The 72089-nt window shown below is 48.3% G+C and overlaps 1 protein-coding gene across 1 annotated transcript; it reads left to right on the forward strand.

Moving 5' to 3' along the window:
- The first annotated feature begins 12792 nt into the window (after nucleotides 1-12792).
- LOC144147404 (uncharacterized) lies at nucleotides 12793-56020 on the forward strand. The gene is made up of 3 exons (XM_077679529.1): nucleotides 12793-12958; nucleotides 53121-53255; nucleotides 55693-56020. The coding sequence occupies exons 1-3, from the start codon at nucleotides 12806-12808 to the stop codon at nucleotides 55891-55893; spliced, it is 489 nt and encodes a 162-aa protein (XP_077535655.1). The 5' UTR covers nucleotides 12793-12805; the 3' UTR covers nucleotides 55894-56020.
- Nucleotides 56021-72089: the final 16069 nt, after the last annotated feature.

The following is a 72089-nucleotide window of genomic DNA, read 5'->3' on the forward strand; positions in this document are numbered from 1 at the left end:
AGACCAAAGCTGGGACCGTGGACGAAGCAAATCCCGGAAGCGCAGCAAGTCGAGAAACAGATCGGTCTCGTTTCCTCGACTACCATCGTTGAGGAAAGAAACAACGAACAATACAACGAACCTGTACAGTGCCAGTGTTGGTGCCCGTGAGACTCCGAAGCACAGCACACCAAAGGTAGGCTGGGGAAGTGGGGTCACCCAGGATGCAAACGCAGTAATCACAAACGAGCTACAGGAGCAGAATAGATATCAGAAGGAACTGATAAGGGAATTACGAGAGCAAAATAAATTTCTAACGGAGCAACTAAAGGCCATGCAGCAACAGATAGAAGAAATTAAGTCCGCCAAGGAATCGGGGCCAGTAGACGGAGAGTCGATGCAGGTGGTAAACACATCTCCTTCTGAGCAACCCGAACTCAGGCAAATCCTTTGTAAGCTGGACGAATACGAAGCTAGGTTCACCACGTTAGAACGAGCTCTCGTAGCACTGCCTGAACAGATTAAGAGTTTGAAAAGAATTGAGGGCAGACTGGGTGAACTGGAGAAGCGTGCGGATCGACTGCAAAAATCGCAAACTAGAAAATTAAAGTGCATGAGGAATCAGGACAGAGTCGATGGATCGTAGGTCACACCCCCATCTCTTAGTCTGGCAGTGGAATAGTAGGGGATACGGCAGCAAACGTGCGGTCTTAAAAACTTTCCTGGACAACGGCGGAGATCGCCCGGAAATAATTGCGATACAAGAATGTGGGAAAAATTCTAAATTGGCAGGATACAAAGCATACCCGGGTGCCGGAAACGACACTTGGGTAACCACTTTCGTTCGAAGAAACGTAACAACCATGCAGCACGAGACTGGGAACACCGAGATAGATCACTCGTTAATTGAAGTCATTCCGCGAAACCGTACCGACAAGAGCTTATTCGTACTGAACGTATACAGTTCGCCCAAACAAAGGAAATGTGACTTTGGAGACCTGTTCCTTAGAGTCAAAAGGCTTGCTAATGGTGCTCCCTTGCTAGTTGTGGGAGACTTTAATGCTCCGCATGCGGCATGGGGTTATAGGCAAACCTTGGTCAAGGGCAGGATGCTGAACGAAGAGATTCAGCGACACGACCTGCTGCTCATCACGGATCCCACGAACCCCACTCGGCAGGGCAACAGTGTGTCAGTGGACACGACACTAGATCTTACCCTCACGCACGGGGGACTCGAGGCCGAGTGGCGTAACACGGGGGAAGACCTGGGCAGCGACCACAAAATCATAGAGATACTAGTTGTGAACAATGGTCCTCCGGTTCCGAAGAAACGCAAATATAAAATCACTAACTGGGAAAATTTCCGAAACGCAGATGCATCGGTGGGCGAACCAATAAGCGACATCGCCGCGTGGAGTAGAAAGATATTGGATGCCGCACAAGCGGCAACGGATGAGCTAGAAACAGACGAAAGCATAGAAACGATTGACAGCCATCTCGTCAGCCTGTGGAGAAAGAAAAAGGAACTGGAAGGGCAACTTAAAAGTAAGAGGTGGGACAGAAATATGCGCAAAAGGATTGCTGCCCTAAATAAGGAAATCGAGGAATACTGTTTGGAATTGACTCGAGTAAACTGGGGGAACATATGCGATCAGATGAACGTGGGAATGTGGAACGCGAAAACGTGGAAGATACTTAGGTATCTCCTTGACCCAAGCACGACTAAGTCCGAAGCGCGGCAGAAACTAGAAACCCTAACTTATAAATTCGACGGGACCACTAAAGAGTTGTTAGACGAAATCCGGAGCAGATACTTGGGGCCGTCCTCCCGAGAAAGTCTTCCCGACTACGCTGGTGCAGTGAACGAGATTCTCGACGCTCCGATCACGATCGCGGAGGTTAGAGCCGAGATAAATCGTCTCAAGACCAAAACGGCCGCTGGACCGGACGGAGTCAGCAATAAGATGTTGAGGAACCTAAATGACGAATCCATCCGTGAACTAACCGGCTATATGCAGAGATGTTGGGACAGGGGCGAGCTTCCACCGGAATGGAAAACGGCTAATCTGGCACTCATCCCGAAACCCGGCAAGAAACTAGGTTTAGAGAACCTAAGACCGATCTCCATCACATCGTGTATTGGCAAGTTAATGGAACATATAATTCAAACCAGACTTGGTCAGTATTTGGAAGACGAGGGAATGTACCCAGACTCCATGATAGGTTTCAGGGCGAACCTTTCGGTCTGTGATGTAATGCTACAAATAAAGGAGGATATAATTGACAGTACGAGTAAAGATACGAGAGTCATTGTTGGCCTGGATGTAGCCAAAGCTTTCGACAACGTCAGACATTCGGCCATCCTGCGCCACCTGAGTGCCCTAAACGTGGGGACCAAAACATACAACTATGTCAGGGATTTCCTTTCAAGTCGTACGGCTAATATAGAGTTAGGGGGTGCCTCCCTCCGGAACATCGAACTAGGTAACTGGGGCACGCCTCAAGGGTCGGTCCTATCTCCGACATTGTTTAACGTAGCCATGATAGGACTATCCGATAGGCTCGATAAGATAGAAGACCTGAGATACACTATCTACGCGGACGATCTCACTCTGTGGATCAACCGTGGTAGTGACGGGCACATTGAAGATATACTACAGGAAGCCATAGATGAAATTGAAAATTACCTAGAAACTTTGGGACTCAAGTGCTCGGCCGAAAAATCCGAGGCACTGTTCCTCGTCCCCCAGTACAAGCGGAAAGCGAGCAGGAACAGCCACAACATAAGACTTAAAGTAGGAGGACAGCAAATCCCCGCGAGGGACAAGATCAGAGTACTGGGGCTTTATGTCCAGGACACCGGCAGAAACACGGAGAACATACATCGACTAGAGAATGCGGTGGCACATGTTTGCAGAATGATGAAACGCATCTCAAACAAGCATGGGGGGATGAAGGAGCCCAACCTCCTCAGGGTGTTTCAGGCCTTCGGTATCAGTAGGATCCTTTTCGTAGCCCCCTACATGAGGCTGACAAAATCCGAGAAGAATAAGTTGGACATAATAATAAGAAAGGGAATCAAATGTGCGCTAGGTCTTCCCCCGAACACGTCAACGGCCAAGATTCTTAGTTTGGGCGTATCAAACACTTTAAATGAACTCATAGAGGCGGCAAATGCATCGCAACAGCAGAGGCTGTTGGGCAGCAGGACGGGTCGCAAAATACTCGAACGTCTGGGATACCAGACCAGTGAACTAGCCAAAGATACACGCGAAATACTAAAGTCGATCAGGGAGAAAATTAAGGTAACACCCATGCCCAGAAACATGCATTTCGCGTATCACGAAGCTAGACGAAAGAGCAGAGCCAAAGCCCTGCAAACCAGATACGGTGGACAGACGAACGTCCTTTACACCGACGCAGCGGCATATCAGAGTAAAACCGATTACGCAGCAGTAGCGGTTACTGAAAGCGGGGTCCCAGTCTCGTGTTGCACGTTACTGAGTAGGGACGCGACGGAGGCCGAGGAGGTAGCCATTGCCTTAGCAATGACCCGGCCGGAAATTAGAACGATAGTGAGCGACTCTAAATCGGCCATCAGAAATTTCGACCGAGGGAGGATCTCCAGCGCCGCTTGGAGTATCCTCGCAAACGTAAAAAACTTTACAACCGAAGAGGTAACGTTAGTGTGGACACCAGCTCATCGGGGACTCATTGGGAATGAGAAAGCACATGCGACCGCCCGAGGTCTTACAGTCCGGGCGACCGCCGCCAACGCCGCCGCTGCTGATGTCCAGTCGTTGGCCTCAGCCTTGCATGCCGAACCTCCTTCCCAAATGACGCGAACGAAGGGCCGAGTGACTACAGTGAAATCACGCAATATTATAGACTGGAGAGGAAGATACTACCTCCTGCGGATCCGCAGCTAAGTAGAAAAGAGGAAATTTACTGGAGACGTTTACAGACGGGAGTTTTCCAGAACCCAGTCCTATATAGTAAGTGGCATCCCAAAGTCGTCGATCCAAGATGTAAGAAATGTAAGGGTCGAGCGGACCTCGTCCACATGGTGTGGACTTGTCCTTCGTACAATAAACCGCACCGAAACGTAGCATCCTGGGAGGCACTACTCCTCAGCCGAACCTCCGAAACCCAGCGCAAGATCATCGGTCTCGCCCTAGAAGCCGCCAAGTCCCAAGGGATACCGGCCGACTGATGGGGGGAGGGAGCACCTAACACCCCCTTTTTGACTGGTGTGTAATAAAGTTTTCACTGACTGACTGACTGCCGGTTGATTTCTTAAAATGGCGCCAGAAGCTATTGTGGCGCGGGCGACAGCAGGCGACGGCGGGGTGAATTCTTTTTCTGCAGTTGATGAAGTATTTAATATCGCAAAAGTCAAGCATGTTTGACTTTTTTATAAAGGAACACTGCAAATATCACTTCCGTATTGATTTGTTGTCTCATATTTGCGTAATGTCTTGTTCTTCTTCAACAATGTTGACAAGTATGAACATTACACCGGACATGGACGGGTAGATTTAGCTGTGACTATATAAGACTATTGCGCAGGCATTATTTTGCTTTGGCCGGGTGGCTGAATCGAGTCACAGACAGACAGACGGACAGACAGACATAGACAGACCAAAATTTCTGGGTTTAAGTAGCCCAAGAAAGTCTATCGTCTTTAAAAAGGAATGGCGAACAGTGCGTGCGCTTCCCGGCATACAGTCCTGGCACGTGTGGCGTTTTAGGAAGTCATCAGAAGCCGATATATGCGAACTATATGCAGCGCGGACTGTTTGTGCTCTTTGAGGAAGCAGTAAACATTGATGCAGCAAGCAACGTTGTAAATAAACGCTAGTAGCTGCACGCTATTAATGGGGTGCCAATGGAACTCTGTCATGTCCAACGTTGACTTCGTAGAGGTCACTTGTCTATTCTATTCTCAATACCTCGGACGATATTCTGCCCTTTCTACAAAATAAAGAAAATACCGTATTTACCCGATTCTAACGCGCACTTTTTTTTCGAAAAAATAGGCCGAAAAATCGCATGCGCGTTAGAATCAGAACTGCCGAAACAGCGGAAATTTCGTCCGACCCATCTCCATCACCATCTCAAGATGGCGCCAAAGCTTTTAGCAACGATTTTTCGGACGGAGCAAGCCTAGGCGCCTAGGCTTTTCTATCGGCGTTCACACAAATGGTCAAATCGTTTCACTCGCGCTCTTAATAACAGAAATGGCAGAAGTGGCTCCCACGCGTTCAAAACAAGCGGTCGGCTGAAACGTGCACCTCTGGAGAAGCTCTCGGGATGGGCGTGCGAGGCGTGGGCCACGATCCCATTGACCATAATTGAACGTTCGTTCAGAAGTGTGGCATCGCGAACGCGCTTGAAGGCACCGAGGCCGAGATGTTGTGGTCAGCGGACAGCGACGAGGAGTGAGATGAGTGAGATTACTTCGGGAAATAAATCGCCCGTTTCTTTCGCATTCGTTTGTCTGGGTCACAAAGTCCCGTGCGCGTTACAGTCGGAGGTGCCAGTTTTTTTTTTTTTTTTTTTTTTTGCCAGGAAAATCGTGTGCGCGTTAGAATAGGTGGCGCGTTAGAATCGGGTAAATATGGTATGCAGAAAGTCGCAATCGTCGTTTCATGTCTCAGCTCTTTGTGACGAGCATGCTTGACAAGGCTATTTTGCTTGTCAGTGTCAGTAAATTTAGAGGAAAATATCTGTGGAAAGCTTCATAAAACTCGAAGAACCGTTTTTTTTAAAATGCGGGTGAACCTGGAGTTTCTTCGTTTTTTTCTTCAAACAGTGAACGTTTACAGGTACGCAGAGTGTTTATTTTCGTTCCAAAATTCACAAAAAAAGTTCAATTTCACTTCTGAATTCTCCGTAATACTATCTATAAGTAACCGTTTGCCTTTGGTACAAAAATGTCTGCACATTCGGCAGAAGTTGCTCTCACTGTTTGGTGTCTTAGGACCTTGCGAAGACCTGGCTGACGAGGCTTTTGTCTCGCGCTGTAGGCGCGCCAGGAACAGAATGATGCAATATGTTTTTATGATCATTGAAGTACATGCACAGGTCAATATCTGGGGAGAATTTCAGCAAAATCGAAGAAGTGTTTTTCTTTAATAAGCCTCTGAACTTCGAGTGTTTTCGTTTTTTTCTTCAATCTTGTGCGCCAGTTACTTTTTAATAGTAGCTTGAACAAACACGATATTTACAGCCCTTATTTGTGCTTGCCAGGAGCAGCCCGCGCTAAAAATTAAACGCTCTATCTCTAGGTATTACGATAATACTGGCCCGCAAAGTGCAGAGCAAACAGATACTGAAAATGTTGTGAAATCGCGATTTGTGGTACCCTGCTTTTCTGTAATTGTGTAAACGACAGGTCACACGATACAGGGCGAAATTGCCAGGGGGCTATGAAGTCAATGGTAGATGTTCTGAACGTGTCCAAAAAGGAGATTGACAGTTCAGAAGCTTCCCTTCTCACCCTAAGTGAGAAAGGTAGAGACAGAGATGGGCGACTTAAATTATTCTGTGGGTGGGGAGTATGCTTCGAAGGGATCCATACAGGCATGAACGAAGAATGTTTTTGGGTGTGCCCCCCGCGGATGGACAGAATCGACACAGTACACAAAAGAGCATTGCACAAGACCTAGAAACTGAACAGGAAAACAGAAAACTACAGAAAACTGAACAAAATGAACCATGATATTGTTCGGGCCACACCAAAAAAGCATCCCCCTCGCGAGGGGCACGATCAAATGCACAGCATTTCCGAGGGGGTGCGCCGGCAAGTCGTATGGATTACGTATTGGTTGTTGGTTTTCTTGTTACACGCTGCACGTCATCAAATTTGCGGTGGGCTACAGCGGGGCGTCCCGGCAGCACGAGACGCGACCAGCGCTGCTGGTCTCTCGATCATAGTCTCGATCGCGGGACCTGTGTCGCCATCTTGCGGAGGCGCGTGACAACTTATGGCGGGTCTCTCGATCATAGTCTCGATCGCGGAACCTGTGTCGCCATCTTGCGGAGGCGCGTGACAACTTATGGCGCTTTCGAAACAAACCATAAATGAGTGAAGGATATAAGGCGCTATCGGTGCATCGAAATCCGTGTTGGTTGCGTGGCTCAATCGGTAGTGCGCCCGGCACTTGCCGTTCCGCCCGCGGCGTCATGGGTTCGAATCCGGGCGCCGGAAACTGTTGTTTCTTTTATAGTGTAGTGGCCTGGCTGCGGACTAGGCCGAACGCCGCGTGACATTGTGAGTTACTAAAATGCTATGCATTTAAAAGCCCTCTCAGCAAGATTTCAAAATTTATTACAAGAAATATATTTTTTTGTAGCCAACAATATTTTGGGGAAGAAATTTAAACCATATGTAGATTAAGCATAAAAATTACTGTTCCCGGCTAATGAGTATATTGTGTGGTAGACGTCTCTAAATGTGGCCGCGGCGCAGGTGCAGGCAGCGGCCGGGGTCAACGCGGGTGTGTTCCAGATTTTTTTCTGTCGGCCGAAATTTTTTCTGCCAGAATTATTTGTGAATCCGTAGGTTAAATAGACGCGACAATGAAATAAAAAAAAACTTCAAGCGAATTGAAGAGGCCATGCTTCGTTCGATTGTATCTGAAATGACCCTAATTGCCTTTTTTTGACCGCTTCGTAAGCAAGATCGGACTCCCGTCGTGTGCCGCGAATACGATTTTATCACAGGCAGATCGATGGACATGCAGTGTAACTCGTCGTTTATGTGGCGTGCCAGATATGCAGCCCCTCATGAGCTGGCATAAGGCAGCATAAATGGAGTCACATTGGCACTAACGTCAAACACGACACGTGAGTAGCTATAGAGGCCGCCTGAAGTCGTGGGATGAGCTTTATGGAAGTCCTCAACACTTTATTAACTGTTGCAAGACTTACATACAGCATTCAATAGTGCGTGCAATATTTTGATCAAGCGGCCACAAAGATTGCAGGCCCAATATTAGCGCTCTACGCCCATTCTGCACTCTGGTACATCGGTGGAAAGATTTTGTGTGTTGTTCGGCCTCAGAATTTTTTTTGCTATAGCTTGATTGATTGCTTTTGGGGTTTAACGCGCCGACGCAACGCAGGAAATGAGGCGCGCCGTAGTGGAGGGCTCCGGATTAATTTTGACCACCTGGGGATCTTTAACGTGCGCCGAAATCTCGTACACACGGGCGTTTTTGCTTTTCGCCTCCATCAGAAAAGCGGCCGCCGCGGCCGGGAATCGAACCCGCGACCTCGTGCTCAGCAGCGCAACGCCTTAGCCACTGAGCCACCGCGGCGGGTGTTTGCTAGCTTGACTGACGTAACTAAAGCCGACAGATTTATAGTTGCCTAAGCATAAACCAAAGCCAAAGCAGAAACTAAGCCGCGGGTCTGATGCGACGGCCAAATCACGCGGTACCGTTCTTTGTCTACGGCCTCAATGTGACCTTAACACAAAATACCATTTTGTTTTATTCGAAAGATTTGGTGTTCCAGTGTGCCCACTGCGACTGTCCGGCCGCCACCGATGCCTTTTTCACTGATAAATTGACCAGTCTAAGTAAAATTTTGATTCTCGTGCCAAATATTGTGTTTTCATGATGTCTGCGATCATGTAACCAGGACAGGTCTTAAAGCGAATTTATGTGCTCCGTTTAGTCTACCGTGAACTCGTACTGCCTGGTTTACCTTCAGCCCTCGTGGATCGCGGCAGCAGAGTGTGCGGGAGCGCGGTCTGCCTTTGCTTTGTCTTTGACCGCATTTGTCCGAGGGTTTGTTTTTATTACGGTGGTAGTGAAACTCGGGGTGTGCTCGGCAATTAGGATCACGCACAATAATGTCGCTTACGCCAATCGGTCAGTGTCGTACGAGACAACCCTAAACCTCCGGACTGCTGTGCAGGTATAATAAGCGTAGTGCATGCAGTTCCAACAGCAGTACGCACCGGTATTCTATGTTTACGTGTACTTTCATAAATTCTATTGTGTACCCTACCAATCGTAGTGCTACAAATTATTAGGCATTACCGTCGAAAACAGATATATCGAACTACAAGGGGATTGCGAAATAGTGCGATATATCACTAATTGCGAATACAAAATATTCATGGCCGAAGTGGAATTGATAAATCCGAACATTACTGGGAGCTTTCGAAGGTTGCGACAAGCACTTGTTCACTATTTTGTTCCTCAGAGCACGGAAAATACGAACCACAGCGCGAAGACCACCGTACTTCGTTTGGCATAAAAAAAGTCTGACATTCGGTTGATTCTTTTTCTGCGTCTTATAAACTAATTGTCTTCAATCTTACTAGCACCGTGAAAATGCATAAATTCGGTGTTCACTGTGTCACGAAAGTCACGAATCTCAACTTTGACGCAAGCGTGGCTGCAACATGTCGTTGGGAACGTTGTCAAAACCGCCAGTAGGGTCGCTTCTTCGGCACTGGTGATGTCCGTCAGAGCATGCACTAAGTCGTCAGCACTTACGAACTCGTGTGCGTTGTGCCATTCGGAATGCGGCATGGGAATGCTGGTTGCTCTCCAAATTATTTTGAAACCTTGCGAAAGACTGCAAAAACGCGACACGAACAAAGGGAACACAGGACGAGCGCTTACAACTAAAGTAATCAGAAAAGCCACAGAACATACACCCTTCCAGTCACCAGACCACGCATGCGTCCACTATAATCAGATAGGAACAACCCAAAAAACACAATCAATAAAAAAACTCACAAAAACAAAACCCAAACACCTACATCAACTGCCACATGGTGTACAACTTAATGACTACCAAGTTACGCAATCTTTCTGGTGTGAACCAACAGATGCCTGAGTGACACAATCATCCCCTCTCTGGGTTATCTCGAACGCCTCCGCTACTTCCCTCGTGAACTGCTGCACATGCTTGAACATGATGTTTGTATCACAGAAAAGCGGCCTGCACCCACCACGGTGCCGGCATTTGCTGCAATGTTCCGCAAGATGTGAAGATAAAGCCCCTTTCACGGACAGTTCATGCTCTATGAGGCGTACGTTTACGCATCTGCCTGCGTTTTACGCATCCTGTGCATCGTACGTTTATGCATCCTGCCTGCACGGTTGTCACCGGAGAATATTTTTTCCACCAAAGAACAAACCGTGCCCACTTTGTTTCGTGCTGTAAACGGAACCTTTGGTGGAAAAAAGTTTCACTCTCGAGGCACCTGAACACCTTTCGTCTGGAGCCGGTTTGCACAGACGCCCAGACAGAGCCGGGCCGTGACCGTGCTGCTGCCTTAGCACATCGGGTCTGATGCACAAAATGGTTGCGAAGATTTCAGAATACCTCTGCAACCAACATCTGTTCACAGGCCTGTACCCGTCTATTTATGTCCGCTTTCGTCGCTAAATCCAGATTATTCCGTTTTTTCGCAACCACGGCTCGAATCACGTTGCAGCCGAAAAACAAACATGCACCACGCCGCATCATGCCCAAGTGCGCAGAAAAAAATGCCAGAAACCGAGCGCTTCCAGTCGGTTCCCCCCCTGCTTTTTTTTCACCTTTTGCCCAAGCCGCTCACAGGGTTCTCAATATCATGCGTCTGCCCTCCATGCTAGCGCGTGAGAAGGTGTTGAAGGTCATCGGAGCTTTACGATGCCGCCTCCTCCCCAGCGAGCGCGGCAGCACCCTCAAGAAGTCATCATCATCCTCCCTTCCATATCACCCGAAAAGGGTGGCATTTCGGCTGGCGTACCCGCAAATGTTCCCGCCATTTTTTTGCGGGGCTACCATGGTTGCCAGACCAGGACTGCCCTCTGTTGATTAGCTCGCATCATCCGTAAAGGCCGCGGATCTGTCAGCCCACTCTGGTTACAAACCCCTGCGCGCTCACCGCGCGGGCTCGGGCTCGAGCCCGGGTTTTTTTTAAAGACGAGGGTCTTTCTTGGGCTACTTAAACCCAGAAGTTTTGGTCTGTCTGTATGTCTGTCTGTCTGTCTGTCTGTAACTCGATTCAGCCACCAAACAAAGTAAAATGCTTACTGCGCAATAGTCTTATATACTCACAGCCAAATGTAAACGTCTAAGCCCGGTTTATATGTTCATACTTGTCGACGTTGTTGAACAAGAACAAAGCATTACGCAAATATAAGACAGGAAATTAGTACACAAGGGATATTTACAGTGTTCCTTTATTAAAATTCCTGGGGGCTTGGTTTTTGGATAGCAAATGATATTCTACATCTACTGAAGAAAACCGCCGCCTCCTGGCGGCATATGAAAAATTACGCGGCAACAGCAACGAATGGTTCCACTAGCTAGGTTCCACGTTCTGCTTGGAACGCACGTGGAGCACGGCCACGTGGTTCTATAAACCTTGTAGTCGGCCGCCTCCATTCACGCGCGTCTCCGCCGTACTGCAGCGCTGGCATCGAGGAACCCCGCCTGTAGCAGTGGAACGCGGTAAATTCAAATCGCCTTGAGCAAACCTTTAGTGTGTTTACCTTGGGATGAGCGCGACGGAACAGGAACAGCATGAGACGTGAGCGGGGAAGCGAAGGGGGGCATTTCCTTGGCAAATGCCTGCAAAGACTATCGACTTTTGACATTTGCAACGAAAGGAGTAGATACGCGGCCAATTTTTTTTTTCGCTTCGTCCCCACGTGAGGTACTACAAACGTATGGGGCCGGTAAGGCAGTCCGTAAAGGGGAGGGCAGTCCTGGTCTGGCAACCATGGCGACGAAACGAAAAATGGCGAGAAATGGAGGGAAAATTTGCGGTACTCCAGCCTAAATGCTACCCGGAAAAGCACGCTTGCGGGGACATTTCACTTGCGGAGCGGTGTTCGATATATCGAATGTTCCCGTGATCCAGGTTTGGGTGCAAGCGTAAAACAGCATTATAATTTTGAATGGGATTTTCAAGGGTATGGTTATACCATTCGGTATATGCAATAATTGGATACAACCGGGTTCGATATATCCATGTTCGACTGCACATTTGAGCGAAAATAGCTCGTTCTCCAAGCTTACAAGCCCTACCTATTTTGCGTTTGTATTGCCAGCCTCAGCCAATCGCACAGCTGTACATATTACGTCAGAGGTTCTAGTGCGAGAAATAAGGTGGTGAGTCTCATGATAATTCGCTCTTTTCCTAATAATATAGAGTCGATCCCGCATATATCGAACCAAGATATATCGAATTATTGCATTTATCGAACAGTTCAAAGATCCCCTCGAAATCCTATGCAAAAGAACATATTTTATATATCGAAATATCGATATATCGAACTATTTTGCGATCCCCTTAGAGTTCGACATATCCGGGATCGACTGTAGCTTATTTGAGCGAAGTTTACGTTAAAAGTGGTGTCAGTACGATCATAACGAGGCAATCTTTAGAATGAACCTAACTTTTCTTTTATCGGCATGGCCCCTTTAGGAGTCCTTTCAGACACAAGGAAGTAGCGAGAGCGTTTGTCAGCATTTTTAGGGTACCTTCAAACACCGCAGATATCCTGGATGCACGCTTGGGGTGTAAAAACTTCGTTAAGGTTGTAAATAACGGCTGTTCCTTCGGTTGTTGCAATGGATTGTTGAGTTATTGTCTATAGAAAGGTTTTTGCACGTTAGTACGTCTGCGAATGATTGCAGTATTAATAATAATAGTGGAGGGTATCGCGGGGTGAGTTTCATGTTTTGTGTCACCAATTCTCGTGAAACGTGAATGGTGCGATGACCATTTTACAAAAGCGATTTGAATGCCTCGTAAATATACCTTTCTTCTCCTTTGCTTACTCAGCGAAAACTCGTGGACGAGATGAAAGACAAGTTTCTCTCCAGCCTCACCTCTTCATCTTTGGCCATCTCGGTCTCTCTGTGTACTCGGCCGTACTTTCCTAGACAAGATATCACCTTTGGGGAGGAGTGCAGTGTACTAGGATTGACAAAGATATCGAGGGCAACGCCGCAGGTGAGTGGCCTCACGGCATTTTTTGCGCTTCGCGTTAGCTTACGCCTGCAGTTTCATCCGGGAGATGAGCTTCACCAGAAACGCCCTCTTTCTGCCTTGGCCTGGCGACGTTTCGCAGACGCTGTAAGCATCTTTCTTTCGCAGCCAGTGCCTTCAGGAGCATCTATGGCTTTGTGCCCACGTCTGCATTCGCGAAATGCTGTTGGGATGCTGGTGGCGGTAATTATAGATGTCGAAAAATCGGGCAAATCCGTTAAAGACGAGTAACCTAGTGAATTGGGCGAGTTAGCGGAAGTGTATATCGCAAGACAGCGCAAACGCGCACGGACGGAACAAAGACAAGTACGCACAAGCGCTGATTTGGCAGGTACCTAAAAATAAGGCAAACAGAAAGCAAAAATGAAACTAAAACGGGCATCTTTACAGTCGCAGTATGCCTTCGAAATTTATATGTGCGATTCCGATAATTTCTTTAGGACGCAAAGTAACCCCATTCTCGAACACTATTCCTTTTTTGAGTGCATTTTAGTAGTAGTAGTATAAAACGTTTATTGGAGCAAAATGGAAAAGGAAAAGGGTGGTGGTGAAGTGTCCCTAGTCCAGGATGCCTGTTGACCAGGCCGACTCAATGGCCCGAGACACCAAGGCCCTCTGGCGGGCCGTGTCCGGGCTGGTAAGCCCAGTCTCCCACTGCTTCGGGGTGGGGAAGGGGGGTGGGTTAGGACAGTGGGAACATGAGTATACGAGGTGGAATGTGGTGAGTGGGGTATCGCTGTGCTGGCATTGACGAGGGTAGATAGTGGGTGCCATGTGGTGGAGGATGACGAGATTGTAGAAGGTACTGGTCTGAAGGCGACGATATATTATGGCTTGCTGGTTGGTTAGGGAGTGGCGTGGAGGGGTAGACCCGGCGGGAGGGCATTTTATGTAAACTTTTTCTCAATTGTTTTGGTAACGTTTCTCATAAATTAATTTAACCAGTATCCCAAGCTTCTAATGTCGCGGAAAGTTTTCCGTAATAGCCACTGTGTTTATTTCAGCCAACAAAGGTAAAAATCAAGCGGCGTTTCCCCGGCGTTCCTTCAATGGTTCCGCAATACTCGTTGTTGGCCCTTCTTGTCCTCCAAATTTATAATAACCACTTAACGTAGTGCGTTTCGTACTACGTTTGTTGTTCGCCGATTATTGCATAATTTGCAGACTAGTTACACTTACAGGGAGATGCAAGTGCTGTAAAAGAGTTAAAACATGGTGCATCGATCTAACGTACACATATACAGTCAAATTGCGTTAGAATGGTGGTTTGGGCTAGCTGGCGCACACTAACTTGAATCCAAACAGCGCAAAAAAGACAGGACAAGAAACGATGACACACGGCGCTGTCTAGCAACTGGATGGTTTATTCCCCGGTTTACGAAATATACTCAAGGAAGGCAGGCGAGATGGAAAACTCGATTACAAAAATGGCTTATGGGCGTCTATGGAAAAATTTACGGTGAGCTATGGCCGCCTATGGATCCCTATGGTCACCCATAAAAGGCCATAAATTAGGCTATAGCCAGCTATTAATGTTTTTATGCATCCTGCACTAAGGAATGCAAACCATACAAATGTCTTTGGACCATTATAGAACATCCTAGTATGTTTAGTCTACAGAGTCAGAGCTATTCAGGTTACTGTAGCCAGCTAAAGAAATATGTATGGCTTTAGTTCTACAGACGAGCCGCGATAAAGCTTTGTTGGCTGGCTATTGACCATTGTTGAGCTATAAGTCTACAGACTTGAAACCATTGAGCTGTCTTTTGCCAGCTATTGAAAAAACATTGTCCTAAAGCTAAAGAGAGACAGCCACAAACGCTTTTTTGGCTGGCTATGGGCTGTTCTTTAGCTCTAACTCTACAGACTCTATTGAAGAGTTCGTCCTAAAGCTAAAGACAGAAAACCATAAAAGCTCATTTGGCTGTCTATAGGCTGTTGTTTTGCTCTAAGTCTGCAGACTTAAAACCATTCAGCTGTATTTTGAAAGCTACAAAGGAATTTGTAGTAAAGCAAATGAGAGACAGCCATAAAAGCTACTTTGGCTGCCTATGGACCGTTGTTTAGCTCTAACTATACAGACTCAAAACCATTTCGCTCTCTTTTGCCAGCTATTGAAAAGAATTCGTCCTAAATCTTAAGAAAGCCATACAAGCTCATTTGTCTTGATATAGGCTGTTGTCTAGCTCTAAGTCTACATACTTGGAACTACTGAGCTGTCTTTTGCCAGCTATTGAGAAAATTTTTCCTAAAGCTAAAGAGAGGCAGCCATAAAAGTTTCTGCGGCTGGCTACAGCGCAATGTATGTGTAAACCTTTAGACGTGTGACAATTAGGACACATTCCGCCGGCATAACGAAAGCTTTTGGCGCAGAATTTACAGGCCTGCATCCATAAAAGCTTTTTTAGCTAAGTACATAGTGACATAAGGCTCCAACTCTCCAGTCGCTAGTAGAAAGGTGCCAGTCTATAAAAGCATAATTCGAGCAACCATTAAATCACATTCCGCTGGTTTCAATATAACTTTAGACGCGAAATTCATATACCCATGATTTGCGTAGCTATATCTACAACACAGATTGAATAACGATGAGGTTGGTCGGTCGGTTGAAAGTATACGAAAGTATTTGTTCAATAGCGTTCAGTACTTGTTATACCAACAGTACACGGGAAAAGTACAATTAAAGGCAGCTACTGATTAACGCTTCAATTCAGGTTGCAACATGGTATACTGCGCGTCAGCAAACCTTTCGAATGAACGTTGACCGATAGACATATACGTTCGGAGAATTCTTCCTCTGCGGCCCTTGGCTGCCGCGGTCATAAAGCGGGCTTCTTTGAAAACTGCCCTCTAAGAAATATGGTGGCAGCTGCGAAAAATCGCATTGCTTTTCCCGCGGAGCCCACTTTGAGATTAGTCATTGAGAAAGGAGGAGAGCGACCCACGCCGGAACTGAGGAGGCACGGAAAGGAAATTCTTGGAAGGGATGAAAAGGTAGAGGGGACACCCCTGCTTTCTGTTTTATTTTCGGTTGTTTGTTTGGCACACTGGTTTTGGCGATGGGTACCGAAGGACACGGCCGGGCTAGAGAGGCGGCGTGCCCGTAGCGCGCGTCATCGCTGTAGCCCGGCCGTGCGAAGGAAGGCTTTCGTTAAAAAGAAAGGTCAGGAGTTCCGCGCTGTGTTAGTATTCGTGCGTGCAGCAATGATCGTGACAATTTTCGCTGAGTACTCGGAACAGATATAGTTTTCTCAGATGAAGAAGACAAAACATTAAGTGATGTTGTATATACCAAATCCAGTAATTACCAGCGAACAAGCTAGAAAAAGGTCGAAAGATGGGCATGTATCTCCGCACTATTTGCTAGAGCGATGGACCTGCTTATACCAGGATGTACTCAGTCAGCCACATTTCGTCTTCTTGCTGATGTGCGCGGGCATGGCGCTTGTTGCCTGGTGTTGGGAATTTACGATTCGATCGCAATGCGCTCGTGTAGATGGTGTGACGCTAAGCAAATGTATCGCTTTTCGCTGACGTAACTTTCGCTGTTTACGGTGACATCGTTACGGTTAATTCAACATCAACTTGAAGTCATGCGAAAATGGCTACGTGGGATACCGCGACAGGAATTTCATCTTATGCGAAACTCCAGGGTGAGTGATCTTACGAACTGAAGAGGCTGTATAGTGCGAGAAATGCAGGATTTTTTGGTGTTCAAGAATACGTTTCCAAACTACCGTGCACCAAATTGGCATTTCAACGCACACAGAAGTGAAGATTTGGCGGCGGTGATGTGAAAAAGATAATTATTTTTGTCGCGAACAGGGAAAACTTACAAGGAACTAGTTGAGCAGATTTTAAAAACGTTTTTTATTATTGCATTGTGTGCGACCGTGTTCATTGTTTTATTACGAGTGCATTTCCATTTTAGCTACCGTACTTGCTGCTTTGTACATTGAGTACTGAGTGTAATGAACGACTGCTGAGTTCTCTTTTCTGTGGACTACCCAATTTCCAATTTATTTCCATGTTCCCCTTTCCAAAATAAAACAAGAAAAAAAAGTGGGGAACAACACCCCCACCAGCAAAGCTATGGCAGGCTTGCAGCCAATCAGATATAAATGAACAGGGGCTAGCGCCCAAAATGCAGATTTCAAAAAAACAATTAGTCGAATAAGAAAAACACCAAAATACATGAAAATCGCAACACGAAGAGAGCACGGGAGCACCCCACTGCAGTTTGAAGAGGTCGTAAACTCTAACACATACAACTGCTAGAGGCAGTATCCGCATTTCCGAATTCAGGCAGTCTGTCTCCACCACAGAGTCCGGCTGCAGAGAAGCTCACCCCGAAGAACAGCACCAACGCGATGATCTGAGGATGAGGACAAGCTGTCCACTTCAGCACAGGTAGCAACCACTCACAGCACCTTAAATTTCATTAGGAGAGGCCACAAACTAGGACTGACAATCGCAGAGGCTCGCACTACACCCCCAAACAACACACATCGCTTCGGAGCCCATTTCATGAGCGCGAAACGTCCGGCATGTTCTTGCTCACAAAATCGACAAGCTGGATGAGGATTTGGACGGCCCGAGAAATGTCCAGGGCTTGTCGCAGATGTGGAGGTTCCAGGGGCAAGCGGACGACATGTTGAAGTCTGGTTATAATCGAGGCTGTCCTTGTGCAGTCCCGGAGGTAGTGGCTAACTGATGAGGCAAGCTGTCCACAAAAACATGTTTTCAGGTAGCAAGTCGATCCTGTAGAAGTAGTGCGGGAAAGGGCCATGTCCGGTAACTATGTGGGCGAGTCGTCTGGGCGGAGGAAAGCAGCGCGGTATAGCGAGCACGCTGGCAACCCAGCGAAACAACTCAGTGTCAGCGTTGTCGGTGTTCCATCGCTCCTGCCACTCTAACCGACCAGCCCTCAAAAATCCGGCCCTGACGATGTGCTTTGAAGCACGCGCTCCCAGCTCTTCACCAATGGTCGCCGCAGCTTTGGCAACGAAGTCGGCAAGCTCGTTTCCCCACACCCCCGAGTGTCCATGAACGTGAAAGAGGAAAACGGCAACAGAGGAAACCAACAAACGATAGCTGTTCTGAATTTGGTGAATAGTGTCCGATGTGTTGAGGGGTTTTTCGAGAGCAAGGAGTAGGGATAAACAGTCGGTATAGACGAAAACAGTGCTCGAGGGCGTGTTATTTTGAAGGTAAAGGAATAGACGATGTAGAGCAATCGCTTCCGCATCATAGGAGCTTGTGGGAGGGCTAATCCGGAATCGTTGGGTCGTTACTATAAAGTCCGGAGCACTGAACACGACGAATGCGGCACCAGCAGATGTCATGGTGAAGGAACCGTCCGTATATGCGTGTAATCCTGGACTTGTAAAGAGTCGTGAAGCCATTTGAGAGTCAATTCTGTTGTGCGGGATTCACAAACGAAGAGTAGGATGACAGCACGTCCAGTCTAGAGGGTGGTCCACCTCCGTTGGAGAAACACGTGTATTGGGCAAATGAAGAGGCCGTTAAGGTGAAAAAAATTGAAAAGACGCGTTTCAATGTCCAAAAGGATGGACAGAGGAAGTGAATTGGCCAACACCTCTAGCGCTGCGGTACGGGTGATCGTGTAAGCGCCAGTCACTACAAAAAGCGGAGAGCCCATCAAGGAGTGAATCTTTGCCTTAAGCGAATAATGCTGCAGGTCACCCCACCCACGCCGGTGCTGCATAAGTGATGGCTGGCAGAATAATGCGGTGGTAGAGGAGCCGGAGGTGGTTTCGGTCTAAAAATGAGTGCAACCTCGCAAATGCGATGAGTGCAGTACACATCTTTTCAACTCGGCCGCGCAGGTGATTCGCGTGGGCAACGAATGTCAAGTGCCTGTCAAAGACAACTCCCAGTAGCTTTAATTCTGTGACCTGCTGCCATGTTGTTCCGCCCAGATTGATTGTCGGCTTCCGCTGCGCTCCCCGCTCTCCCCTAGAAATCAGGAGGCAAGTACATTTGGTGGGGTTGAGTTGCCGCTTAGCCGTGCGTGTCCATTTTGACACTTGCTCAAGGGACTCATTGGCAAGATGCTCAATGGCCCGCCGCGTCTTACCCTTGACTACAACGACCGTGGCGTCAGCGTAAGCTTTCAGGTGCACATCCGGCGATACAGGAAGGCAGAGTAGGTCGTGGATCACAATATTCCAGAGTAGGGGACTGAGCGGCGAGCCTTGCGGGCTGCCTCTCACGGTTTGCGCCCGCACGCACCCAGCATAACCATTGTAATGAACCACCCTGTGGTGCAAAAATGACTGGAGCAGGCTATAAATGTTCGAAGTGCACCCATGTGTTGGCAAAAGTGCAGCAAATACGGGTGCCAGATGTAATCAAATGCCCCCTTGAAATCCAAAGATATAAGGAGGACCAATGATCCTTCGTCACGCCAAGCCTGAAGGCGCGAGCGCAGAGAGTGCAGCGCCGAGGTGGTACTTTGGCCTTGCTTAAAGCCGTACTTGTTCACGTGTAGCAGACCCGACTCGCGTAGAAAGAAGTAAAGGTGTCCATTGAGCATGTGCTCTAGAAGCTTGCCAAGCAAGGACGAAATACAGATGGTCCTGTATGATGAAGGATCATCTGGAGGCCGGTTTGGCTTTAGCAGAAACGTCACCCTCGCTTCCTTCCACACTGACGGAAAATTACCAAGACTGAGGCACGCATTGAATAAGGTAAGCAGAAATGAAGAAGTTCGTCCGACCAGGAGTGTCAACATATTACCGGTTATGCCGTCGGGTGCAGGAGCTGATTTGAGAGTTATATTTCGAGCAGCTGATCGAAGTTCATGCCAGGTGAAAGCATAGTCTTGAGATATCTGAACGTACGGAACTTGTACAATCAGTGTCCTCAAAGCTCGATGAGCGAGGGTGTCATGTCGGTGGTCGTCAGATGGCAGAAGAGTTCTAAATAGCAGGGCTGCAGATTCCAAGGTGGAGGAGGTAGTTGAATCGTCGGGAGAGCGGAGAGGGGGCAACACGGAAGGTGAAGCGAACTTTTGAAACGCAATTTTGAAAGAGACGCCAAATAAGTTCTTCTGGGATGTGTTGGTGAATTTTCTTCTAAAACCTTCATTCTTGGCTTTCTCAATGTGACGCCTGTACTGACCTAGCGATCTGTAATAGCAGAATCTGAGGTCTGCACGAAGTAGCGGATGACGACACGCTTGATACTTGCGCCGCAAAGATCTAACGAACGACCGTTCCCTCGCCAGATCATCCGACCACCATGCATTGCCCTTGTGTGGTTTAGGAACACTTTCGAATCTCTGCCGCAGTCGGGCCATTTTTTCATAAAACGTGTTAACGGTGTCTTCCAGCTTCTGTGGAGATTCGATGCTGTTGAAAGGCACTGTTTCAAACCAAGGATCCTGGACAAGATCCTCGACCAGACGTGACTCAGAAGCCTTTGTCAGCCGCTTCCTTCGTGCAACGGGGGCCTCTTCCATGCCAAAGACAACGTAACGGTGGTCGGAAAGCGTCGGAGTATCCCGAACTTCCCACAAAACTCTAGAAGACCAAGCCGTTCCACCCGCCAAAGTGTCGTCGATCCACGTTTGCGAATATTCGGTGGCAAAAGTCGGACGGAAGTCCAAGTCATTCAAAATTTTAAGTTGACGGGAATGAACAAACTGCGACAACTGCTGTCCTCTCGCATTCAATACATCACCCACCCAAAGGGGGTTTCTAGCATTAAAATCACCAGCAATGACCACATTGTCAGCGTTGTTGCTGTCCAAAAGGGAACCAACGGAAGAAAGAATATGGTCTAGAGCCACAGATAGCGCAGCGTACACTCCTATAAACAGTATTGACAGGTTAGGCGCGTTTAAAGTGGGGGCGATCACGAAAGGTGGCACGTGAATGGGAAACAGGTCCAAAGATACATTTCGGGAAACAACCATGCAACGTGGCGTGTGGGCATGGTGAAATTTAAACCACCGAGGCGGAATGCCTGGCACAGTCCCACCCCTAACATACGGGTCGCAAACCACCGCGAAGTCAATGTTTGTGGCTTCCATATAAAAGACGAAATGTTCAGTTACAGCGCGAGTGTGGTCAAGGTTTGCTTGAAGAAAGCGTAGTGGTGCCAGTTGTGAGGTGAAACTAAGTTGAGCCGGCAATTTGGGAAGCGTGCAGAGTGTCCTCGAAAATGGTTTTGGCGCGAAGTCTTGCAATGCGAGCTGTCAAGACCTGGCAGCACGGAGCATTAAAGGTGTGGTTGAAACGCTCTTTCCCAGAGGCACGACACTCCCGGCACACCACGTTTTTCTTATTTTCTAGGTTGCAAGCATCTGCCGTGTGCGCCTCTGCGCAATACGGACAGCTTACATGTTCACTTGGGCATCGGGTTGCCACATGGCCGTAAGAGCAGCATTTCGGGCAGGCCGCAACTTAGAAATTCTCCTTAATGGTGCAGGATGTCCAGCCTATCAAGAGTCAGTCCTCGTCTTTGAGTACTTTGTATACCGATGGAGAGACTACATTGTTGCCAGCACGATCCCTGAACTAGGGCCGATGATGGAAGCCCTCCTCAGGAATGTCCAGGTTGTTGCGCGCGCTTCTTAGCCCGCAAGATTCCAGGAACAATGCTGGGGTCGACGCCAGAAATCTTGAATTGCGGAAGGCGACGTGGAGGCCGGGTAACCCTGAGTGTAGTTTTAATTTGTGCATTTGAAGAAATCGCCTTTTCTAGATTGTCGATCGACTCGCGGTCGGCAGAGACAACAGTGAGAGCCGAGCGAGATGGAATGAGCTTCAACTGTTTAACCCCTATCCCCGAGGGGTCGTTACCGAATGTTGATTTCAGCAATGTTATGGTGTCAGGACCTGGATTTGCTGACGGATGAATCGGGGTCACGAAAAGGACATGGTTGGGGTTGTTTGCATAGGACATGTACGGCTGTGAACCATAAGAACCAGAACGTTGAGGTGCGGTGGGAGCGGACTGCGGAGCTGTGAAGTGGGCAGAGGTAGTCTTTGTGGTGTGGTTAGGGCCCTGTAGGATTTGCACAAACGTTGGCTGGCTGGCCTGAGGTAGCACCACGCCATCCGGAGCGGAATATGAATCCTGGTGGCGCCTATCTTCAGACACCTGCTTGCGTAGTTCTTCAATGCACCCTTCTGCCCGAGCAAGATCAGTCTGCAAACCAACAATTGTGGCTTGCATAGCAAAAAACAAGCCCATCACATTCTCTCGCACAACTACCGGCACCTTATAATGATTGTCCGAGAGGCAACTCAAAAGCTACTTCCCAATTTGCCTGGTGTCCCGAGCGTCTGCGGCCATCAAATCTTCATTTGTCCGCGGTAGGTGGTGTTGAGAGCTACCAGGGGGATTTTCCACGTCATCTTGATGAGGATCATGAGGGAGATTGTCCGTGGTTATGAGGGAATGATCCGAGCTATGACTGCTGAGTCCCTCTGCTGGTGTCTCGTTACATTCCTCAGCGTGAGCAGAAGTTTGGGATAACGCAGATCGAAGCGTTTCCTGGTGCAGAGTCCTTGTTGCTCGATTTAAGGGCTCCATAACTCGCTAACTGTATAGCGGTGGTGGGGTAGCCGAGGGTATTGCAAACAACGGTTGCTAAGCCTAACTGCCGATTTCAGTCAATAAAAACCTAACAGCCGACCATTCGCACTAGCAGCCACTCACCCGCTTGACTGCAGACGTTCATATTCTTGATGCGACGGCCGGATAAAACAGAGAACCGGTATAATATCCAAGAAAGGTCGTACCAGCGCAGAGCACAAAATTCGTGACTTCTTCGTCGTTTGCCTCGGGCCAAATCCCGTACCTGTACCCACTACCCAGTACCTGTAGGTATTTGTGTCTCGGCGGGCGTTCGCAGAGTATGGGCCGCGTAGCGTGGCTGTCGAGCGAGTAACGTAAGCGCGAGCCAGAGTGTTGGAATGCGTTTGCTGTGTGTTTCGATCGGCGTATGTTAACTGTTTACTGGCGGCGAAGTACCGTAGATAGTATCCCTTTATGTAATGAATTGGATGAATAAACCCCTTATTTTATTTTCCTTGAATGCCTGTGTTTAAGCCTTGTGTGAATGAAAACTGGCGAAGTGTTAGCAATCGCGACCTTGTACTCCGCGTACATCGCTGAAGTGTTCACGGAGCATATATTACAGAATACAGCTAGGCACACAACATAAGTGCCACAGGAGAAGTTCTACATTTCCGCAAGGCTATTTGCCGGCATGGCAGCGCGCTAATAACTTCTCAGCGGCTGCTGCTGTCGCTTTGTTTCAAGTAGTAGTGATTCTCTTCTGGCTGCAGCCCATGCAAGAATATTGTCACGGAGCCGAGGACGACGCAGTTGTTTGGAAAAGAAACGAGTTTATTGGAGCGAACTTGTGCTCCCCTAACAACTGAAAAGAATACAGAGGCAGCGAAGCAGCGGTCAACAAAGTGGCGTACGTGCGTCGGCGAGCGTCGCAGAATCGAATGCCGCGGCGTCTGCTGTGTAGGCTTTTATCTTACGGCGCAAGAGTTTCTGGAACCGTCGATTCGCATCCAGGACATTGTAGATCCCAGAAGATTATTCTTGGCTAGCGGCGTTAGGGCGAAACACAATGCTTATCTGAATGAGATATCCCGTGCGGAATAAAAATAAAGAATGGAACACGCGGTTCGCATGGGACACAGATAACAGAGCCGGGCGCGGCCGGGCATTAAAAACAAACAATAAATAAACAAACCCGTACATGGTTCGTGGCATTACCCCCCTCTAAGAGTGCATCGACCCGATGCTAGAATAAAACGACAGTCCTAACAAACAGCAGCAACAAAACAACAACAAAAAAAGTTCGTCATCTTGCGAACCACGGTTTGAGGCGAATCACGTGGACGACTTCGCGTCGCGTGAGTCGTCGTGATGTGCAGGAATCACCACTGGGGACCACTTCGTAGGTTAATTGGCCAACACGTCGTAGAATCTGGTAGGGTCCGAAATACCGTCGCAGAAGCTTTTCACTGACTCCGCGTCGTCGAATGGGAGTCCAAACCCACACACGATCCCCTGGTTGGTACTCGGCGTCTCGGCGTCGGAGGTTGTAGCGGCCGGCATCCACCAGCTGCTGGTGAGTTCTAGGAACTCGAGCGAGCTGGCGGGCCTCCTCCGCACGTTGAAGGTATCCTTAGACTCGGCGTTGAGGTCGTCGTCTTCTACATGCGGAAGCATGGCGTCGAGCATCGTAGTCGGCCGTCTTCCGTAAACAAGCTCGAACGGTGTCATCTGCGTAGTTTCCTGCGTCGCTGTATTGTACGCAAACGTGACATACGGGAGGACTTCGTCCCAAGTCTTATGTTCAACGTCGACGTACATGGACAGCATATCCGCAATCGTCTTGTTCAGACGTTCCGTTAGTCCTTTCGTTTGGGGGTGGTACGCCGTCGTTCTTCGGTGATCCGTGTTGCTGTAGCGTAAGATTCATTGAATCAGCTGCGCGGTAAAGGCCGTTCCGCGGTCCGTGATTAGGACTTCAGGGGCTCCATGTCGCAGCACAACTTGGTTTATAAAAAACTTGGCGACTTCTTGGGCAGTCCCCCGCGGAAGAGCGGTGGTCTCTGCTTAGCGCGTCATGTAGTCTGTCGCTACGACAATCCACTTGTTCTCCGATCGTGACGTCGGGAACGGGCCTAGAAGGTCCATTCCATTCTGTTGAAAGGGCCTCGACGGGGCGGCGATCGGTTGCAGAAGTCCGGCGAGTCTTGTCGGCGGCGTTTGTCGTCGCTGACAGTCACGGCAACACCGAACGTAGTGGGTGACGTCGGATGTAAGGCGGGGCCAGAAGTACTTCGCTTTAATTTTTGCAATAGTGCGAGCTGTGCCGAGATGTCCGGAAGACGGGTCGTCGTGGGACGCTTCCAAAATTTCGTCACGAAGGTCTGCGGGGATGACAAGTAGATAATTCGTTCTTGTTCCGGGGCTGAAATTCTTCTTCACGAGGACGGAGTTTTTGAGGCTGAATGCTGGTAAGTTCCGCTTGAGCGCTCTAGGCACGGCGACGTTTCGTCCTTCGAGGTAGTCGATCATACGCGCAAGTCCGGGTCGGCACGCTGCTGGGCGGCTAGGTCGCTCTCCGTAACAACTCCGAAGAACGCGCTGTCTTCATCGGAGTCTTGTGGTGTGGGTCGACAGGGGCGCGGGACAGGCAGTCGGCGTCGGAGTGTTTCCTGCCGGATTTGTAGACGATTGTAACGTCGAACTCTTGCAGGCGAAAACTCCACCGCCAAAGACGGCCAGAGGGGTCCTTCAAATTCGCGAGCCAACACATCGCATGGTGGTCTGTTACAACCTTGAATGGTCTGCCATACACGTATGGGCGAAATTTTGAAATGGCCCATATAATAGCCAGGCACTCTTTTTCGGACGCATAGTAGTTTTTCTCCTCCTTCGACAGACCACGGCTGGCATAGGTGATTACGTTTTCACACCCGCTTTGTCTTTGGACAAGGACGGCACCCAAGCCTATATCTCTGGCGTCCGTGTGTATTTCCGTTTCGGCGTTTTCGTCGAAATGAGCGAGCACGGGCGGGCTTTGTAGGTGTTTTTGCAGCTCGCAGGATGCCTTTTCTTGGTCGTCTTCCCTGCTGAAAGGGGTGCTATCTTTCGCAAAGCGCGTGAGCGGCTCTGCAATGCGTGCGAAGTTTGCGACGAAGCGCCGGTAGTATGCGCACAGTTCAAGAAATCTGCGCACGCCCTTCTTATCTTTTGGCCTTGGGAAGTTCGCTATGGCTGAAGTTTTCGCCGGGTCAGGCAGGACTCCCGCGGCGTTGACGACATGGCCCAAAAACTTCAGTTCCTCGTACGCGAAGCGGCACTTTTCAGGCTTCAGCGTTAACCCCGACGTACGGATGGCCTCGAGTACTGACTGCAACCTTGCGAGGTGTTCGTCGAAAGTCTGTACCACAACGTCGTCGAGGTATACGAGGCAGGCGTGCCACTTCAGGCCACTAGCACAGTGTCCATGACTCTTTGGAACGTTGCTGGTGCCGTGCATAGCCCAAACGGCATCACCTTGAACTCGTATAGGCCGTCCGGGGTTATGAATGCAGTCTTCTCTCGATCCCTCTCGTCCACTTCAATTTGCCAGTAGCCTGTCTTCAGATTCATCGATGAGAAGTACCTCGCATGACAGAGGTGGTCGAGGGCATCGTCGATTCGTGGCAGGGGGTACACGTACTTTTTGGTGATCTTGTTCAATCGCCGGTAGTCAACGCAGAACCTCAGTGTGCCGTCTTTTTTCTTCACGAGTACGACCGGCGCAGCCCACGGACTTTTCGATGGCTGTATAATGTCGTCGTTGAGCATGTCGTCGACTTGAGTCCGGATGGCTTCGCGCTCGTGTGAAGAGACGCGGTACGGTGACTGTCGGGTAGGTCGGGCTCCATCCTCGGTTATTATCCGGTGCTTCGCCAGAGGCGTTTGACGTAACTTTGAGTTCGACGAAACACACTCGCTGTAGCGAAGCAGCAAAGCCAATAACTTGTTTCTTTCTTCTTGCGGTAGCGCTGGATTCACGTCAAAGGGGTGCGGAAGCTTGAAAGTATCGTCGGGTGCGCGTTCAAAGTCGGCGACTGCTATCACGTCACTGGCTTGTTGCGTTTCTTCGACGAACGCAATTGCAGCGCCCTTGTTTAAATGCTGGTACTCGTCGGTGAAATTGGTAACCAAAACGTGGGATTTGCGCTGCTTAAACCGCGCAATGCCTCTTGCGACAGACACACCGCGGTCAAGAAGCAACCTTTGGTCACTCTCCACGATAGCGTCGACGTCGGGAGCAGCACCTTCACAGTAGACGGTGATCATCAAGCTTGCGCGGGGTGGCAGGGTGACGTGATCATCGGCGATCCTTACAGCTGCACGGTGTTCGGGGTTCGATTCCGGCGTCATGGAGTGGTCGGAGAAAAAAGTTATCGACTTCGTCTGCAGATCGATTATTGCGCCGTTGTCCGTCAAAAAGTCAATTCCGAGAATTACGTTGCGGGAGCAGTTGGGCAAAACAACGAACACCGCAGGGTACGTCGTGCCGTCTATGGTGACGCGCGATGTGCACATTCCACTTGGCATCACGAGGTGGCCTCCTGCTGTGCGTATGAGCGGACCGTCCCATCTGGTCATAACTTTCTTCAGCTTAGACGCAAATGGTCCGCTCATTACGGAGTAGTCGGCTCCCGTGTCTACGAGGGCGACTACATCAAAGCCGTCGATGGACACCTTGACGTCGGATGCCGCCTTCCTCGAGTTCCGGGTGCGTCGGGGCGTCGCATCTCGGCTTGTGCGTGTTGATGGTCGGGCACTGTGCGTCGTCGTTGTCGACGTCTTCTCAGCGGACGTCTCGGTCAGGTCGGGTAAGCGTCGCGTCGTATAGCTGTCGTCGTGTTCGGGAGTCTCGTCAGGGTTAGGTCGGGTCGTCGGGATGAGGGCATGTCGTGAATCACTGTTTTCGGCGCGTCCATGCGTCGTTGGATGGTTTCCGGTTTTTCGCCGTAGAGCAACTTCACCTCCAGAAGTTGCTGCTTTTAGTTTCCCCCGCGTGGGCTGGGGGACCTTCCACGGGCGAAGTCAGCGTTGCTACGGCGGTTCGGCGATTGGTATGGGTAGGGCGACGGCGAACGGTTGAAAGGCGCTAGGCCACGGCTGGTTTCAGATAGATACTCGTCGATCTCACGTGGTCGTTGGCCAGGGAGAGGGCTAGGTGCGTCGACGGAGAAACCACGCAGTCCGAGTCTCTTGTATGGGCAGCGACGGTAGATGTGGTCGGCCTCTCCGAAGTGGTAGCACAGAGGACGGTTATCGGGAGTTCGCCATGCGTCCGTCTTCCTCGGCGTCTGGTTTCGGGCTACCGGGGGTCGGGAGGGTGACAGTGGGCGGCGGTACGGCGGGGCCTCTTGACGGCGTGTTGGAGCAGGGCGGGGTCGACGAACAGCCGCGGAGTATGTCATAGCTTGTGGCTCTCGGGGTACCTCGGATGGCATAGAAGTTCCCAACGCTTGTTGCACTTCTTCTCTAATCACCTCGGTGAGGGAAGCGACTTGGGGCTGCGGCGGCGTTGGGAGAAGTTTCCGCAGCTCCTCTCTCACTATTGCGCGGATAGTCTCGCGTAGGCTGTCCGCCGGGATCCGCGTGCTGCCAAAGTCGTTCGCATTGGCCGTGCCAACAAAGTTGCGGTCATACTGCTTAGCACGCATTTCAAGGGCTTTCTCAATGGTGCTGGCTTCAGTCACAAATTCGGCGACGGTTTTGGGCGGATTTCGGACAAGTCCACCAAACAGTTCCTCCTTCACTTCGCGCATTAAGAAGCACAACTTCTTTTCTTCCGCTGCTTCATCTCCTGCTGCTTCATGTCCTCAACGAAGATGACGACTCCTTCGTTGGGGTGTTGCGTGCGCGTTTCCAACAAAAGGGCGGCTCTTTCTTTCCGCACGACGGTAGTGAAGGTCTTAGTGAACTCGCTTTTTAACTGAACCGAGTTTATCAACGAGCTCTCGTGGTTCTCGAACCAAGTGCGAGCCGAATCTTCCAAGTAAAAGACAACATGCCGGAACGTTTCTGCGTCGTCCCACCTGTTGAATTTCCGGACGCGCTCCAGTTTCTCCAACCATTCTTCTGGGTTTTCAGCGGGGGCTCCTTGGAATGATGGCGGTTCCCCTGGCTGCTGCAGAACGACGGGAGGATTGGCTTCGTTGGCCGTGGTGCTCGTTGTGACGTCTTTCTTCTTCGCTTTCTCCGGTAGTAGATCGAACTCGGGTGGTAAATCTTGCAGGCGGAGGCTGGCTCTTGTTGGACTGGCTTGGCGGCTTCCAGACGTTGTAGTGGGCATGAAGGGTGCGTACCCCGCACCCATACCAGATGTCACGGAGCCGAGGACGACGCAGTTGTTTGGAAAAGAAACAAGTTTATTGGAGCGAACTTGTGCTCCCCTAACAACTGAAAAAAATACAGAGGCGGCGAAGCAGCGGTCAACAAAGTGACGTACGTGCGTCGGCGAGCGTCGCAGAATCGAATGCCGCGGCGTCTGCTGTGCAGGCTTTTATCTTTCGGCGCGAGAGTTTCTCGAACCGTGGATTCGCATCCAGAACATTGTAGATCACAGAAGATTATTCTGGGCTAGCGGCGTTAGGGCGAAACACTCTGCTTATCTGAATGAGATAGCCCGTGCGGCACAAAAATAAAGAATGTAACACGCGCTTCGCATGGGACACAGACAACAGAGCCGGGCGCGGCCGGGCATTAAAAACAAAGAATAAATAAACAAACCCGTACATGGTTCGCGGCAATATCTTATGGTCGACCATTGAAAATCCTTTTATGGTTGTCTTTAGCTGTTTGGCCCAATTAGCTATAGACGTTTCTATGCCTGTCTTTAGTGATTCCTATCTACATTCTTGCGGGTGTCTTTAGCTTGTTCTATAGCAAAAGCGATATCGGAAGAAGAGCTAAAGACAACCACAGAACCAGCTATAAAAGAAGCTAAACACACCCCTTTGAATGTCAATACGAATAGCTAAAGGCAACCATAGAACCGGCTATAAAAGAAGCTAAAGACAACCATAGGAATGTCGATACTAATATCTAAAGACAACCGCTAAACCACCTGTAGAAGGCGCTGAAGACAACTATAGGCATGTCGATACGAGTATCTAAAGACAGCCATAGAAACGGCTATAAGAAAAGCTTAAGACGCCCATAGGACGGCTGATACAAATAGCTAAAGAGAACCATATAGCCAGCTATAAAAGAAGATAGACACCCATAGAAATGCCGATACGAATAGCTAGACACCCATAGGAATGTCGAAACGAATCGCTAAGGACAGCCATAGAAGTGTCTAAAGACAATTGGGCCAAATAGCTAAAGACAACCATAAAATGATTTTATATAGCCGACCATACAATATTTTTGTATGGTATATGAAAAAAAAGTACATCAAACACAAAACGCTAGATCTATACACGTGCAATGACCAAAAATGAGTAACGCTGATGCAGCGCAGCGAATCTTGTGATAACGAACCAGCATGGAGCGAATTACGCTATATATAGAACCAAACCAAATATGTCCCGAAAATGCATGCGAAGCGTGTTCCTTATAATGAAGTTGAAATCGGATATATCGGACTCGGCGCGCCTACAATTGCCACCGGAATCAGTGGTTTCGGAGCGGCGATTGAGGTGTTGATTGGCCATGATTGAGATGTTGAGCCTCGCATACACCGAAGTGATGCCCGACACCTTCCGTAACTGTTTCCGACGCACGGGATTGACGACTGAGCCCATCCAGCCAGCTAGTCAGGTCCAAGACTGCCTCATCGGCGAACTGCGCGAAGAGCTCGCCAACGTTCCTGATGCTGTGCCGAAAGGAGCGTCCTCAGAGGATTTCCTGAGGGTTGACGACAAATTTTCCGTCCCTGTGAGCCCCTTGAGCGCGTACAGCGTCGCCGGTACCGTGGCAGCCGGCGGAGCGAAAAGCACTGAGGACACTGAGGATGCCACAACGTAAAGCAGTGCAACGGTCTATGACGCGCTTTTGCCAGGCGATGTTCTCCGCCAATATTGCTTGGAAATGAAGGACACGGACTTGAACTGGTGCAAACGATGTCTCGTGTAGAGAATGCGGTGCTAGTTTGTGCCGCCAAGGAGAAAGTGGAAACAAAAATCACTCCTTTCTTGCGAAGAAGGCTGTTAAGGCGGAAAGTAGCTTTATTGCAAGCAATAAATGGATTGTTTTTTGCAAGGTAATGGCATACTTTATGTGTTAGTTTTTTATGTGGGAATGGCAGGGGTGTCCCGCTTATTGCGAACTCGTAACAAAAGAATTAGTTATATACGGGTTCGGCTACATCGAATTATTAGATATATTGAACTAATCGGGGCGCATATAGTTCGCTATAACCGGGTTTGACTGTATGAGTACGTCATCAACGAGTTGAGAGATCCTCTCTTAACACTCCGCATTCCTATTTAGAAAATGTGCTGTGCTACTCCCCTATTAGAGTTTGCTTCGCGCTGTATCTTACGTGGACCATTTCCCCAATATGTCTCGTTAATAGTGGTAACCTCACATTGGGCTACTACTTTCGACGTATTTTTTAAATGACCTACGTCACTGTGCCTATTACTAGGAAGACGCTCGTTCGACTGGAAGTTCAATATGCTGGGCCGGTCTCAGACTAAGGCCACATCCGGTTGTCCCATTCACTCGTAATAAGTCAAAATGACGCGGCCCGCTGCATACTATATGATTACGCACTTTTAGAATTGAGGAACGTATTTGTACAGTTCAACAGCTTCTCTATTCCTGCCGACGTCCTTTGATTCACTCCCGCAAGCTGTTTAGATTGGTGTTCACTCCATGAGCACACAAACTAAAACTGCTTTCAAACTCCCTCCTCGCTGAACGAAGTTGAACGGCTGTTGTATCCCTTGAGCGGGAGAGAATGAACAGCGAAAAAACTGTCTCCCGTGGGTACCCTTCTAAAAATGAATTTTTCCTTTGTGTTTACTTTGTTACCTTAGTTTTCCTTCCGTTCACTTTTAACAGCAAAGCCGTTAGCAAATCATTGGACTTTCTTGCACCCAGGGAAAATTATAAACAAATGCGAAGCGCACCTGAACGAGTGCCTCGTGGCGAACGCCTAGCGGTGAACAAAAGAAAATGTGAGTGGTCTTGTGTGCGTGTCACGCGGCGACCGCGCAGTGTCCGCGGAACACGTTTTTAAGCCAAACGTAGCCACTTAGGGAGATTGGCCAAGATTGGGCAAAAAACTCTAGCGTATGGACAAACAACGTTTAATGTCCAATTATTGTAATTTATCAAACAAATTACGGAAGCCCACACTTACAGCAACAAAGAGGAAGTGAAGGTCGTTGCAGCAGCGAAGAAGCAAATCGGCTGCAATCGTGGACTTACCCAGGCAGCACAGGACTGTTCGGCCTAAAACAGGCCGGTGTACTTTGGCCGGTGATTTTCTGTCCGGCCGTTTTCCGGCAGCCATGTTCGGACCATGTCCAGATGTGGGCCTTTTGGCCGTATACGGCCGTACTCCCATGGCTGTCCAACGGCCAGTGTCCGTCGGCCAGTCGACCGGCTTACGGTCATACGGCCAGATTCCAGCCGTAGGGCTCCGGCCATTCCAAAGCCACCCGTGTACGGCCGAAGTACGTCCGCCGGAGGACAGCCGAGATGCGGTCGTCGGACTCCAGCCGGACTACAGCTACCGGAAATACGGCCGTGCTACGGGCATTGGAGTTCAGCCACAGTACGTAAGCTGTACTGAGGCCGGTCACTGCATGTCGCGCAAGCAGATGACTCATTCGCGCAGTGCAGAAGCAGCACAAACCCAGCATTTAGGGTCCAATGCAGCCACATCAAAGTGAGCTCGCGCGCAACCACCAGCCATCAAGCTTGCTTGCTTATTACCAGCGCAGCCTTGCTTAATTACCAGCCTCAGTTGACAGCAAAATTCATTTATTAAATAGTGCTCACAAATTGTCGTTGCTTTAATTGCTGTGCCTCATTTACTGCCGAACACAGAAAATATTCAGTTCTTTGTAGAGCTTGAATAGATGTATTGTCCAGGTCCTGATATCCTCTGTGGGGCGGCTTACCTGTAATAAACGGGGAAAGAGGAGGGGAGGGAGGGCGCATACTATAGTGGGTTGAATTTCAGAGAGATAAATTGCGCTGCTTTTAGCCAATTTCTTTTAGGGCAATATTCCGGAACACTCTCATGCTATGACTACATAAACTATTTTTATAACTGTTGCTTGACCAATTTTGATGTATATAAAACCGGCCTGAATGCCTTTACGAAGCGTTTTGGTTCTCAACAAAACACTCAGGAGCATTTAATATAACTCCTTCACAAAAAAGTATGTCCAGTTTTTGCCCATTTTTCTTGCAAAGACATTTTCTACTCGATCAACTTTTCTGATGATCTTGCGCAGGGCTGATCCTAAGAAGGAGCGAACAGGTACTTTCATTTTCAATCTATTTTAATGTTGTTTTCATGAGTATACGTCCACACCACTTAATAGTCCAAAAGAGCTTAATTTTCTTCTAATGTCATACTACGTTCAAAAAATTCTAGACGCGTCGCGAATGACGCCCTGCTTCAGGTGGCTGCAGTTGTGTCCCTTTGTGTTCACGCAAGGAAAGGCGTAAAATTAGAGTTACATAATTTGTTTTAAACCAATAAACATAGCAATGGTAGCATGTATACAGGAAACCTTGCATACTGCAACGAATAGGGCAATAAATATTTTATTGGTCAAGGTTGAATGCGTAGGGTTCTCAACCCGTCGGAGGCAAACCTGCGCCTCTGGAAGTTTATTTATTTATTTATTTATTTATTTATTTATTTATTTATTTATTTATTTATTTATTTTTATTCATTTATTTATTCATTGTTTTATTTATTTATTTATTTATTTATTTATTTATTTATTTATTTATTTATTTATTTATTTCATGCCTGCTTGCCTTTGCATGCATTACAGAAGGGAGATACATAACACTAAGCATTAAATATGAGACAAAATAACAAAATATTTCTACAAAGCGCGCTGAAAATCGTCAATATAAACAGTTAATGCAATCATACGTCGAAGATAATTACACTGCAGTATTGATGTAAAATAAAATGAATCGCGCAAGGCGTCACCTTTAAAGGAAAGTTAATAATTTGGTTTAAGCTAGCGGTCCCACTTTGCGATATGTAGAATGGCGCTTGGACATACTTCTCCCCTTCTACAACAGTTTTCGAATGATAGATATTACGAAAAAAGTTGAACCTGTGGTTTCGTCTGTGATCTTTCACGTCCTGCCATTTCAGTTTACTTTTACTTTCTCTCATGCTAAGTTGAGCGTGCCAATTACCTAATACGAATTGCACTGACATATTCTGTATGTTTTCGAGCGTATCAACGAGCTCTTTGGTGTAGGGATCCACGAAAACGCATGCGTACTCCAAGATTGAGCGCACATGAGTGAAATACGGTTGTTCTTTTCAGTTAGATGGAGGTTCACTGAAATTTCGTCTCAGAAAGCCAAAAACATATGCAGCCATAACTTTTATGGTGTGAACCTGCCTATTTAACCTCTAACCACTCCCTAAATAAACTCCTAGGTATTTATATTCCTCGGCCGTTGTCACAGCAGCATAATTTACGGTATACGTATCCAATTGGGATGAAGGTTTTCTTGTAAAGGTGCCGTTAACACAATGTTTACATCCAAAAACTTTTCTGAATCAGCACACCAGGATGTTATTAAATGCGAATAAAGTTGCAGGTATACGGAATCACGTTCATTCGCTATAGTCCGGTTAACTACACAGTACTTTTGAACAAAGCTATAGGGCCAATAGTAATAACAATGCAAAAACCGATTCATTCAGTTCATAGGATGAAATGTACTACGCAGAAGGTGATATGCAACACCATCATTTGCTTTTCTGCAGTCGAAGAATATACAGTCAACCACTTTAAGCTTATCTATTGCAAGAGCCAAATCGTGCGTGAACTCAACAATCTGCATTGAGCAAGAAAATCCTGACAAAGTCCGTGTTTGCTAGGATGCTGGCGATTATGTTTACCCAAATGAGTCATATCCCAAGAGTAGCTAAGCTCACCTTCAAACATCGGAACTAAATTAACAGCTAGGCTTCATCAGTGACAAGGCTCTGTTGTTATCGCAAATTTAAAATAGTTTTTTTTTTCTAAATAGGCAGTCGTAAAATCCCCTGAAGTAACATAGTGCAGGGCATGAAGTTGATCCTACCAATGCACGAGCAAGTCTCTTCTACGTTTATCACCGACAACATAGTGCAACATTGCTTGTCGCAGTTTAATTGTAAGCAGAATAACTTGCGCTTTTGCTCGCACTTGCCTTTCTTTGGTGGGGAGTCCTTGACATGGTGGCGGTTTTGCTCCTGCGTGGTTGCCGCTTGCTCGACGCCCTTGAAGGCCAGTTATTTTGGTGAACCATCTCCATCTCGGATCGGACATCTCTGGAGGATCGATGTCTCTAATGCTCTCCATTCCTTGAGCGGGCGAATAGCCTCGAGGTGATGCGTCGACGAAGCCGGAGGCAGAAGCGTGGTAGCGGCGATGACTGGCGAGGCTTAGCTCACCCGTCGGTGTGGCACAGTCTTCTTGTGGCAATAAATGACATTTCGATGGCCTAAAAGGTTCCCTGCTAATGTCCAGTGAGTCCTTGCACCTTGCCCGTTCACCGAGAACACTCATTACTGTTTGACAAACGATGTTCGTTCATTTAAAACGTAGAAACACGGAGCGGCTGAAAAACGCATCCCCGTCGTTCGGCTCCCTAACGGCTTTTTGTCCCCCCAGGAAAAAAACGGTCCGTCTCCTTCCAAACACGTCTGTGCATGAATTCTCGGCGCCCAGGCGCGAGCCGTTGTTCGGCTGGATGCCGTTTGCCGAAAAAAGGACGTATAACCAGATACCTTACGTAGGCCAGTCTCCTCTTGAACACCGGTTGCCAAATATTCTGTGGCCATTCGCTTGCCGTAATTCGGCCGAGGACAGCTAACCGAATGCAAAACGTATATTCTGGGGCCGTACGTCCGCCGGACGTGCGGTTCACCGTTGAAACAACGAATGCACGGCAGCCGCGCTCCGGCCGGTCTCCTTTCGAACACCAACTGCCGCAAGAATACTCATATTCTGTGGCCGGTCGCTTGCCGTGCTTCGGCCGATTACCGCTTCCCGAAGAAAAAACGGATGCCCTAAGGCCGTACTTCGGCCGTTCTCTTTCTCAACATCGGCAGCCGTAAGAGAACTGAATATCTGGCAGCCGGTTAGCTGCCGTTGTGCGTCCGGACACGGGCGGACGGAAAAATGCCGAAGCGCTGGTTGCCGAATGTTGGCCCTTCAACGCATGATCAGTGGCTGCCAGAACCTGGATGCTGGCCGGACATGCCAGAAAGCGGCCATAGACGGGCCGGTCTTGGGGCACCCTTTCTGTGCCGCCTGGGTTAAGCAGTCGTGTTCGTTGTGAAGGTTGCGCACAGCTTGGCTACCTTCAAGTATTACGAATCACTCTGAGCTTCCCTGTAGGAAGAAGGATGAATTAAACGCTGTAGCGGCGGCTATGAAGGAGCATATCTGCTGGTATCGTGGACTTAAACAGACGCGATGATAGTGAAGGTTGCCTGCACCTTTGGCACCTTCAAGCCTTGGGCGTTAGTGTACCTGCTCCATTTTTTCTTTCAATTGAACAAAGGAAATAAAAAGTGCATAGCCTCTGTGGAGACCCCGGTAAACAGGAATACAAAAATGACCTCTGTCTTCCCCCGAGTCTATAGGAAGTACATTGATTTCGACTCGACTAAATTGCTGCTAAAATGCAACCTGAAATATTTGGCTATGGGGCACCGCGTAAGTCATATATATATATATATATATATATATATATATATATATATATATATATATATATATATATATATATATATATATATATATATATATATATATAATATTTTTACGGGACATTAATTAAATTCCCCACAAATAGGACGGCATTCATGTACTGTGCTAGCCGGGATCATCATCAAGAACAGAGATGAAGAGGACGCTGACGGTGAAGCGCGTTCGTTCCCTGGCTTGCGCGGTGCTCTCTTCCATCGTGGTTTGTTATAACTAGCATCTGAATGAGTATCGTAAATACACCATTGTAAACACAGCTTTACCTCGTATCATTTGGTGGAGAGTGCTGCATCGGCCCCATCCTGCTCTACCTCACCCCTTCCTTGGCACGAGTGAGCCGTGGACGCGGCTGACTCGGAGGTGCTGATCACGGATCTCAGAAGCGGGCGTCATCTCCGAGGCCCCACAATGGCACCGCCTGCTGAAGCAACGAGTGCCGCTACGCCAATGGTCATCGTGAGCCAGCCTCGAGATCCTGGTTTCTTCTACGGTACCGGTGATGTCGACGTGGAGGACTGGATCAGCCTCTACGAGCGTGTGAGGGCCCACAACCGCTGGGATCCCACTATTATGCTGGCGAACCTCGGGTTCCACCTGAGAGGTTCGGCGCAGACGTGGCATGACACCAACGCAGCCAGACTTACTAGCTGGGATAGTTGCAAGGCGGAGATGATTACAATTTTCGGCAAGCCTGCTGGGCGCCAGCTCGCGGCGAAAAAAGAGCTTGCGTCACGAGCGCGACGTCGACCGTACCGTACGTCAGCTACATCCTAGACGTACTGGCCCCTTGCCACAAAGTTGATGCTGAGATGCGCGAGCAAGATAAAGTCGACCACATTTTGAAAGGCATATCTGACGATTCTTTTAATCTGCTCATGTGCAAGGACTGCTCTACCGTAAACTCAATTCTGAGTGAGTGCAAGCGTTTCGAGCAGGCCAAAAGCCGTCGAGTTACACAACAATTCAATCGCCTTCCAAATACCGCCGCCACTTCTTCGTGTCAGGGACCGTTTGCTCCTTCCGGTCAACCACCCTCGGAGACAACTGCGGACGCAGTGACGCGCATTGTCCGCCGCGAGATCGAGGCGATGACACCGGTCACCGGCCACCACTCCACGTCTGATGGCAATCTTCCGGCGATCTCGGTGATACAAGCGGTTGTGCGCGACGAAATTGCGAGCATGGGCCTGCACCCAGTCTGCCACGTGAGCTACACAGCCCATCATGAAGTTCCCTCCAAGTCGCGTTCATGCAGTCACAATGATCACGTCCCCTGCCCTCCGAATTTCCGCGCCCAACGTCGGCCCTCGTCCTACAGAAACCCGGCGGAGTGGAGGACGCCCGATGACAGGCCTATATGTTTTAATTGCAGGCGTGTCGGCCACGTTGCACGATATTGCCGCAGTCGCTGGTTCCCTTCCACTCGAACCTCCTAGAACGACGATACCATTGACCATGCGCCGCGTCGTTTTGCACCTTCCTACCAGCAGCGCACTGCCGACAACCCCGCCGCATTCACTCTGCGATTTGGCCGCTCCCCTTCTCCCCAGCGCCGACAGCCTCGCTCCCCGCAGCCCCGCCGCTCTTCTTCGCCGAACAACTACGTACGTCCCACACCGGAAAACTAGTGAATGCAGCTCCCGGAGGGGATGCTGCATTCCCGACCTCGACTGAAAATCCTCTTTTGACGCTACCTACCAGAGACAATTTACTTGACGTGAATGTTGACGGCGTGCCTTTTCGTGCTCTAATTGATACCGGGGCGCATATATCGGTAGCGAGTGCAAATCTCCGTCGCCGCCTACGTAAAGTTATGACGCCTGCTCTGTCGCATGTTCAAGTTGCTGATGGCGGTACGCCGGCCATTGCTAGCATGTGCACCTCTCGTGTTAGTATCGCCGGCCACAACACCACTGTAGTTTTCTTTGTTTTGGACAAATTCCCTCACGACATTATCCTTGGCCGCGATTTCTGTGTGAACATGCCGTGCTCATCGGTTGTTCAGCGGGACTTCTGCATCTGGAGTTACCGGCTTTTGATAGCGACACACCCCCGCTGCGCTTATGCTTCTGCGAATACGTTCGCCTGCCGAGTCAAGCAGCGACCTATGTTCCTCTCGCTTCTTCGACGGCGGTTCCTGATGGAGACTACCTTGCCGTGGGTGTAGGAACAAATGGTCCCGGAACAAATGGCCCGGAACTTATGGTCCCGGAACAAATGGTCCCAACTCAAAAGTAGGAACAAATGGTCCCGGAACTTATGGTTCCGGAACAAATGGTCCCAGTCACCTAACCGGGCTAAAAAATTCTATAAAACTTTACATGGGTTCTCTGTTCAAATTTGTTGTATCTTGCTGGAGTGCAGTTTATATTTTCTGAGTTTTTAAAATTTTTGTTTTCTTTGTTTTTCAGATTCCGTTAAACCGGTTATCTCAGTTTACGCTATTATAACCATTAAACGCGGTGTTTCTGCCAACCATGCATTTTTGTGCTAGCGCAGGACATTACAGGATTGGCCCGTTTGGAGAATTTTTTTATTCGTATTACCGCTGTTTTTATCCGGCCTTTTTTTAATTTTGTCTTCGCGTTTTTCATAAGTTCAAGACGAATATTCTCGTTTATTACTTCTCTCTCTCTTCCGTTATTGAATTTTTGTATGTTTTCATTTTTTCAGTTTTTGACTTTTTGGTCTATCAAAATATCGTTATTTCAATTATCTGCTTTGTCCCTACATAACCAACGAATGTGCTACTTGTAAACAGCGGGGGAAAAAAGAAGACACGTGATAAGCATTTGGCTCCATCCATGATTTACAGAATACGTAGAGGCATGCTTCAGAAAGAAGCACTTCACGGGTGAATGCGTAGTCAGTTCTCTGCCCCCTTCCTCCCCCTCGGAAGTTTTCTGTCACCGCAACTATTTCCACGCACGGCCAGACTCCACGCTCCCTTCCCATTCAAGATAGCTTGAGTCCGGCCGTGTTCCAGGAAGCCGCTCTTTTCGCGGGATGCCGCTAGTAAGCGAGGTTGGTGACAGGCATAGTCTCGAGACATGCGGACGTCCGATCGCGAGCACCGGTTGAGACACTGCTCAAGCCATGGGCTGCCGCGACAGTCAGCACCATGGTCAATTTCTTCTAAAGAGGGCAATGAGGTCCATCTCAAGCAAAGAATAATGTTACCGAAGCGAGTGCACTGAAAGCCACTCAATAAGAAAATTATGGCAGCCCGTTATTGTATTCGCTTCAAACATCCGCTGAGGGTGCCCAGTACACGCTGATGACTTTGATTGAAATGTTTGCCACTGGTTTGCCGGGTATTCGGAATAACAAAAAAGGCGAGCAAAGGAAGCACGCGAGGACGTACATGTGCGACAAAAAATTTGTATACCGCATTTCACTCAAGTAAATTCAGCCTTAGCAAATATATTATATATTAACAAATGCAAAATACATTGTGCACAAATGCAAACATATAAACATATATACATTGACTCCCTTCCTTCCCTCATACAGGCGCTCATGCATAGGAGCAGTAGTGCTGGGACCATTTCTTCCTAGATTGAAGTTGGGACCATTTGTTCCGGGACCATTAGTTCCGGGACCATTAGTTCCAGGACCATTTGTTCCGGGACCATTTATTTCGCGACCGCCTTGCCGCTCCCATCATAGACGTTCTCCTGACGCGTGGTGTTGCCCTCCCACACACTGTTGTTACCATCAAGCACAACAGTGTTAACTTGCCTCTCATCAACTTTGGCTTTCACACTCAAGTCCTTCCCGAAGGAATCACCATTGCCACCCTTGCTCCTTTTTGTGCACCGGACGTTTCTGCTTTGCTTTGAACCATCCGTCAATTCCCCATGAAGTCTCCGATCCGCTCCTTACCACTCCAGATAAATTTGCACCAATGATCAGCCCAAAGCTATCACCCGCACAAACAAACTAACTGCGCTGTTTTCTGACATCATATGCCGACGTCTTTGACTTGAGCGACAAAGCTTTGGGGCAAAGTTCTACGGTCACCCGTCGGATTGATACAGGTGATGCGCTACCCACCCATCGGCGTCCGTACCATGTGTCCCATAGTGAACGAGGCATCACCCAGAAAGAGGTTGACAAAATGCTCGCCAAGGACATTATCGAACCTTCCTGCAGTCTCTGGGCTTCCCCGGTAGTTTTGGTAAAGAAGAAAGATGGCACTTGGCGATTCTGTGTAGGCTACCGCCACCTGAACGAAGTAACCAAGACGGACGTCTACCCTCTTCCCAGGATCCACGACGCCTTAGATTGTCTACACGGTGCCAAGTACTTTTCGTCCATTGACCTACGCTCAGGTTACTGGCAGATTGCAGTCTATGAGATGGACCGAGAAAAGACCGCCTTTGTCATCCCAGACGGCTTATATCTGTTCAAGGTTATGCCTTTCGGTCTCTGCAACGCGCCAGCTACCTTCGAACGCATGATGGACTCTCTCCTGCGGGGATTCAAATGGTCCACATGCCTGTGCTACCTCGATGACGTCATTAATTTTTTCTCCATCGTTCGAGGCTCATTTCCATCACCTGTCCGAAATACTTGCTATTTTCCGTCAAGCGAACCTACAACTCAACTCCGCAAAATGCCGATTCGCCAGGCGCGAACTAACTATCTTGGGCCACCTTGTCGACGCAAATGAAGTGCAGCCTGACCCCGACGAAATCAAGGCGGTTAGAGATTTTCCGGTGCCCCGGTCATCGAAAGACGTTCGAAGTTTTGTGGGCCTGTGCTCCTATTTCCGTCGCTTCATCCGAGGCTTCGCTGATATCGCCCGCCCTCTCACCGACCTTCTCAAAAAGGATTCCGTCTTTTCGTGGGGATGTGAGCAAGCTCAGGTTTTCAAGACCTTGATCAATCTTCTAACAACTTCGCCCATTTTAGCTCACTTCGATGTGGCGGCTCCCACGGAAGTACGGACTGGCGCTAGTGGTCACGGCATTGGAGCTGTCTTAGCTCAACGCCAAACCGGCCACGACTGCGTTATTGCCTACGCCAGCCGCCTGCTGACACCAGCTGAACGAAATTATTCTATTACTGAACGGGAATGCCTTGCCCTAGTGTGGGCTGTCGCCAAATTTCGTCCATACCTCTACGGTCGACAATTTTCCGTCGTGACAGATCACCACGCGCTATGCTGGCTTGCATCCCTGAAAGACCCGACCGGACGCCTCGGGCGCTGGGCTCTGCGGCTGCAGGAGTACTCCTATTCTGTAGTCTATAAATCCGGCCGTCTCCATCAAGACGCTGACTGTCTATCACGGTACCCAAGTCGAGCCTCCCGATCATACAAGTTGCGACTCACTCGCCACCTCGGTCTTGTCTATTTCCTCCTTTCAACAGCTTGCTGCTGAGCAGCGCCTTGACGTCTCCTTGAGCAGGATCATCAACCCCATAACCGCTGCCCCCTCCGACCCTTCACTGCGGTTGTTCCGAACGAAGGATGGCGTCCTCTATCGCCGCAATGTCCGCCCGGATGGTCCTGATCTGCTTCCTGTAGTACCTGAGCACCTTCGTACAGATGTACTGCGGCAGCTCCACGACCTTCTAACAGCTGGCCATCTAGGGGTTTCCCGGACCTATGACCGCGTGCGACGCCGTTTCTTCTGGCCGGGGCTCTACCGCTCGGTTCGCCGTTACGTCGGCGCCTGTGACATGTGCCAACGCAGAAAAGCGCCTACCACGCTACCCGCCGGTCTTCTTCAGCCGCTCGATATACCTATTGAGCCATTCTTCCGAGTTGGTTTAGGTCTCCTCGGTCCGTTTCCCTGGTCTGCGAACGGCAACAAGTGGATTGCAGTGGCCACCGATTATGCGACACGATCCGCAATTACGCGGGCTCTTCCAACCAGCTGCGCAACTGATGTAGCCGATTTCCTCCTGCACGACGTCATCTTACACCACGGTGCTCCTCGCCAGCTCCTGACAGACCGCGGACGATACTTCCTTTCCCGAGTAGTCGACGACATCCTCCGCTCATGCGCAACCGTTCACAAGGTTACTACCGCCTACCACCCTCAAACCAACGGCCTCACAGAGCGCCTTAACCGGACTTTAACAGATATGCTTTCAATGTACGTTTCTGAAGACCATGGTGTGATTGGGACACTTCCTTGCCTTACATAACGTTTGCCTACAATTCGTAGCGCCTTGATACTGCCGGATTCTCTCCCTTCTACCTACTATTCGGCCGAGAGCCGACGTTACCACTGGACACTCTATTTCAACACCCTCTGCCACCTTCCGTATATGCACAAGACGCCATCGCCAGCGCTGACTTTGCCCGCAACATTGCTCGCGTCAGGCTCGCTTCGTCCCAGCGCTCTCAAAAGGATCGCTACGACTGCCGCCACAGCACCTGCCACTTTGCACCTGAATCTCTGGTGCTGCTCTGGTGTCCTGCACGCCGTGTAGGGCGCTCGGAAAAGCTTCTAGCCAGTTACTACGGCCCCTACCGTGCCGTACGCCAAGTGACTGAGGTCAATTACGAAATCACCCCGCTGGTTCCGTCAGACTCATCCCGCTCTGTACAAACAGACGTCGTCCACGTCGCGCGTCTTAAGCCATACCGCTCGCAACCTACAGCTTTACCCTGACAAGCACCGAGACGGCGCTCCCACCACCGGGGGGGTTGTGTTACGACGGGGCATTAATTAAATTCCACACAAATAGGACGGCATTCATGTACTGTGCTAGCCGGGATCATCATCAACAACAGAGATGAAGAGGATGCTGACGGTGAAGCGCGTTCGTTCCCTGGCTTGCGCGGGGCTCTCTTCCATCGAGGTTTGTAATAACTTGCATCTGAATATCTGAATGAGTAAATGAGTATCGTAAATACACCATTGTAAACACAGATTTATGTATATATCTATATATATATATATATATATATATATATATATATATATATATATATATATATATATATATATATATATATATATATATATATAAGACAGGAATAAGGGTTGGCAGTCAAGAAAACCTCGGAAACAAAGGGGAGGATGTGGTAGGTAATTGAAACAGATAAAGAATTTGGAAAGAAAGAAAGGGGATAAAAATGCCCGCTGGGTGGGATCCGAACCCACGACCTCCAGAATACCGGTTTGGTGCGATAACCACTGCGCTACCAGCGGGCCTATTTTTGGAGGTCGTGGGTTCGGATCCCACCCGGCGGGCATTTTTTCTCCACTTTCTTTCTTTCTTTCCAAATTCTTTATCTGTTTCAATTACCTACCACATCCTTTGTTTCCGAGGTTATCTTGACTGCTAACCCTTATTTGTGTCTTATTTCAACGAGCCCCTCATTTCCTATTCTGATTCGCTATATATATATATATATATATATATATATATATATATATTAGAGTCACCACGAAAAACATAACAATATTTCATACGACGTTTCGGCGGGGATCCAGCCTTTTTCAAGTGAACTACAAGGGTCGAATACAGGGTGTATGTAGGCTCGTAGGGAGCGATGTGGGCTCGTAGACACATGATTTCACAAGTGTACAAGAAGGAAGTATAGCAAGAAACAGTGGAAAAAACTTACTGCACGACTGGGCGCGCGGGTAATTCATCTCAATATACAACCCGGCGAAAAGCAGAAGCGAGGCACTTAGGAAGCGTGTTTCCTTCAGCCACCGCCCACCCACGCACAGCAATATTAAGAAAAGTAAAATAAGGAAGGGGTACTGGACATTTCACTCCAAAGGAGCGGGAACAACCTGCCGCATAAGGCGGAAGCGTAGAATCGACAATTAGTCATCCAGACACTGGGGAACGCAAAATGGCAGAAGGCGACGTTGAAGTTCAAGAACACAGGCGGGCGGATTAGCGAGGGGGCCGCGTCCTCAAAGGAAAATGCCGCCGCTTCCCGAGGAGACCAGATAATAGCCAGAAATGGCTTATCCGCGGCCCGCGGCCAGGGCACAAGGCGGTGCCGACATCAAGACCCCTTTTAGATCTAGGGCGAGTAGCCCCCGCGACGCGTTCATCGTTGCCTTTTTGACGACCAGTTCTTGAAGTTGCTTTAGGACTTCCTGGGTACGCAGGTGTTGTCTGAGCCCCTACATGGTCTCGTACGTTCGGTTCGTTTCGTCGAAGTGTTTTTGAGATCTGCGAAGGACCATACGTTCCATCACCTTCCCCACGCACAACGTGAGGTAGATGGCCGCATGTTGGCGATCGTCAGAGCTTTGCCGGGTTTCAGGATGAATCGAACCTCGGCCTCTTTCCATTCTTTCAGCAGCCGAGAGCTCTCCCAGGTTTCGTTAATGTGCCCCAGGAGGCCGCGGGCCGCCCCTTCACTCATGTTTCCAAACAAAACTTGTACGATATCGGGTCCCTGCCAGGGGCACTCTTTCTCTTGCGGTCGTCAATGGCTGACCAGAGTTCCGTGATAGTAAACGGTCTGTCCAGCTCTTTGTTTTCGGTGCCTCCGTACCTATCGGGCGTCGGGTACTGGACCCGCTTGGTCTTGAGGTATTTTGCCTTCAGGTCTTCCAGTAGCCTGCGGCCGTCCCCGTTGTATGTGTTGAGGACCTTGGTGAGGTTGCAGTTGGTTGCGATCTTGCTGCTCAGCGGGTCGACTAGGTGCCTCAGTAGGCACCACGCCTTCCATTCCGGTAGCTTTCCCTGCAAGCCATCGCAAGTGCTCAGTGAATTCTGTCGGAATAGCTTGGCCACGTTCTCTTCGATCCGTTGGTTGAGGACCGCGAAACGTTCGACCAGCTTCTTGTTGTGACGTTGGCACTTCCACCGCCGCCCACATGTGAGCCAGCCTGGTGTCCATGAAAGGTGTCTGCGCCGTCGTCATTTCTTGCGTAAACTTCTCGAGGGCCTTTTTCTGATCCCTGGCCCATTCGACGTGTGTTTGCTTTCTGTAGACTTCCTCATCGTTCTCCAAAGCCTTTTCTGTTTCTGGGATGTATTTGCGCACCTCGTCCCAATCCGTTACGCGTGTCGTCCCCAGCACGGCGTGCTATTGGAGTCCCTTGATGGTAATGCCGATCACGCTGCGGTCGGAGCCCAGATCCACGTCTTCGTTTCTTCAGGCCGCATCCAGCACTCACGATAGCCACGACAAGTCTGGCGTTGTGTTCCTATTGACATTGTTTCCCTTCTGCTGGCCACGTCCGGCTCGTTTAATTGGACCATCTCATGGTCCTCCATGGTCTTGGCTAGAGCTTTGCCCCTCTTCGATTGGCACTTGTATCCGTGAGTTGTGTGAGGAGTGGCCTGCCTCCCGCCAGCCTTTTCACCTGGCTCATCACGCGATCAAATTCGTACTGCCTCTGTGACGGGGGGCAGTAGGCGCTTGGGACGTATTTTCTGGTTGCCAATTGTTATTGCATGAATCTCGACGAGCATGTGCTCGCATCCGCCCTGCACCGTGACGTATTGAGTTGCCGCGACGTTGCAGCGGACGAGCACCGCAGTCTCATCCTCCGTCGGGTACGTCACGTATCCCGGGAGTCTGGCCTTGCCGTTCGTTTCTAGTAAGAGATTACATCGGGCTTGTGTTCAAGCCCGTCAGTGTGGAGGATCCCCCGGCAGTTCCATTGATGAATAACTGCAACGTCCGCCCCGTTGGTTTTCTTTTTATTATTTAGTCTTTGCTTAATATTCTTCGGATGTTTCTATGAGGCCGCGCATTACGCGATCGATTCCTTGATTTTTTCCGTCTGTTCATTCTTCAGGGATGCGAAGTGGTCCTTACGGTAGTGGTTGCTACTTTGGTCGTTAGCCATTCGTGTTTGGTCGATAGCGTCTGCACTTGGCCTTCGAGGGCGTCGAATGTGGCATCTATCGTGCTCAGTGTCTCGTTTATTTGGGTGACGGCCGTTAGGATCGCTGTAAGCTCTCCTCCCTTTTGAATCTGTGCCGCGCTGTCGTTGTCTCTCTGTTTACGGTGCTTTCCTGGGCGTTCATTGCGTCTTGGCTGCTCGGCGCCTCTTGCGTGGGCCCTGCTGCCGCCGCTGCCCTCCCTAAGCGGGGAAACGGGAGGGGCTGCTCCGCGGCACCTTGAGCATTTCTCCGGCGTTCTCCACCGTGATGCTCTAGCCTTGGCGTCGCGCGTTTGCTGAGCTACCGCTAACTAGCGCGTCGATTTTGCTCATTAGGGCCCTTATTTGGGCGTTCTGTTCTTGTATCTGAGCGTTCTGTCGCTCGATGATTTTCTTGTGTTCTATTACTTCGTTGATATATTGTTGCGGGATACTCTTGGGTCATGTAATTGGGAGGGTTGAGGGGCGGGAATTCGGTTTCGGTAACCCGAGCGACGGAAGGCCTGTTCCTCGTCGTCCGGTAGACTCGTCCCGGGATTTTGATCCGGCCCTGGATCTCGAACGGGACTTGGTCCGGGACCTGGATCTTCCGCTCCTGTCTCGGCCCGTCGTTTCCTAGCGCTGGTAGCCGGCGCCGCCACTCCCGTATGGTGACTTCGGTCGGGAGCGGCTTTGGCGGCCACCACCGTTGCTGCTGCAGACCGGCATGTGGGACCGGCCCCGTTGCGAAGAGGTGCTACGTTGGGATCGCCCTGTAGGACCTCTTTTCCTTGCTTTCTGTCCTCGTTGTCTTCTTCCGCCCGGCGCCGTTCGCAGCGCCGTCGAGAGACGACGTAAGGCGTTACGAATATCGCCTTGCAGGCCTTGTCGGCGGTGAGATGATTCCCCCCGCACAGGCCACACATGGGTACGCACTCGTGGTCTTCTCTGGGTTGGCTATGCCGCAGCCCCGGTAAATCTTGTCTTGAGGGTTCGGGCACGCGTCAAAACAATAAAAACAAAATACAAACAGAAATTCAAATTGCTGCTGTTTCCTAATTACAGCGGTGCAATTTCAAAGCAAACTTTAATTCGGCAAGGTATTACGAAGGCAGATGAAGTAGTGACAATTTATTAGCTACTTCCCCGCCCAGATATATGCTCTCCTTGGGGCTACATAAAGTCACCGCCAAGACATGCGGGTGGGATATATTGTCTACCTTTTCCTTTGGTCAACGCCTATGGTTAGGCCTGCGTACTGACGCGCTTATATACCAGTGGTTAATTCCAGCTGTTTACATTTCTCATCAGTTGTAGCAGAAGAAAATATCCTACATCAGCCACGTAAGTGCCACCCATGCATTCGATTATTTCATCACCTAGAATAGTAGGTTATCTGACGCCATCTTGAGGGAATTTCGGTAAAAGTAAACTTTAGTCAACTCTCGGGAGCGTTATTGCTCTATTCACTGGAATACATTTTGCTATATATATCACGGATGTGGGCGTCACAATAAATATTTCATCGTTGCGCCATACCCCCGGCCACGGTTCTCTCTGCTGCACTGCCGAATCTTAAAACATGTCATTACAAAAGGAAAGGGTGATGTTACGAGCGAAGCAGGACATGGAACGTTTTTGGAGAGACGCTCTTTAACTCGTCTACAGCAGTACCCCCCTCCGGAACGAGTAGCAGTAGCAGTAAAGTATCGAGTTGGGCAGCCAGTAGAAATGCACTCCCGAAAGCAAATCAGAGCTGAGAACTGCAGAACATGCAGAAAGGACGAGCGCTAGGCGGATGTGACAGTGTGGGACCGGGCCGCCTTTCATGCATGTGTTATCAGCTTCAGTGCTGTTTTACCTTGCATGACAAAATATTTGGTGCTTCAAGGTCGGTGCATGCAGTTTCTTGAAAAAGGAATAAGAGCTAGATTTCCCTGCTATATGTATGGTTACTTGCATCAGGTAAAAACTCGAACTTCTCTGCTGTAATGTCCTGAAAAACTTACGATTACACCAGGAACCACGGCACTCGCTTCCTTTGTATTGACGACGCGTTTGGTTGTGAAAGGTCGGGCAAAAGAAAGAATGCGCTCACAGCAATATCCACCCTTTGGTGCCTTGATTATGCGGTTTTGATTACTGTGCGCGTACTAATTTAAAACCATCTGAGGCGCGTTTTGTTGGCGGTTGTTTTTCCGTGGAAACAGTTTTAAAAAAGAACTGACGATTGCTATACTTGTGAGCCGAGTCTCGGTGCATACCTGCTCCTTCGCAGGAAGTGATCGCGTGGTCAGCGAATGCACGGCGGGGCGCGCTACTCTGCTGCTAACTCGCAGCGGGTCGCCGCCGCCGGCGAGCATGTTGTTGCAGATCGTGTTTGAACCTCCCGCGCAACTGTCACGTGGTTCGGATGAGCCACGCACAGAGGAGCAGCGTCTGGCGAAAGCGTGAGGGGGCAGTGAGGGAGATGACGCCATAGCAGCACGTGCCGCCTTCCCCCTCACACTTTCGCCGGATTTTCCCCGCCGTTTGCTTTCTGTCTTCGCTAGCTCGGTTACAACAGCGTCGCCATCGCCTAATCCTAGTACCCGCCCTGGTGGCTCATCAGCTAAGGCGTTGTGCCGCTGCGCACGAAGACGCGAGTTCGAATCCCGGGCGCGGCGGCCGCTTTCCTGGTGGAAGCGAAAAGCAAAATCATCCATGTGTACGAGATTTCGGCGCACGTTAAAGATCCCCAGGTGGTGAAAATTAATCCTGAGCACTCCTCTACGGCACGCCTCATCGCCTGCGTTGCGTCGGCGCGTTAAACCCCACAATCATTCAATAAATCAATCAAATCATAATAGAAGCGCCCGCCAAAGTGCTTGCGCACAAAAAACTATTGGGGCGTTTGATGTCCTGATGCAGCACCTCTGCTCCCAGGCGCAGCATATGTTCCAGGGAGGCAGAGTGCTTTAAATCACTTGTGGATATTAAGGCGCGTTCAAATCTCGACACGTGGACGTTCTCATTTTCCGTCTATGTTACAAAAATGGTCGCGGGGAATGGGAGTCTATCCCGCATACTTCTGATCAGCAGCAAATAGCTAAGCCACTGAGCAACCCCTGCCGGTCACACGTGGCGCGAGTATTTAACCGGCGTGCGACCTCTCTATACTCGGTGACAACTTAAGAACGGCACCAGAAGTTGCCGCTGTGCCATATCACCGTAGCCGGATGTTTCTCCGCGCGGCGCAAGTAGGGCGTTACTGGGAATATTTTGAACATGGTGTGAGCCGTTCCCATGATTTTTTGGACTTAATATGCTTATAAACGACTCCAGTGACGACAAACGAACTGCGTGAGACAAGGCAGACGATATCACACATTCATCGCAAACCCCTTTCAAAACGCGCGCGCACTGACGTCACGGGTCCGGCGCTTTGGCGGAGTGATACACTACATGAGGTGGTGCCGTTCTTGAGTTGTAACCGAGTATAACATAATTAAGAAATGAAAAAAGTGTACATTTCGGTTATAGGCCTTTTCCGTTGCGCAATGGAGCCCTATTGCAGCCTGACTTCTCGCAGCGAGGGAGAGGCCAAGTCATTTCACTTCGCCTGCACGCTGCCAATAATGACATTTCGTTTGGCCAGCCTTGCACTCTGCTCGCGCTACCAGCGGCAACATACTATTACCTCATTGGTGCGCATTTCTTTTCATTGCCGTGACTACAGAGAAGGCGTTGATAGTATATTTCGATGGGTCTGGAGGTGAAAGTGCGTGAAAATGTAAAGGTGATGGTACGTGAAAGAAAAAGGTCTTAATGGCATTGACGGCGCAGTGTCAACAACGGATGGTTGAACCGTTTTGTCGTGAACCGGTAACCGTTATTTTTTCGGTTCAGTTACGGTTCGGGTTCAGCGGGCTCAAAAATAACGGTTCGGGTTCGGGTTCAGTTCCGGCAAAAAAAGCGCCTCAGTTCCCGTTCGACACCCTGATATACAGCAGAATCCTGCTGTTACGTTCCTCACTGTTGCGTTTTCCTGGGTGTTACGTTGTCTGTTATCGGCCCAGGCATAGCTGTCATAGGATATAGTGCATTACGAAGCCCGCTGTAACGTCGCAACTGTGGGCCCATTCCCGCATGTTGCCTCGAACCTGACACTCCGCGCAGCGTTTTTAGATTAGGTCAGTTGGCATAGAGCCGGGCCTTCCAGTACCGCGGGGAGGGCCGGTGCTGCCGCCTACCAGGCGGTGGCGCTGCGGTAGCGTTCAGATCGGTCTCCGTGCGTCGTCTGCTGCTCCCTTTTTGCTACTCTTGGCGCTTCCTACCCCACCAAAACCATCATATGCGCCAGTTTTGTCGCAGAAGGGCCCGTAATTTTGGCAGGACGCAACACTTTTTGGGGAGTTTTCTGCATGACTTTGGCGTCTTTGTTTCGACTGGTGCTAAGGTATGTTAGGCGAAATACGGGGCTCCGCGCTCTCCGCCATAGTCCACCTGCCTCGCGGTACCGTTAGTTTTAACTTTCACGATGTGTTCGCAACAGGTGACGACGTCTCAAGATTCACAATGAATGTCACATCCGGATGTTTTCGACGTCACCTTGAAGTTCTTCCGCGGAATCGCCTTCAATCCGTCACGATCCTTCGGCGCCTTGAAGAAATGCCGCAGCACGCACTTTGCCGCTGCCCAAGCAACCCCGAACGGCAGCCCGACGTGCAGCACGTCAATAAACTGCACCGACACTTCAGAGATCCGCTAAAATATGTATGCACGATGACTCACAGCGTTAATACGTTAATATGCATGTGATAGCAACAATGGAGCTTAGATAGGGGCTGATTTAACGACGTCAGTTAACCGCCGGCCTATTTTCGTGACTTTCCTCACTCTTAAGTTTTTCGGTCTGTTACGTTTTTCGTTCTGAACGGGATTCCATTGGTTTGGCAGTCAAGAAAACCTCGGAAAGCAAAGGGGAGGTTGTGGTGTGTCATAGAAAGAGATGAAGAATTTTTTGAGTCGAAAAGAAAGTGGTGAAAAAATGCCCGCCGGGTGGGATCCGAACCCACGACCTTCTTCATCTTCATCTCTTTCTATGACCCACCACAACCTCCCCTTTGCTTTCCGAGGTTTTCTTGACTGCCAACCCTTATTTCTGTGTTATTTCTACGAGCCCCTCATTTCCCATTTCTGATTCGCTATATATATATATATATATAGTTAAAGCTGGCAAGCTGGCGTGGATTAAGTGGAAATGAAAGCAGAATATTTGACATCAGTGAAAGTGAAATCACCCTTCAAGGATTTATTTGACAGCTCAGAACTGCGTGATTTGCGCCGACCGCTTTCGCATGAGCTTAGGCAAAGCAGCTGGGTCACTTACTTCGCTATTCACAAACGTACTTTAAGCATCGTGTCTGCATTTTGACTTCTTTTTTGTTTCAAACGCGATGCAAGAACCAAACTTATGCTGAAAGGGCGCCTCTTCGCAAACTGGATGCTTTTTTCCCACTCAAAATTGTTCAGTTCAGATGGTGCCCGTGGGATACTGCACCGGGCGTCGACGGAATTTAGAAATGCGAATTTGTCTTCCAAAGAGAAACTTACCCTTTTTGGCAGAGGACCCATCACCGGCGAACACACACCGCGCATAGCATTGAAAACGCCCGACTACAGGTCGACAGGCAGGTGTAGCCCCTCAAAATATAACTCTTGGACCGACACCGCACTCCACGTCGAAACGCACCGTAGTTTGCGGTGCGGGAGGAAAAAAAAAAGACTGAGGAGCAGCAGAAGGAGGAAATGGGAGCGGGAGAAAAAGATGAGAGAGGGGCGATCATATAGAGAGTGGAGACCACGATAGTCGCCCCAAAAAATTGAAGGGTAATTACTGTTGACATCTGCTGTCACGCTACACAATCTCAAGTCGGTGCTAGTTTAGCCATGAGATGGCTCCAGCCGCTGCTGTCATCATCATCATGACGAATTTTGCTATTGGTGATTCTAGACGTTTTCATAGCTGCTGTCTCCTTAAAGCAGTGCTATGTACTCGGCGAATTAGTGCATGTTTTCCTGCATATTTGGCCGCAAAAGTGCAAAAAACAATGGCTCATCAGCTCAGCGTGTTCGCTACATCAAGGTTAACCACTGCGACGTCTGCGAGCTATGTCGTCCGATGAGCTATATATGCTGCGTTGAACGGAGCAGTAGGGGGTAAATTTGAACGTGGGGCACTCGGCAGGTCAGCTGAAAGTAGAACCCACGTGGTTTGGCAACTATCGGAATCGCTGGCCTCCTGACTGTTTAGTTGTTTACGTAGAGCAGCTTCGGCCGTTGCTCGCGTGTGGCGTGTGAAATTGAACACGATAGTATTAAGCCTTGTTGTTTTAAAACTGGGCTTTTGTTTGCTGCTACTCAGTGTGTCACGAGTAACATTTTTCTTTGTGAGAAAATTTTGTTCAATTCAATTGAGTTTTTAAGTTCAAGTTCGGTACTCCAATTTCAATGCACTTGCACTTTTCAAGCCCCACCACATTTTCTACCGTGTTGCGTCTCCCCAAACACGGCCATCTTCTCCCGCCTGTCCTTGTGGCCCTACATATCTGTGAAAGCTTCCGGGCATTTACGAGTACAAACATTTAGTATCGAATATCGCAGAATATACATGTTCCAAGACTCACCCTCTTAAAAGTGCCAGAGAAACCGCGTTATAAATGCTCACGTAACCACTGGTGAAGCACTCTGATGGAATGCGTTCCGGCGTGTCAACGCTGTAGCGGTTTCCGCTTCGCGCTCACAGCTCGTCTTTTTTTCTTACTGTTTCAGTTCTGCAACGAGCCAGACAGCTACTACAAAGAACAGAAGACTGATCAAGAAACGTTTACGGTATACTCGATAACTCAAAAACCTCCCAATATTTACTTGGCCACCTACGACACAAGCGAGACCATATGGACCAAAGTAAGCTGACATTTCCTGCGCACAGTTCCATGTTTAAGCGAAACCTCAACCGCTTACTTGTCAAACCTTGAAGCGTACGACTCACACGCAGTAAAAATAGAATGGGATAGAATTCCTTGCCGAATTCCCGGCGAAAAGAGTCGTGGAACGACCTGCATTTGCAGAAAAACGCAGGATCGGGGAAGTAACATATTTGATTGTTGCAATTGCCTACCTAGAGATAACTGGGCAAACAGACTATTAGAAAAAAAAAACAAAAAAAAGAAGACAATGAAAATTGGAAACAGAAATGGAAATAGCAAAAACAGGGCGACCATGTAACGGCCCGTACGAAATTGCATAAAATACAGATATAACGAAAGTAACATACTTATCCTTATAATAGCGTATGCATAAATAATTATACAAAGATAATCTTGAAAAAAAGAACATCTTTACAAAAACGATCTAACGAAATAAAAATATGCGGCCTATATATTTTCTTTAAACAAGAAAGAATAGAACAAAAAACCACGAAGTTCGAAACACGAATAAAATTGCTATAAAAGGCCAACCGCGCAAAGGCCCTGCACTTGCACAAATTGCAGAATTACCCTAAGTGACAAATTTAGGCGTTATACCATATTTACTCAAGTAATGATCGCACTTTTTTTTTCCAAAAAATATGATGCCAAGTTAGGGGTGCGATCATAACGCGAGGTGAATTTTTCGGGAAAAAGTTTCAGCGCAGAAAACGCCAGTTGCAGCTAAGAATGTTTACGATAAGTCTCATGAACCTCATAAACATAACAAATAAAAACAATACAAACTCCACTGACCACCGAATGACCACCGAGTGGTGAAAATGCAGTGTTTTCATTGCGGAACGCACCGGAATTACGGAAATACGGAACGCGCCGGAACGAGTTTGCTGTGAGGTGGGAACAGGTCGAACAATAAGTGGCTGCTGCTGTCACAGTGTGGGACATCAAGACACGGCTGCCGACGCAGCAAGCCGAGCGCGTTTTTTTATATGTCTCGTGAGTACATTATGCGCATTTAGTGAGAGTTTCTTCCGCCCCCATAATGAACTGACGCTTGGCGATATCGCTAATATCAAGTCCGCGGCAATAACGTAGCCATGTCCGCTTTGAAAGAGGAGGAAACTGACGTAAGCACGACCATCGTCTTGACTTCACTTGGCACGCATACGACATATGGCTGCGGCAAGTCCAGGGCGCGATCATTGCGCGGGAAATAAAAAAAGTCACATTTTGGCGACGAACTTCAGGGGTGCGATCATTACGCGAGTAAGATCATTATGCAAGTAAATACGGTATTATCGCAAATGCGCGTCACGAGGAAAAAAGAATGAAGAGAGGTCACACTACCGTATCAGACGTTAAGGTAGCGAAGCTGCGCGCAACCTTCACGACCATCACGACGGTTTAAGCCCACGATTGTACCAGATTTACTTCTTTTTCGCTGCCGCAACGACCTCTATTATATCCTTTTTTCTGTGACGGCGAAGAAGAAGCAAGTCGAAGAAGCCGAACGAACGAACGGATCGCGCACACTTAAACTTGGGTCTCACTAGCGTAACGTGTGCCCTATCACGTGTTCGGTGTCCAGCAGGTGGCGCAATTCCTCCCCCCACAGTCACAGCCCACTGAGTAAGCCGTTTGACTCTCGGGTACTAACTCACGGTCGTAGCCGAGTGGGTGAGACAACTAAATCGAACTCAGTTTCTTCTACCAGGCGTGAAATCATCGTCCAGGTGCACGCTGGTCGTTGATTTCACGGGAAGCCAAGTTCTCCTAAACTTTGTTTTGTGTTTTTCTCTCTCGTCCACTCTTTCTGTGCAGTTCCAGTCGTGAAATATTTGCAACTACCATTATATTGTATTTTCGTGTAGAGCCGAATCACATAAATCCGGTACATGTGGTTTATTGAAGATTGGGCCGAGGAGCATGGTGTGCGTGTTTGCGTGTATTGCAGCTTGCACTTGTCGTGATACTGAGCCACCTTACGGTGCAATTCGCTCAAAAGAGCAGTTTTGTTCTTTTCGCCTCTTTTTATTCAACACAGGTCGAACCCGCGCGCTGAATTACTTGTGAAATGCGGTTGATTGTTTGCGTTACAATATGTGGCAAGCCTGTGTTGCTTTATAAGGCTCGGAAGTGCCTAAATGCCCACCAAGATACATGTTTCGTGCCTGGTTAGCGTCCTAAACACGCCTGTCATGTAACGTCGCGAGAAAGCACCACAGGAACGGCGGTAAACTTGCACTGCGCCTGTAAGCTTACCAGACAGCTGCAGTAGTCAGCTGCGATTTCCCGCGCATGCCGAAAGTGAAGAAAAACTGCATTTCGTTCGCAAGACTTATCGCACGGGCGTAACAACGCCTGTCTCTTTCCCACCCTGCGCCGTTTTAACAGCTCGTATCCGTTTCTTCCAGTATTGCATGATCGCGAAGAAATACTACTCCGATTTCAAGATTGGCCTGGCTCTCTACGACATCGAGTGCGAAGACTGGGGCAGCCAATGCAGTAAAGATAAAAGCCCCAATATGGCAGGAACCGACAGGATAAAAGCAGTCGCCGACAAACTTCGAAAAGTCGCAAACGATAAACAAAGTGCGCTTACTTGTACGCCGTGAAGTGTGTTGCAGTCTGAGGCACTACGAATAAAAAATGTGTGCTCTCTTTTAATGGAGTGCATCTGACTGAAGAAAGCGCCACATATGGGCAGCCTCGGCTGTGAGGGTTTGGTGGGGAGGGGGAAGTTGTCTGCGAAGGAGGCGGTAATGTTGGGTGATGTGCCGGTATGTGAGCAGCACCGAATGGGACATCTCGGGAACGCCGTGTTTAGGTGTAAAAGAAGCGCCTGCCCGGTGTGTCAAAGCTAGGGCTTGGTGGTGGTAAGGGCGCGTGACACTAGAAAACGGGCTTCGGCCGTCGTGGTGTGCGGGCGTATTTCGCGTTCGCTCCCGCGCGGCCTGGGTGGTTCGCGTTTTTGCCGGCCACACCACGCGGGCCATGAGTGCTTGTTCCGGGCTGCGGGCGCTCTGCTGTGGGAGGCCGTCGAACGCATGCTCCTGCTCGCCAGCGCCCGCTCGCCCGCCTGGATTTTCGCCCAGCAAGCTGTCCTCACTTCGGACTGCCGTGGACGGCTCATCGCAGACCAGCCTCGCCTCTACGCTTCACCGCACCCGTCGAGATCTTCTCCCGGACGTAGCATGACGCCAGGACACTGTATTTGTGATGCACTATGTGCGCGGTGGTCCCAGTGACAGTGGCAACCCTTCCTCTTCTGCGGCGGCGGCGGAACTTTCTCTCTTCTCTTTTTTTTGCCTATATCTACACTTTTCTCACCTTTCCTGCTATCCTCCTTTCTCTCCCCCTTCCGCATCCCCCCGCGGGCCTGGTGTTGACAACCCCCCGGAAGGACAGCTTCGAGCCCTTTTGTCCCCCCTTCCGCCCCCCCCCCCCCAAAGAACCTCAAAGCAAAGCAAGCACTTCACTCCGCATCGTTAATGCGAAAACCTAATTATCACTTCACGAACTGTACCTTTCCTCCCCACTCTTGAGCGCTAACTTAGCTCGAAACTGCCCGTTTGAGCCGACGGCGCCGACCGTCGGTACGTTTCCCTCACTGGCATTGCAGAGGTGATTGTTGCTGCTACAAAAGCGGCTGTTTTGCAGCCGCTTTGCGAAAACTGAGCTATCGCTCGAAAAACTTGGTTTACGGCAGATCTGTTAATAAACTGAAGTGACTGGAAATAGAGGGAAAATGGAATCTGCGTACCCCTGAGAAGCATGAACTGAAACTACAAATGACCAGAATTACTGACTCATGGTGCCTATAGACCCTGTATACTACACTCTAACCTGAGGAACAGTCAAAGCTGTAACGGCGACGGTCTTCTGCTTGTATAGCGTAAGTGCCGAGCCTGTCATGGTTTTGGAATTAAACCCAAAAGCACTCGTTTTTTACCTATAACTTTCAGGGAAACTTTCGGAGGGACTGTGATTAGATTACGCTGAGAAAAGAAAAGCATGCGCTTTAGGATCTTGCGGACTGTTAATTGTTGCGCTACAACTAATGGAATTTCAGATTAACGTGGGTATCAAACGGGTTCTTTCCCAACACTGCACACCCAAATTATATCGTCAAGCGGAAATGGGGAACGCTTACCCCGCGCCTACGCCCCGGAATCGGCGAATTTGGTTTACAGCATAAACAGCAGTGCGTGCGCAATATGGCGGCAGGCAGCCTGGACTAGTGCGAACCGTAGAGGAAAGCAATGCTTACCAAAGGCAGCTAACTATTCAGGAAGAAGTGTGGAGGGTGTAAAAAGGCGAGCCGAGGACCCTAACAGTGTTCTCTTAGTAACAGCGCCGAGGCGTTGGCTGACCGCCACACAATCATCTGGCAGATATATATTAACCGTTCATATGACAAGGTTCGTCCGAGCGACTTTTGAAAAAAATGGCCGCGTATCTCCTCCTGTCGTTGCAAATGTCGACAAAAGACGACAGTCTTCATCGACTTTTGCCAAGTAAATGCCCCCCTTCGCTCTCCCACTCACCTCTCATGCTGTTCCTCTTGCGTCGCGCTCCTCACAAGGTAAATGTTTGCTTAATTCATTTTACATTTACCGCGTTCCACTGCTCCAGGCCGTCTGTATCGATGCCAACGCTGCCGTACGGCGGAGACGCGCGTGAATCGAGGCGCCCTACTTCAGCGTTGATAGAACCACGTTGCCCTACTCCACGTGCGTTCCAAGCAGAACGTGGATCCTATCTAGTGGAATTTTTCATAACTGCCGCCGGTTGATTTCTTAAAGCGGGGCCAGAAGCTATAGTGGCGCGGGCGACAGCAGGCGACGGAGGAGTGAATTTTTTTTCTGAAGTTGATGAAGTATTTAATTTCGCAAAAATCAAGCATGCATGATTTTTTATAAAGGAACACTGCAAATATCACTTCTGTATTAATTTGTTGTCTTATTTTTGCGTAATGTCTTGTTATTCTTCAACAATGTTGACAAGTGTGAACATTACACCGGACGTAGGTGGGTAGATTTAGCTGTGACTATATAAGGCTATTGCGCAGGCCTTGTTTTACTTTGGCCAGGTGGCTGAATCGCTTAGTTTCCACCCTTCCCAACTAAAGGCATTCTTATTTTTTGTTTTCCTGCCAATGCAAAACGAAACCGAACAGTGATCACTGAAAGTCACCGGACAGGCTTCGTATTCTCGACAATCTGGAATCCATTATAAGGATAGATACGCTCTGCCCAGTCTAGCGTGGCTAGTACCTTGGAAGTGTGTAAAGAATAGGGGCCCATTGTTAAAATTCTCTCCTACATCTTCCAGACCACTTCCATTATTATAAGGATAGATACGCTCTGCCCAGTCTAGCGTCGCTAGTACCTTGGAAGTGCGTAAAGAATAGGGGCCCATTGTTAAAATTCTCTCCTACATCTTCCAGACCACTTCCATTAGTTGCATCACTCAAAATAACTGTTGTTGCATCCCGAAACGGCGTTGCGAAGAACAAACACAGTTGAAGTCTCCCAATGACACTAGGAAACGATCCGATTTGCAATAGTTTCCCACATGCTGGCAATCTTCCTTTCGCGCTTGAACTTTAGTTCACGCATATAAACACATAACTCTCCATTCCTTATCTGACAGTGCTTTTAAAGGATGGTGTGTTTGTAGCTAATACGCTTACGTTGCTAGAAAGTTTGAAAAATGAGGGCTGCTGCTATTGTGAAGGATGAGAACTCTTCCAACAGAGTGTAAAAATCAAAGCAATTGAAATATCGAGCCCACTAAGACATGAAGCGACAAAGCAAGAGGCCTTATTGCGGGCAAACTTACAAGCCTTGTTAGCCGAAGAATGCATCAAACCTGGCGAGTACAAAAATGACATACGAGCAGTAAAGCAAAAACTTGAAGCGATAGACACAGAGCGTTACCGTGGTGCGCTTGTAAGGGCAAGGGCTGTAAAGACAACGGTGGGCGAGATGCCATGCAAACGAGCCTTTGGTATTGCAAAATGGCATGTGCGGCGCAATGACATCGTGGAAATAGAACATGGCGGAACAATTACTCGTGATACAAACATTAGAGAAACTGTCTTTTTTTAATACTACAGTGAGCTCTTCGCGAAACATGAAGTTAATTATGAAATTTTTAAGCGAGATTTTCTTAAGTTAATGCCCAGATTAGATGAATAAACAAAACAACACTTGGAAATGCCAATTTCTCTTGAAGTCGTGAAAGCTACTATGTGAGTGTACGCGGTATAGAGCCGCCAGAACGTCCCTTTTAGTGTCCTTGGGTCTTCCGCTGTCTAGAGGCCTAACTCTCAGTGACGTGCTAGGCCCTTGGACGAACTCTAAACGAGCATCTCGAGCGACAAAAGCTCTACTGTCTTTCCTGCGAAGCACAGGACTTGATCAGACTTTTTAAACAGGACTCTCTTAATGAACGCGTCATCTTCATCACAGTCATTATCATCATCTCTTCATCGATTTCATTTTTTTATACATCTGGTGTAGCAAGCTAGGCGCCTTGGCCAGGCTAACCTCACCAGTATCATTAAAGACTATTCTCTCTCTCTCTCTCTCTCGTGAAAGCTATACAGAATCTAAATCCTGGGAAATCCCCTGGACCGGATGATTTAACGGCTGCCTTTTATAAGAAATTTAGGCACGCCATAAGAAATTTAGGCGCGCTATATTCTGTAGTGTTGTGATGCCACACAATCTGGGGTTGCAATGCTTCAGATTGGCTTGGAGAAGGCTTTCGATCGTGTGCCGCACGATATCTTATTTCAAAATTTACAGTACATTGACGTCGGAAAAGTTATTCGAAATGGAGAGCGTATGGCGTACACTAAATGGCGTACAGTAAACCTGTCTTATAGTTAATAAGGCAGTGGGAAAAAGAGTTCAGGTGCAGCGATCGGTGAGGCAAGGATTCCGATATCCCCCTCCTTTTCTGCATATATATTGAGGCGTTTTGCTTAAGTGTCATTAAAAGCAGTAACATTCAAGGTTTTTGGTTGCAAATGACGGAAGTTCGGCTACTAGCGTAAGTGGATGACATTTCTGCACTACTAAAGAAAGCATTCTCGAGGTAGTACGAACCGTGAAACATTTTTGCTTGGCAAGCGGTAGCGCAGTAAACTGGTCTAAATGCTTAGGCTTTTGGCATGGCGAATGGCAGTCCACGCCAAGCGTTTTCGCCAACATCCAGTGGGTCACGAGTCCTGTTAAGCACCTGGGGGTGCCACTAGAGAATTACCAAGACAGTGACCCTTACTGGGCCAAGCAATTCAAGGCACTTCGGGAAAAGACAGATAAGTGGAAAGGGTGCGGTTTATCCATGTTTGCGAGAGCCACAGTTTGCAATTTGTTTTTTATAAGCAAGCTCTGGTATCTAATGCAAGTTTTGCATTGTTCAAGGGCTAATAATCAGAAATTTCATCGTGTGTTCGCCGTGTTTATCTGGAGTTCATCATGCGAAAGAACGAACAGAACGAACCTTTTTCGGAAAGTGCGTGAAGGCGGACTTAGTTTATCGCATTTATTTTTAAGGCAAATGGTCAATAGATTTCTGTTTCCTCGTGATGTTGAAGACGCGTTTCTCAGGACGGTTTGTCAGCTGCGACTTGGAAGACTTTTGCCTGAATTTGTTGTGAGCTCTGAGTGCATGAGGGGAACTGTACGTGGATTTTTTAAGGAGGTGGTGTGGTCATACCATTTTCTTTCAGTTCGTTTTTCTTTAGAGTACTTAAGCGGGGTGAGTCAAAAGAAACTGTACAGTGATATCGTCGAGAGTGTATTGCCAGTGCCAATATACCGCAGCAAGTGTAATCTAAGCCCTTAGAGAGATGTACTTAAGCGAGTTAAAAGAATGCCGGTCCCAGGTGGAGTGAAATCTTTCTTTTTTAAACTCCAAACTGGAACGCTGGAAGTAAAGACCTGGATGGAGGAAAAGGGATGGTTTGTGCCATGGCGTTTGGACTGTTTTCTGTGTCGAAAGCCAGAAAGAATTGAGCACGTGTTCTTGGACTGTTGGGGAGCGGTGTTCTTTTGGGACATCCTCCAGCGAACACTCAGAAAAGATTTGCCTGTGGATGTTTACGGTATTAGGTTTTTGAATGTTGAAAATGAGGCCGGTGTGCCGCTTGACAAAATTATGCTGTATGGACTACATAGCATCTGGAGAAACTGGATGCGATACGCTACCCCGACCCAGATGCCAGACACATCGGACAGTACTTCAAAGTATCAATAGGTTCTTTTGTGCAGACACAGAAACTTCTGTCCTATAAACGGAGTGGCTACCCACAATTGAAGCATTGTTGGTAATGAAATAATATTGGAATCACTCCGCTTGCCCAAGAAGGGCTGCAGTTCTAGTGTTTGTGTATCGTATTGAGTGTACACATCATCTGTTACGTGTGTTTTGTTTTCTCATCCTGTCAAAGAAGGCAATAAAAAAAAAGGATGGCTGAATCGAGTTACAGACAGACAGACAGACATACAAACAGGCCGAAATTTCTAAGTTTATGTGGCCCAAGAAAGAAATGTTCATTACGCCTCTGTTTTATGACATCACGCAGTTGCAGTAGCGAGGCCTTTAATCCCCACCACTGCACAGAAGGCAACGTTCCGCGCTTCTCGCCTTACGTCACACGCGTGTCGCCTTCCCTCAGCCAATCAGGGCTCGCTCGAAGCGGACGCTCTGAAACGAAGGTGAAATAGCCAAGAGTCGGATTTACGGCCAGGAAAGGCTAGCAAAGGCAGAAGAGGTGTCGAGGGAGCTTCCAGATTGTTTTTCTAGCGTCACACAGCGGGGCGTCGTTGTTTCTCAAAAGCTATTTTTCCTCTACGGTCTATATACCTTGGTGAGTTTGCTGCGGACAGCTATATTTCTATGAGTAGCCAAAGACGTTGGGTATTTTGTTGCTTCAAATTTTTCTTTTCTTTCTTTTCGCCAATGATGCAGCCATATACCATCGGGGCGATTAAAGGTCATATGCACTCTAAATTTAAACCTCTTGAAAACGTTGTTTTCGTGTAGTCTGCCTAAAAGACTGCAAGATCCGAAATATGAAAGTTAAAACACGCGTATCCACGCGCTAGCGACCATCATAAATCGAAGATTTTGAAACCGAAATTGAGAAGAACGCGGCCATCACGGCCAGGCTGAAGTGGCGTTGCAACCTGCGAGCGAACAGCCGCACGCGGCCGACCGGCCGGCCGGAGCAAACCGGTGCGCAACGCTTCGCCCATGCAGCAGGCCTGGAAAAAAGCGCCCAGCGCCGGACTACCAAGGCCGGCAGCAATATCGCTTCCACTATGTGACAGCGCGATCCGCCAGCTCGGGCAGCGGAGCCGTCACGGAGCTATTTAAACGTCGCTGGCTAATTAACAACACATCTCACGGGACTATCAGTGATGTCCAAATTCGGATTGGTGGCACGTACAGCCTCCCAAATTTTTATAATATAGGGGGAGCGACGACCGATCGGCATGTCAGCGCCTTATCACGGTGTTCACCGGCAAAATATGCGAGGTTACGCGCACGCGCATGGAACTCTGTTGTGGGGGCGTCGTCTGCTCTGCTGTTCTTTTCAGGGCAACACACTCACGGTTTTTCTTATCTTGCAATTCCGTTTCGCTACCGCCAAATGTAGCTAAGCAGCCTGGGGCACAAAGTCATTCAGATGCAGTGGCAGGGGGTGTGCAACTCTCAAGGAAACAGCGTAGCAGACAACACTCATGCAGCAGATAGCCCTTTGCGCGTGCGCGTACTCTCGCCTATTTCGGTGCTGAACACCATAAGGCGCTGACATGCCGCTTGGTCGTCGCTCCCGCTGTATAATTGAAAATTTGGTAGGCTGTACTGTACGTTCGAAGTGAATTTGATTGATTGATTGTGGGGTTTAACGCGCCGACGCAACGCAGGCGATGAGGCGCGCCGTAGTGGAGGGCTCCGGATTAATTTTGACCACCTGGGGATCTTTAACGTGCGCCGAAATCTCGTACACGCGGGCGTTTTTGCTTTTCGCCTCCATCAGAAAAGCGGCCGCCGCGGCCGGGAATCGAACCCGCGACCTCGTGCTCAGCAGCGCAACGCCTTAGCCACTGAGACACCGCGGCGGGTCGAAGTGAATTTGGCGGAGGTGAAATTTCAGTGCAGTTGGCGTTTGATTGCCTTCGCATCGCCAATTTTGTACTGTTCCTCAGATGCAAGTAGGAGTGTAGGGTTGGTACCGCTTTCGAAATTTTCTTGAAAGGTTTTTGAATCGGAATTTTAGTTTCCTCAATGATGGCGTCTTTAAAGCGAAAACGGGAAAAAGTTTAAAAAGGTTCCCGTGGAGGGAATCGCCCCTGGGTCCTTGGCGTTATGAGGCCGGCGTCTATCCGATTGCTCCATTTCGACATGACCAAAGTGGCATAGATTTCGAGAAGGGTTCATGAATGCATGCAAAATTTTAAAAATCCTGCACTCCACCGCGTAAACACGACGATGACCCGTCACGAGAAAGATCCGCATTGAACCATCGTCATCGTTAGACGGAGGGGTGCCTAATTGTTTGCACCCGTCCAGGATTTTGTTTTTAAGAGAAGACGTATGAGATGGATTTTTTTTCGACTTCGTCAGTTCATTCGTGTAAAACATTTTCGTCGCATGTTTTCATTTATAAAAATTACGTTCTACCGATTATGTTCACTCACGCTGGTATAAAATTGTATTTGTTACCTTAGACACTTATGTGATTTTGTTGAAATCCAGGGCGTTACACAGGTGTTACATTTTCTTTATTTCTTGTTCGTATTCTCAAGGTTCCTTCACGGCCTTTTTTGGTATAATGTTAGCTTTTTCGTTGTAAAGGTGATGATCCAATGCAATTTTTTATTTCGCTATTTCATTTCTGTAAAATATTGTATTTCTTCTATTTACCGTAATTCTTTGTTTATTCAAAAAGGCCGAGTCTTCAAAAAGTGAGAGCGTAATATTTTAGCTAATTACCGCCATATAACTATTCTTCTGTTCTTTAGTAAATTATTTGAGAAGCTCATTTCAGAGTGGCTAATGGCATATTTCCCTAAATTGAACCTTTCAGCCAACTGCCAGTTTGGGTTTCGCCCTAATCTTTCAACAGAACTTGCGCTTATAGAATTTACAGATAATAGTAAACAGCTCACTGACAAAGGTTACTGGGCTAAAGCGGCATTTATTGATTTTACTAAAGCTTTTAATACCATTCATCAATTTTTTTTTTCTAAATTAGAATCACTAGGAATTTGTGGGGCACCCTTACCACTTTTGCGGAGCTATTTCGCAGACAGTACCAAAGTGGTGCGCCTTTTAAATGCAACTTCCCAACCTATAACTGTAAATCAAGGTGTTCCGCAAAGTTCAATTTTGGGTCCACTTCTCTTTTTTGTATATATTATTGACTTGCCTACATCGCCAAATAACACTGCTTGTATTGTTTACACTGATGACACCACAATATTAACAGGTGATCTAAATCCGGACTCCCTAACTGTACCTCTAAAATATTGCAGCGTGGTGTAATAAAAACGCACTCCAGATAAGCCCTACAAAAACAAAATATTTAGTATTGAACACCTCTAATAGGCATCCCGTTTCAGTCCCAAGCCTTTGCTTTGAGCGCAACGCCATACCTGTGTCAAGCACACTAACATTCCTCGGTGTTCCACCCGACACTAATCTGAAATTTAATATCCACGTGAAATCACTTACAAAAAAAAATGGTTTTGCATACACGTATTCGCGTAATAATCATATCTCGAAGCTATCTTTAGAAACATATCCTGATATTTCTACACTATGCCTTCGGTTACAACCACCTTAATTACTGCTTATCGTCATGGGGAGACACATATTTACTCATTTGTCTTGTGTTCCATCATTCACAAAACCAAGCTGTTCGCCTGATTACATTCAGCCGTTACAACCCATCGGCGCTTTCCATCTACACCAGTCTGAACATCCTACAGCTTAAACTTGCTTCTCAACTAAAACTGGGCTTCATGATATTTCGGGCTCGCACACATGACATTATTATTAGTAGGTTTTTAGATTCCCACCTAACAAACACCAACCACTCAAGACTTGCACAAGGCCTTAACTTACTGCTGTCTAAGGTATACACTAGTTACGGGAAACCAACAGCCATTTTGCTCCTATTGCTCATGCTAGCACACACATTTTCGGATGCATGTCTCAATGCACTCCTCAATATTTTGTGTACGCTCGGTGTAGGCGCCCTCGCATAAACAGAGCTCCAGATCCCTGGGAAGTGACGAGTGTGTTTAAGATATCTGGCAGCAATGTCAAGCTGTAGAAAGCACCACAGGGGGGTAGTTGCTAGTGGTTCTTCAACATCTCCAAGTAGCACAGACTAGATACAGACACAAAAAGTAGAAAATGGACAGACGACAGTCCTGTTGTAAATGGTCCGGCGCAACATGGTATTTACTGTGTAACGTGTCCCCATGAAATTTGTGAGTGCGTGACCCAAGTCCCTATTTGCTGAGAAACAAAATTACTTCCTCTTTATGTGCGCTCCCTAAATGTTCTGCTGTGTTAGCTGTGTGCCATGTGATAAAGCTGAGCATAGCGAAAGTACGAGAAGAATGCAAATGATGTGGGCGAAGCAGGACATTTTCTGCAGCAGGACATTTGCTGAAGGGAACTGCACGGCTGTTATTGGTGAACAAAGCGCAACGAATGCAGATGGAAGAGTAATCGGTAGCGAAGCGTTTTTTTTGTTTTTTTTTTTTGCCCCTTCTGTTATTGTGATAATATCACCAAGCGTGAGTGGCATTTGTAGCATTTGTTTGTTGTGTTCAGTGAGAAAAAATAAAAATGGACCTTGTGCGCTCTGTGCACTTTTAACCGATTGTGAACTAACAGAAAAACATGCACGAGCGGCTGCAGTCGCGATTGCTTGAGATATTGCCGTGAACAGACAGGGGTAGGAAAGAAACGAGTAGAAAAGAAGAGCGGTGCCACAAATAGGGAATGAGCAGGGTTATCGCAGGGTTAAGTGACAATGTGGCAAGAAAAAAAGCTTGAAAGGTAGAAAGTATGTAGGTTTTTTAATTGCAATACCGGTTTCAGGTTGCGACTCATGCATCACATAAAGCTAGCTGCGTGTACTTGTGCGTAATACAAACGGTGTATTAAATGCGTAGATTCTAAGGGCAGGTTGCTAGGACCACAATGATTAATCAAAGGAAGCGGGTGTTCGCATGACCGGGGGATGTGCTATAACTGAGCTTTCCGTGTAACTTATTGTAGCAGGTATTTTCTTTCTGAGTACATGCATCACAGTATAGAGAATCACAATACTAATTTATGCATATTGTTTTCTGTGCACATAAAGTACGTTTTTACAGCAACTCCTTTTCAGCATTATTTGCTCTTTTATAGGACCATGATAGGGAATAGTCATATCCGACGCTGGTCTACATGGGGAGCAGTCCACTTCGATCTGACGTGATGAAAGTGGCACGCGAACATGTCTCCATCCGCGTTTTGGAATTCACTTCGGGATTTGCTCTTCTACTTGCAATTCAGTGGGACTAAAACCTCCAATACGTGAAGTCTGCAAAGCAGACTTCACTTATTGGACTTTTACGTATTAGGCCCTTACCCTACCTGTTTCGAAGACCTGATGGGAGTCCGAAACAGCACGTGCATAAACATCTTAGTGAGAGCGGCCAAGCTGATCACTACTTTGAGAGCTCGTGTAGGGGCAGTCAGGGTGTAATTACTTTTTCGAATGCCAGCACATCAACTGATGGGTGTTGCGAGAAAACAACTGACAATACAGCCTTTGTGTAAATTTCTCCCAAGGTTTTGAACAAAAAAGAAGTTTTATTAGGAATAATTTTAACGATTTATCAAGACTAACAATCTTGTGACACCCTTTTCTCAAGTCGCCATTTTCATTGGCCATGAGTATGGTCAAAGTGGCCGTTTGATTTGATTGTAGGGTTTAACGCGCCGACGCAACGCAGGCGATGAGGCGCGCCGTAGTGGAGGGCTCCGGATTAATTTTGACCACCTGGGGATCTTTAACGTGCGCCGAAATCTCGTACACACGGGCGTTTTTCCTTTTCGCCTCCATCAGAAAAGCGGCCGCCGCGGCCGGGAATCGAACCCGCGACCTCGTGCTCAGCAGCGCAACGCCTTAGCCACTGAGCTACCGCGGCGGGTCAAAGTGGCCGTTTCATTAAGGCAAAAAGAGTTGTATGCATCAAATACGAATGTGTTCAAGGTGACCATTTCTTGAGCAATAATTCTCTTCCGAACTCTGTTTTGTGTGTTTTATTGTTCTATTTTCTATTTCTGAGTTGTTCCAGAGTTTTGTTACTTCGGGTGTCTAAAGTTTCGTTTTTCAATATTCGTTTGAACGTCCTTTCTGAAAATTGATGGTTTGATATTGTCTTAGCATTGCTTTAAGTGGTTGAGCCCGCGGTTAATTAATGATGTGAGCTGAAGTTTTAATTGCCTGTCTTTTTGAATGTTACCAAGTGTTTGTTATTTGAGACAGAAATGCTGTCGAAGGTGATAATTTTGAATCCTGTATTTCTCGCGTTTCTTCTAGTTATACAAATTTTGCTAAGCTTACTCCTGATTTTTATTTCTTATAACATGGTTTTCTAGTCATTGAGTCAATGCATCATTCAAAACTATTGTAGGCTTTACTTAAATAAAAGAGTTGTTTTAATACCTTGCATTGATGTTTCTTGCATGCATACAGCGCTTACCTTATAGGGTCATTGTAGTATATTTACGGTATTTTTTATCCCTTTCGACTGTGAACGGGTTCTGTTTTCTCGAGCCGCAAAATAGTCGACTGGACTTATTTTATGCAGATTTTGAGTCTCGGTGACGGTGGTGTGTGGTTGTGCAGGCTCTATTTCGACTTTTGCTCTAATTGCTGTCACAGGACTCCCTTTCAGCAAGTCAGGGTCGCTGTTTTCGCTAAGGTCATGCAGCACTCAAGCGGACTCTGCAGTTTCTGCATCGGAATGACCACACTGTTGAGTCCTGCATACTCGTTTTTGTCTCTTAACGTGGTAGATTCAGGGGACTATTTTTCAAAGAGTCGGTGTGACTATTTTTGCTAGTGTCACAAAGTATTGGTTAGACTCTGTTTGGAAATTATGAGTCGTGGTGACTGCGTCTTAAGGAGTTCTGCATACTTTTTTCTGACTCTGTCTAACTGATTCACACGATTCTTTTTCAAAAAGAGTCAAGAAGACACTTATTACTGGAGTCATAACGTAGTCAAACGGACTCTTCATGTTTACTATTTTGGAGTCCCCGTGACTGCATCCTCTGGAGTCCTGTAGACTCTCTTTTGACCCTTCGTCACGACTCCCTCCTTAAGAGTCGCGGGACTCTCTTTGAAAGAGTGTCTGGTGACCATCTCTCTAAGAGCCCAAAGGTGGTCACCAAGCCAATGACTCCATGAAGAATGTCAGTACGGACTACCTCCTAGAGTGTGAGGTGCTATGCCTATCTGTAAGCTGTGGGGATCGCGACTTTCACGCGAACCCCTTTCTGGCTAGCTTCCCATCGCGGCCGGCGTGCACAACGCTCCTCGCTCAAGCCACGGGAACCATACGGGAGGGCGCCAGCGACCGGACAGTTTGTTGTCGCCCTGGTGCAGGCGTTCACCCTTTTCCTCTCTGCCTTACCCGAGAACCAGTTCTTCCTCGATACTAGCGCCACCAAAAGGCGAGGTGTGGTGGGTTGTCGGATGACGTGAGGACGGTCTCTTGACTTGGGGATGCGGCAGCGAGCAGACGATTCGGAGCGCCGGTCCGGACATGGGGAACGCGCCACAATGGGACACGTTCGGGCGAGCTGGGAGACTGCAAACTCGCTCGCACGCGCAGCGCTCCGCTGCTCCGGTATGCCATCGGTGAGTCGAACTATTTCGATCTCTAGCGTTGTTTAATGCCTCGCTCCCAGTGTTACTGTTATGGCCTACGATTAGTTTGTATGGAGTGTATTTGATTTGCACTTTGCAATAAATGCTGCCATTGATGTTTTGCCCTCGCCGCCTCCTGCCTTTGTCTGTCTCCGCAAACAACGGACCCGTCCACAGCCGGCGCTCGCAAGGCATGTTCGCTGAGCGCGGTTGGCTGCGGGGTGTAAAATACCTATTGTGTGAAATGTAGAAGCCCACAAAGCTTCCTTTAATTGTATAACTCTTAGCGCACACGCAAGGCGCGCACACGGCCGATACACGGGGCGCAGCGGTGTGAGAGCTCGCGAGACCCTACCACATCGCATTCAGCGAGAACGCAGGGGTAAACCCGTAGATTTGCTCGATGAGTGCGCCGTCTGCCTCGCCCGTCTCCGCGTGTGCTCGTAGCAGCCTAACTGTGGTATGATATTACACTGTTCAAGGGTGCATGTCCTGAAGATTCCCGGTGGCTTTGCTGTTTTCGCGTTGGGTTCGGTGTGGGAGCGTACAAGCAGAAGTAATTTATTTCGAAGTGTGAAACACGGAGGAGTTTGTTTGTGCCACGTGTTTTTGCGGCAAATTGTGAGCCCTGTTTTATTCCTAATGGATGAGGAGGATCGTTTTCTGCGCACGTTTTTTGCAGATGACTCTTCCCAATGTACTATCTGAGTTAGTTGTGTCATCCAGTAACAGAGGACCTATACAATGCAAGGGTTTTTTGAGAGAAGTTGAAGCTTTTCGGTTTCCTGCGGTACGTTTCTTTTTGGAGTATCGGTCTTCTGTATCCAAGAAAATCCCAACAAAAGATTTTAAGGATATTCGTTTTCCGTTGCCCCGTTATAGATCAATGTATTGTGAAGGATCTGGCCAATGTGTTTTGTCACGTGTAAAGAGGATGGTTATCCCAGCGTCCTTGAAATCTTTTTTTTTAAGCTGCACACGAGCACACTTCCAGTGAAGACCTGGATGCATTAAAAGGGATTATATGAGGTTTGGTCTAGCACGTGTTCTTTGTGCAATAAACCGGAGACTGTGGAGCATGTTTTCCTGGAGTGCTGGGATGTCATCTTTTGGGACGTCCTGCAAAGAACCCTGAAGAAAGAATTGCCTGTAACACCGCAGAGAATACGGTATCTTCCCGTTGAGTGTTATGATGGTGTGCCGTACGATCTCATATTAGCTAAATAATTATATTCAATTTGGAGGTCACGTATGTCTGTACGCCATGCTGACGTACACGCCCAAACCGTGAGCAAGTATTTCGCACAGACCATGACTTCTGTGTACGATATTGATACAACCCAGGGTATAAAGCTGGAAAGGTTACCAATTCTGGAGGATTTGTGTGCTTTTGATGTTTATTATAAATCTTTCCGCCAGTCAAAGCATGGCCGGCGGTTTTTCACCTATCATTGACGAAGTTTTGTTCTGGTGTTCATACAAGCAATAAAGAAAAAAAAGCGTAGGCTTGTAGCTCAACCGGCAAGACATCCGGCTCTCGCTCCGTTTCTCTAATCGTTCGAGGTTCGATTCCTGGCGGTGCGAGTACCTTCTTTTATTTGTTTGCAGGAGTTTTCAGTTGACACCAACGGTCGCGACAGAACCATTGAGAGGTAGAGGTAAAAAGCTTCGCTTTAATAAATGAATTACAACTACTTGTATTCCATTTTCTTCTCCCTGCATATTTGCAAAATACAACAAATCACGCATGTCTCTAGCAGAGGCACTTTTATCTTTTGGGATACTTTGGTTGAGGTTTTTCACCCTGTGTAACATAGTATGGCTGGTCTTTGTTCAGCTCACTTGTTCAATTTTGTTAAACGGCTATGTTGTGTATGGTTAACACAATGGCAATACCACTTCACCATTTCATTTCGTTTTATTTTTTGTTCGTTCCGCTCAACCACGTGGGCTTTTGGTAGCGCTTGTTAAGTTTATGTCTTAGTGTTAACACCATACTGCGGAGCACCCTCGCCGGCAAATGGCCGGCAAATCACGCCACCCTCGTAGATTTAAAGTGATATATTCCTGAAGAAAGAAGCGCACTCCACAGAAGACCGAAGTTTCTCATGCGAGACGGCAAACAATTGCTTGCATAAGTTATTGAAAGCGCTTCGTGCGAGCATAATGGCAGCAACGCCGGTTCGTTTATGCCGGCGACAAGGCGAGCGTCGGAACATTGAACCAGGGCAGCCCGATGCGGCAGCACGCTCTCGCTTTCTGCTGCGCGTCTACTCATACTCAGCGCTTGCATGGGAATTTGTCGCGTTATGCCATCTTTCCCATGCTCCGTTTAAGTTTTGGATCACTTGTACGTGCATCTTCAGGTTAGTTCAACTCAGCTCTGCCTGCTCACTATACGAATCACCTTACCATTCCGGTACGGCTACTGTGACAAAGTTTGAATGGAAGCACGGGCTGCAAGACGTTCCCTTCAACATAAGCTTGTGAAGATCAGTCCTTGGGGTTTCATATTGTTCTAAGAGTAAGTCGGGGACCTATTGCGAAGCAAGCTTTGAAAACACACGTCTTAGCCAGCCTCGTGCCTTCTAGTTCCATTTTCGCAAGAATTCACAGTGCGCGAATCATCGACAGAGCTGTTTTCGCTCAAGGGAATGGCAACTGCTTGATCCTCCGCCTTCAGCTACCGTCGTCGTTTGCGTTTCGCAATGTGGATGCACTCCACCGCGCATCCGCGTCCGTTGGCGTCTGGACGAAAGAAGTACTCTTTGAAGGGCGTTTCAAACTGCGAAGCGTTCGACGTTTTGTATCGTGGGATTCGCAATTGGACAATAAGGTTCACCT

Source organism: Haemaphysalis longicornis, unplaced genomic scaffold (assembly GCF_048455015.1).
Source record: "Haemaphysalis longicornis isolate Haplotype H1 unplaced genomic scaffold, Haemaphysalis longicornis Haplotype H1 scaffold_7, whole genome shotgun sequence".
NCBI classification, from domain to species: domain Eukaryota; kingdom Metazoa; phylum Arthropoda; class Arachnida; order Ixodida; family Ixodidae; genus Haemaphysalis; species Haemaphysalis longicornis.

Bases quoted from the DNA above. Each gene is read 5' to 3' on its own strand.
- LOC144147404 (XM_077679529.1), top strand. From the start codon at position 12,806: ATGAAAGACAAGTTTCTCTCCAGCCTCACCTCTTCATCTTTGGCCATC. The intron at 12,959-53,120 runs GTGAGTGGCCTC...TTACTGTTTCAG, and splicing joins TATCGAGGGCAACGCCGCAG to TTCTGCAACGAGCCAGACAG. The intron at 53,256-55,692 runs GTAAGCTGACAT...CGTTTCTTCCAG, and splicing joins GCGAGACCATATGGACCAAA to TATTGCATGATCGCGAAGAA.